The sequence below is a fragment of the Primulina tabacum genome, chromosome 3 (assembly GCF_025594145.1).
Source record: "Primulina tabacum isolate GXHZ01 chromosome 3, ASM2559414v2, whole genome shotgun sequence".
NCBI lineage: Eukaryota > Viridiplantae > Streptophyta > Magnoliopsida > Lamiales > Gesneriaceae > Primulina > Primulina tabacum.
The window spans coordinates 23,260,668-23,332,756 of record NC_134552.1 but is presented as its reverse complement, the minus strand read 5'-3'; the positions used below and the strand labels follow the sequence as shown (position 1 = coordinate 23,332,756).

The 72,089-nt window shown below is 36.2% G+C and overlaps 1 protein-coding gene and 2 pseudogenes across 1 annotated transcript; 1 reads left to right on the top strand and 2 right to left on the bottom strand.

Moving 5' to 3' along the window:
* LOC142538603 (uncharacterized) overlaps window positions 1–8,753 on the top strand; it is a 10,019-nt pseudogene extending 1,266 nt beyond the window's left edge.
* Window positions 8,754–24,903: 16,150 nt separating this feature from the next.
* On the bottom strand, window positions 24,904–25,620 carry LOC142538602 (uncharacterized). The gene has a single exon (XM_075643915.1). It carries the CDS (start codon window positions 25,618–25,620, stop codon window positions 24,904–24,906), a length of 717 nt encoding a protein of 238 aa, XP_075500030.1.
* Window positions 25,621–33,232: 7,612 nt separating this feature from the next.
* LOC142541023 (pleiotropic drug resistance protein 1-like) lies at window positions 33,233–40,521 on the bottom strand (annotated as a pseudogene).
* Window positions 40,522–72,089: the final 31,568 nt, after the last annotated feature.

The window sequence follows — 72,089 nt, the reverse complement described above, 5'->3', positions numbered from 1 at the left end:
CTTGATTTATTATATATGATTATATCATAATATTAATTTCTTGGAACCATTTACATGTTAGTTTGGTATTACCAACCATTTAAAGTGGATGCCTTGATTTATTATATATGAATATATCATAATATTAATTTCTTGGTACCATTTAAATGTTTGTTTGGTTTTACTAATCATTTAAAGTGGATGCCTTGATTTATTATATATTAATATCATAATATTAATTTCTTGGTACCATTTAAATGTTTGTTTGGTTTTACCAAACATTTAAAATGGGAACCTTGATTTAGTGTTTACAAATATATATATAGCACAATAAATACTTGACAACATTTACAAGTTTTGGTATATATTATATACTTATAAGATAATAATATATAACATAATATAAATATGATTATTTAATATATATTTGTGGGGACCCGGACGCTAATCATCTTCTTAATCATCTTTGGGATTTAATTATCAATTAAGATAAACAGGGTCTAAAATTTTTTTCTTTAAAATGCGGAAGATAATGGAATCAATCTATTATATAAACCAGTATAATAATACAAATCTTGTACACTTGAGATCAGTAATAACACAACTCTGATATCAAATCTCAATCAATATCTTTCGAAAATCATAACAATTATATAATCAGTCCGTTTCTTAATCTGACTTCAATTCTATGATTTCTAACATGTCAAGAACATCATATATGACGTGTATTCAATTCCAACAACATCATAATTTCAGAACATGTCTAAACATAACAAAACTTACGTCCAGTTGTAGCTGTCGTTGCTAGGAACACGGTGCTGCCCTCGGATTAGAAATCTAACGGACGGATTTTTCGTAAATCTCGATCAAAATCAGAAGTTGCTTCTTCCGTTCCTTTCTTTCTTTTTTTCTTCATTCTGATGGATTTCGTACGTTTTGTATATATATATATATACACACATTCACGCATGTAAAGCAAATGGCTCATCCTACATGCAACACGTCTCGCGCATATGCGCGACCCTCCTCCGCGCATATGCGCGAGGCGATAAGCCCTGGCGCGTGTCTACACGGCATCTCGCGCATATGCGCGCCTCACCTCGGTGCATATGCGTGAGGTTCTCTGCACAAAGCATACTACAGCTCGCGCATATGCGCGCCATCACTCCGCGCATATGCGCGGGATCTTCTGCCCAACTCGCGCACAGCTCGCGCATCACGTCGCGCATGTGCGTGAGTGGCACCTCCCTCGCACCTAATTCGTTTCTTTTCTCGTCTGTCCCGGTCTGATCTGTTCCGTCTTTACTCACCTCTCACCTACCCATAATTCGTATTAATTATTGCCAAATCATTTCAGATTAATCTCAGATTACGGTAAATATACCCAAATCATTTCCGATTACGGTAATCAAATTCTCGGGCCTTACATTTCTCCACCTCTAAGATATGATTTCGTCCTCGAAATCCCAAGCAATCAATTTAGATAAGGAAGAAATGTATATAAGAGGTTACTTCAGCAAATTCATTCTATCAAACCATTCTGATAAAATTACTTGCAAATACTGGCTATACAACATCCGTATATACCCATCAGCAGCTCATACCGAATCAATATCATCAGTTGTTATCAAATTCAATCTCAAATGTCACCGTAATATCATTCCCATTCAGCGGAAATCTGCAGTACTCACTGTACAATGTCTTATCTGTGGCTATCTCAATACTCGTTTGATAGCTATCATCATACAGTAATTCATAAAGTGACAAGACATCAGGTCACTAGTGCTAAAATCCAGCACTACAGTTCCTGGATATCCTCCAATATCTAGATAGTTCATTCCAACTATCCGTCAATCTATAAACCATAGATAAAATCATGCTATACATTCTGCCAAAAGCACAAAATCAAGCAAAATCACAATCTGATATACTCTACTTCGGCATTCTAGTTATTCTGACAATTTTTCTGACATCGATCTGTGTCATTTGGTCATGTTTGTACGTTATCTGGTACAAACTAATAAATCTAGATTGAACAATCTGTCAATCAAAATCATATTACATCACAATCTGGAAAGTATTACAGTGATCTCATTACGAAATTCATCGAAATATACTCCCATGTCTAGTCAGAAATATACAAATTCTGTAATAACTCTTCTGATTTCTATCTTTCTGTCTTCATTTATTGGCGATTCAGACATTTCAGTACAAGTTCTGCCAACATTTCCGTATAAATTCTATCATAACTGATTTAATCTGTCTATATCAAAACTGTCTGTTCGAATTATCATATACTTTCTGTTACCTGAACGACTACTGAATCCATTTCTGTGCGTTTCTGACACTATCTGTCAATTTTAGATTCGAACTATTTGGTATAAACAATCAGTTAATAATATAAATTAAGAAAAATACCTACCTGGTATTCGGTTCTGATTATCGATATCAAATTCTGTTGTACAATTCTGAAACATTTGACATCACAAGATAATCATTCTCATACCGTAAAATCACATATCTGTCACTATGATCGATGCTCTGTTCTGATTATTGAAATTAAGCTCTGAACATTTTGATTATATTTCTGATCTACTGAAATTCTCGAATTCAACTTTGATTCGGATTGAACTGTATATAATCTCAACGGTTCACATTGATCTGTATCAAATACGGCTGTAGAAATATATCAATACTCAAGCATACACAAAACAACAATCGTATACGATAATCTGTCAATTCATACAAAATAAATTTCTGACTTTTCTGAAATTTTTGATCTTTCTGATATCGGTATCGTTCTCAGTAACTGATCATAATCTCAACTGTGTCAAAATCAATCAGTATACTAACTTCAGATATCGCATATTCTGAATACAATCTGTTTCAAGCAAGATTCTTATCTGAATAATTTCTGTATACAAAATCACAATTCTCAGAATATCCCATTCAATCTTCAGTTACTCGATTCAATCAATCAGATGCTGCGAATATATCATAATATCAGAGATACAACGAGCATGAAATCATCAGAATATCTCTGAACATACTGAAACATGCCAAAGAGAAATACTAAATCATATGTAACTCTTGGTCGGTACTCTTCTACGGATCTTTCAATTCTTTCAATTCATTCAGTGTCATTCTGGACATTTAATATCATTCTGTACTGAATTCTAAAACAATACACAGTACCTGGTCTCAATTCAATTTTGAAATCTATCTTTCTGATATAAAGCAAATCTGAAATCTTATCTGGGCAAACATCAGCCAACTCATACATCATTGGCAAATCTGCCAATGCTAGACTCGCCTTCAGTACATCTACTGAATATATAAGGATACCATCTGTTCCTTTCTGTATCGATCGAGTCATAGTCAACACAGATATCAAAGGAATTCTGAATCTAGAATCCTTACCGTGAAGTCTTTACTCATCAGCGATATCTGGTTTGAATTTTATACTCTCCTGAAAGGAATCTATAATAGTTCTGTACTTGTTCAGCATATTAATATCAATAATGCGGTCAAATCAGAAATACAAGTACATCATAATCTAACTCAATCTTATTCTCATCTTACTGTAGTATACGATATTTCACAGAAATTTCTGATATAAATTTTTCTTTCCCAGAAGGTACAAAAATTAATACTACAGCAATACAGACCCTACAGATACCATATATATCAATGCAACTCAGTCAAAAATAATCGTAGAGAATGCATTAGTATATATCAATACATATGCAATCTAATCATAAAAGAATAGTACCTGCCACCATATCATCAAGTGCCTCTTGGGTCTGTTCCTCGGTCACTACCACCAGATGGTCCTGATCCCTGAAATCTTCGGGAATCTCTCTGGGGACAAACTCTAGCGAAGTGTCCCGGCTGTCGGCAGATACGACAACTACCAGTCACTCTCTGGCATTGCTCTGTGGAATGTTTTCCTCCGAAAATCCTGCAATACACTCCAGCATAACTTGGGCTGGAACCACTGGAGCTAGTTGAACCGCTCAGTCCGCTCCCTAACTTCTTGAATGGCTTCTTTCGAGCTTTCAGCAAATCTTGCTTTCCACTCGTGCTGCCGCGATCAAATCGGAGAGGGGATTGCTGTGTCTGGGGTTGCATCGCACACACCCTTTTTAGTTGTCTAATCAGACTCGCCTCCGCTCTCTTCGCTTTACTCAAGGCATCAGCGAAATGATAAGGTCGCTGCATATTCTTCAATGCAACTACCTCCGAGTTCAATCCTCTGATGAACTGATCCGCTACAGCTTCATCATTCCCAATTACATGAGGAGCAAAACGCAGTAGAGTAGAGAATTTCGCAACATATTCTTCAATATTCAGTTGACCTTGTCTCAAATTCTCAAACTCTGCTTTCTTGTCCTCCCGGTACGAAACTAAGAAAAATCTTCGATAAAATTCAGTTCTGAATATTTCCCACGAAATCACTGTACCTCTCTGTTCTAGCATTCTTTTACTTGTAATCCACCAACTCCTGGCAGTCTCTCATAACTGGTGAAATATCAGTTTAATTCTCTGCTCATCTGAATAATCAAGTAAATCAAACAGTATTTCTATGTCATCAAACCAGTTCTCACAATCTTCAGACGTCTCAGTACCACTCAGAATCGGCGGCTGAAATAACTGAAATTCTTTCAACTGTATTTCTATCTGTTCTATCTATTCAGTCGAAGTACTACCCCTTTCTGGAATTCTCCGTGGATGTATATCTGCTTATCAAAACATTAGTACTCAAATACTACAAATCTGTTCCGATCTCTCTCTATATCATCTTACTGCTGATCATGAATCAGATCTGATGCATACTCAATAGTACATAATACCAACTCAAATCAGATAATCAGGTAACCATGTATTTCAAAGCAGTAAAACATAATCTCATGCTAGCATACACAATGTCAATCAAATTAAAATAATTCTCATGCTAGCAATCACATGCAAGGAAGGAAAACTCAATCTACCCTGCTCATTCTCTTCTATCTCAGTCTAAAGGATCTATCGCTCTGATACCACCTGTTGTGAGGACCCGGACGCTAATCATCTTTGGGATTTAATTATCAATTAAGATAAACAGGGTCTAAAATTTTTTTCTTTAAAATACGGAAGGTAATGGAATCAATCTATTATACAAACCAGTATAATAATACAAATCTTGTACACTTGAGATCAGTAATAACACAACTCTGATATCAAATCTCAATCAATATCTTTCGAAAATCATAACAATTACATAACCAGTCCGTTTCTTAATCTGACTTCAATTCTATGATGTCTAACATGTCAAGAACATCATATAGGACGTGTATTCAATTCCAAAAACATCATAATTCAGAACATGTCTAAACGTAACAAAACTTACGTCCAGTTGTAGCTGTCGTTGCTAGGAACACGGTGCTGCCCTCGGATTAGAAATCTAACTGGACGGATTTTTCGTAAATCTCGATCAAAATCAGAAGTTGCTTCTTCCGTTCCTTTCTTTCTTTTTTTCTTCATTCTGATGGATTACGTACGTTTTGTATATATATATATATATACACATTCACGCATGTAAAGCAAATGGCTCATCCTACATGCAACACGTCTCGCGCATATGCGCGACCCTCCTCCGCGCATATGCGCGAGGCGATAAGCCCTGGAGCGTGTCTACACGGCATCTCGCGCATATGCGCGCCTCACCTCGGCACATTTGCGCGAGGTTCTCTGCACAATGCATACTACAGCTCGCGCATATGCGCGCCATCACTCCGCGCATATGCGCGGGATCTTCTGCCCAACTCGCGCACAGCTCGCGCATCACATCGCGCATGTGCATGAGTGGAACCTCCCTCGCACCTAATTCGTGTCTTTTCTTGTCTGTCCCGGTCTGATCTGTTCCGTCTTTACTCACCTCTCACCTACCCATAATTCGTATTAATTATTGCCAAATCATTTCAGATTAATCTCAGATTACGGTAAATATACCCAAATCATTTCCGATTACGGTAATCAAATTCTCGGGCCTTACAATATTGGAACCATTTTATTAAGTGGATTTCAATAATGTTCATTAATGATAACTTTATTAAAATATCAAGAGTGGATCCTTTAATCTCAACTACTTAAATTAAAATTTGAACAATTAAAAATTACCAATTAAAGATTCTAACCATTAAAAGAAAAAAAAAAAAAGATATTGTAGTGGACTTGTAATTACCTTAGCTTCCCTATAGATTATACTACTGGTGGACAACCTGCCTTCCCTGTGGATACGTTATTCGGACTCATCGAATTATACTACTTGTGGACAACCTGCTCTTGGGAGTGCAACAATCAAAGTCGCAACAAGTTTTTGGTACCGTTGCCGGGGAAGTATAATTTAATTTCATGTCTATTTAATTTTGTTTTTAGTTTATTTTTCTTTATTTGAATTTTTATTGCTTTTGTGTGTTTTTATTCTTTTGCATTTGCATTTGAACGAGCATTTGGTCACGTACACTTAGTGGTCGACTCATTCGAAATAGCCCTTTATTTTTACAAAATACGGCGGAAAAATCCATCCAAGAAAATGAAGATGAAATTCAATCTCAACATGATCATGATAGACGAATAACACTTAGAGATCACATGAATCCTACACGTACTAGTGCACCTTCAGTTTTTCCCCCTGATGCATCTCATTTCAATTTTAGCCTGGTATTATCCAACTCTTACCAAATTTTCATGGCTTAGATTCTGAAAATCCATACATGCATTTACGAGAGTTTGAAGAAGTGTGCAACACATATTATGATCTAAATTGTAGCATGAACACCATTCGCACCATTCGACTTAAGCTTTTTCCTTTTTCTTTAAACTATAAAGCTAAAACTTGGCTACAAAATCTTAGATCGGGATCCATTTGAATTTGGGATGAATTGAAACAACAATTTTTGAAAAAGTTTTTTCCATCTCATAGAATAAATTCTTTCAAAAGGCAAATCATCACTTTTGCTCAAAAACAAGGAGAAACTTTTTATCAATGTTGGAATAGATACAAATAATTTCTTAATCTTTGTCCATATCATGGTTTTGAAATTTGGAGAGTTGTTTCTCAATTTTATGAAGGCTTAACACCTAAAGATAGGCAAATTGTTGAATTTATGTGTAATGGAACATTTGAAGATAAAGATCCAAACGAGGCAATTGAGTATCTTGATTCATTAGCTGAAAATGCTAAAAATTGGGACACTATAGGTACAATCGAACCATCAAACAAGATTCAATCTCCCACATCTAGTGGAGGTATGTACACCCTCAAAGATGAACATGATCTCCAAGATAGATTTACCTCTTTGGCAAGAAAAGTTGAGGCACTTGAATTGAAAAAAATGGTCAATTAAAATCTGTTCAAGAAATTGCGTGTCACATCTGTGATACAAGTGATCATTCTACAAAAGATTGTCCCACTTTGCCCTCTTTTAAAGAATGTCTCCATGAACAAGCCAATGTTTTGAACAATTTCAAAAGGCCAAATTTTGAACCATTTTCTCAAAATTACAATCCAGGTTGGCGAAATCATCCAAATTTTAGTTGCAGGAATGATAATGCTGCACAATTTTCACAACCACATTTCCAAAATCAACAAAATTTTCAAAATTATGCACACTATGTTCCTCTACCTAAAAGGAACTTTGAAGATCTATTGAATTCTTTCATCGCAAAGCAAGAGTCTATCAATACTCAAACTGTTCAAACCATGACAGATTTGAAAGATATTCTTGCTAAATTTGCATATGCACTTAATGTTGATGAAAAAGGTAAATTTTCTTCACAACCACAGCCTAATCTCAAGGATCATCATTCACAAACTGAAACTTCTGGAATTCAACCGATAGATTAGGTAAAATCTGTTATTACCTTTTGAAGTGGTAAGGTTGTGGAAAAATCCATTCTGAACCTTGTGAAGATGATGATAAATCAACTCCAAAGGATAAGAAAGTGGAACCCATAACTTGCGAAGAGGAGGTTCAACAGACAGTGTCACCACCATTCCCTCATGCATTGAAAAATACAAAAAAATCAAATTTGAATTCTGATATATATGATATTTTTAAACAAGTAAAAGCTAATATTCCTTTAATAGAAGCAATAAAACAGGTACCATCATATGCCAAATTTTGAAAGACTTGTGCTAAGTGAAAAGAAAATTGAATGTGAAAAAGAAAGCATTTTTAGCCGAACAAGTAAGTGCAATCATTCAAAATAATAATACTTTGCAATACAAAGATCCTGGTTGTCCTACTATTTCATGTATTATTGGAGAACGAAAGATTAAGAAAGCCTTTCTTGATCTTGGAGCTAGTGTGAATTTACTTCCATATTCAGTTTATCAAGAACTCAATCTAGGAGAGTTAAAATCTACTTCGGTAACACTTTTACTTGCCGATAGATCTGTTAAAGTGCCAAGAGGTATGGTAGAAGACGTGTTGGTCCAAGTTGATAACTTTGTATATCCTGTCGATTTCATAGTTTTAGATACACAACCTATCGAAGCTTGTAATGCAATTCTTGTAATTCTGGGTCGTCCATTTTTAGTAACTTCTAATGCTCTTATAAATTGCAGGAATGGAATAATGAATTTGTCATTTGGTAACATGACCTTGGATCTTAATGTTTTTAATCTTTGTAAGCAACCACATGACAAAGGAGATGAAAGTGAAGATGAAAATTTTATTGAAACTCTTGTGGAAGAAAACATTCAAGAAGGGAGTACTCGTGATCAATAGATATTTGTTCAATTGAAACTGTTAAAGAAAATATTGAAATTGATCTTGATGATTTTATCAGGTATCACTCGTTACCAGGATCAGAGAAAGAATTTGAGGCAAAATATGATAACAAAGACGAACCACCCATATTGGAGTTAAAACCATTGCCAGAAGAATTGAAGTATGCATTTCTTGGAGAAGATTAAACATATCCGGTGGTAATTTCTTCCAAACTAGCAAGTGATCAAGAAGGTAAATTAGTTTATATGCTTAAAAGACATAAAAATGCAATTGGTTGGACACTAAAAGATCTCAAGGGCATTAATCCACTAATTTGCACTCACAAAATTCACTTAGAAGAAAATGCAAAAACATCTCAATAACCACAAAGGAGATTAAATCCACACATGAAAGATGTTGTGAAAACTGAAGTTCTCAAACTACTTGATGTTGGGATAATCTACCGTATTTCTGATAGTAAGTGGGTAAGCCCAACACAAATAGTTCCAAAAAAATCTGGCATCACAGTGATAAAAAATGAAAAAGGTGAATTGTTTACAAGTCGAGTCCCATCTAGTTGGCGGATGTGTATTGATTATAGAAAATTAAATGACGCCACTAGAAAAGATCATTTTCCATTACCATTTTTGGATCAAATTTTAGAAAGAGTAGCAGGTCATCCATACTACTGTTTTCTTGATGGATAATCAGGTTATTATCAAATTCCCATTGCACTCGAAGATCAAGATAAAACTACATTCACATGTTCTTTTGGAACATTTGCATTTAGAAGGATGTCATTTGGATTATGCAATGCCCTAGCAACATTTCAAAGATACATGCTAAGCATTTTTAGCGACATGGTTGAAAATTGTTTGGAGATTTTCATGGATGATTTAACTGTTTTTGGGAATACATTTGATAATTGTCTTGAAAATTTGGAAAAAGTTTCAAAAATATGCGAGGAAAAAGGTCTTATTTTAAATTGGGAAAAAATGTCATTACATGATTACTTCTGGATTGTTTTGGGACATGTCGTGTCATCTCATGGAATTGAAGTTGATAAAGCCAAAGTTGATGTCATTGCCAATTTACCCCCTCCAAAAACCATTAAAGAAATTCGCTCATTTTTGGGACATGCTGGATTTTATAGGAGGTTTATAAAGGACTTTAGTTCAATCTCTAAACCCATTTGTAACCTCTTAACAAAAGACACTGCATTTGAGTGGACTCAAGAATGTCAAAATGCTTTTGATAAAATCGTTCGACATTTAACATCAGCTCCTATCATGCAACCTCCTGATTGGTCTTTACCATTTGAAATGATGTGCGATGCGAGTGATTATGTAGTCGGTGCAGTACTGGGCCAAAGAAGAAACGATAAGCCTTACGTGATATATTATGCAAGTAGAACTTTAAACAATGATCAAATGAATTACTCCACAACTGAAAAAGAACTACTTGCTGTAATATTTGCATTAGATAAATTTCGTTCTTATTTGATTAGATCAACGACTGTTGTGTTTACTGATCATTTTGCTATTAGATATTTGTTGACCAAACAGGATGCAAAGCCACGACTGATACGATGAATTTTGCTGCTCCAAGAATTTGACATTGTGATCAAAGATAAAAAAAGGAACCGAGAATGTCGTAGCCGATCATTTATCGAGACAAGTAACATGATCATCTTGTGAAATGATACCAATTAACGATAATTTTCCTGATTAACATCTATTTTCAGTTACTACTACACCTTGGTTTGCTAACATAGTAAATTTTCTTGTGACAAGAAAAATGCCACCGCAATAGAGTTCCCAAGATAAAAGAAAATTTTTGAATGAGATAAAAAAACTTTTATTGGGATGATCCGTATCTGTTCAAATATTGTCCATATCAAATTTTTCGACGTTGCATACCCGACAATGAGGTAAGTAATCTCATTAAATTTTGTCATTCAGAAGCATGCAGAGGACATTTTTCTTCAAAGAAAACGGCTGCAAAAATCTTGTAGTGTGGATTTTATTGGCCCACTTTGTTTAAAGACACCCACGAAATCTGCAAGATCTGTGCAAATTGTCAAAAATTGGGAGCGATTTCAAAAAGAAACATGATGCCTTTGAATCCAATCATTGAAATTGAAATCTTTGACTGTTGGGGAATTGATTTTATGGGACCTTTTCCACCATCGTTTGGATACTTGTATATTTTAGTTGCAGTTGATTATGTTTCCAAATGGATAGAGGCAATTCCATGTCGAACAATGATCATAAAATCGTCATAAAATTTTTGAAAGAAAATATTTTTAGTAGATTTTGAATTCCTCGAGCCATGATAAGTGATGGGGGAAGTCACTTTGTTAATAAACCATTTGCTTCATTAATGGAAAAATATGGTATTACTCACAAAGTAACTACTCCTTATCATCCTCAAACAAATGGACAAGTTGAATTAGCTAATAGGGAGATAAAGAAAATTTTGGAAAAAACTGTTAATTCAAATAGAAAAGATTGGTCTCTGCGACTTAATGATGCACTTTGGGCATATCGAACAGCTTTTAAAACATCATTGAATATGTCTCCCTATAGGTTGGTTTATGGAAAACATTGCCATTTGCCTGTGGAATTGGAACATAAAGTTTATTGGGCGATCAAAACTTTTAATTCAAGCATGGATGATTGCAACAAATTGCGCAAATTGCAACTTAATGAACTTGATGAACTCAGAAATAATGCGTATGAGAATTCAAGGATTTATAAAGCAAAAATCAAATCATTTCATGATAAAACAATTCTTAGAAAATCTTTAGAGATTGGTAAAAAAGTTTTGCTTTATAATTCTCGACTTCACATATTCTCAGGAAAATTACGATCAAGATGGACATGCCCATATGTTGTAAAGCATGTGTATCCTTATGGAGCTGTGAATATTGAAAATCCTAAAAATGATGATGTTTTTAAAGTAAATGGACAAAGGCTTAAACCATTTTTAGAAAATGAAATCTTTCAAGAAGAGTTTATTTCCCTTTCTGATCCCTAAATTTTATGTTGCAATTAATTTTGTTTGTTTTTATTTCAGGTTTCCTTAATCTTTTTATTTTTCCGGTTAAATGGCGGATAACGTTACTTCCGTGACTCTCATAGTCGGTTAAATTAGTTTCCCACAATTGCTGATACAAAAATAAAAAAAAATATCATTTCTATTCTTTTCAAAATGAATGAAAATCTCTAAAAAAATTGTATATATTTTCCCTCTATTTCTGAAAATGTTCTAAGAAAAATTTATGCAGGTAGGTGTGAAAGATTGAGATTGCTAATGAAAAAAGGAATTCCAGAAGATATTCGTGTTGTAATAGAAGCTAAGGTCCGATTAGGAGGAGAAGTTCCACAATCATTGCTCATTCGATATTTGCCTGGATTAGGAAAAAGCACTTATACGAAAAAACGAAGGGCCAAAAGGTTAGGAGTTTGTCATAATTGTGCAAGATGGACTTGTGACAAACGATGCAGATCTTTGGGATGTGTTTCCAATAACAGAGAAGATAAAATTGATTTCATTAAGAATGGGCTGAGTAAGGAGTCTTTAGATAACATCTTATTGACTCTTGAGACGCATTCTAGTGGACATGTGCACAATTTCAAGATGAGCGTCATAGTCTTGGGAATCCGACTAAAAAAGATCTTGTTTGCCAATTTATAAGAAAATTGGATGGGAAGCATATCCTCGACTCATAGAAGGCGTTGAAGCCGTTTCTGGACGTAAAACCAGAGGAAAATTGTGAGCCACAATCACACTACTGTTTTTATGCATGTGTATCATTATTATTTTTACTGTTTATTCTGCTTACAGCTATGACCCATAGTTTTGTCATGAAAACATATTACTCCAATAAAATCTCTCATCTTTCTCTCTAATTTCGTAGACCAAAAAGAAAGTAAAAACATGGTTGGATCCTCTGCACAAACATTGAAAAATATTTGTGTATTTTTTGGGTCGAGTCCTGGAAAAAATGAAGTATTTGTAGAAGCAGCGAATAATCTTGGAAAGATATTGGCTGAGAGAAAAATATACTTGGTATATGGGAGAGGTAATATTGGGTTAATGGAATCTGTTTCAACATCTGCTCATTTTGGAGGTAGTCGGGTTTTGGGTATTATTCCTACAGCTTTAGCTGAAAGAAATATTACAGGTGTTACGATTGGGGAGGAATTAAAAGTTTCTTCTATGTATGAAAGAATCAGCAAAATGATGGAAAATTCTGATGCTTTTATCGCACTACCAGGTGGTTTTGGTACATTAGAAGAAATTTTTCACACTGTTTCTTGGGCACAACTTAATATCCATAATAAACCTATGGGCTTGTTGAATATCATTAATTATTATGACAGTTTGTTGACATTTCTTGATAAAGCTGTGGAACAGAATTTCGTTTCAGAAAATTCACGACGGATGCTCATCTGTGCTTCGACTGCCGACCAATTAATTGATGATTTGGAAGCTTTTGTTCATAAGCCTGATCCGATGATAACAAATATCAATTGGTCGCAATCAAGTAGTAAGAAAAGAAAGTTGGATCATTGATTCAAAAATCATGGATTGGTTTGCGTTTGTTTCAGTTTGTTATCTTCAATAAAATTTCAGGTGATATCTCTTTCATTATGTACTCTTTATTAATAGTTATTTTGACATTAGGAACAATGTCATATTCTGATTAGGGGGAGAACAAACTTATAAATTTAAAAAATTATTTTAAAATAAAAACATGTTTATTGTTTGTATCTTAGTAATTTTTTCAAAAATATCATACATTACATGTTTGAAAAGTTTAGATTAGAAATTGTAATAATCTACCTAAGGATGTTTAAATTTTTATTTGAAAAAAAGTCAATTTTAATATTTTGATCACTATAAAAATATGATTTATGAAATCTTTTTGAATGATTAACCATTGTGATAAAATAAGTTATTAAGGTATATGGCCCAAGATATACCTGATAAGAGTGCCTAAAATTTTTAAACTCACACATATTTTGTGAGTGAGTGGAGAGGATTGAGAAAACAGCTTGCGAGCCTTTATTGATCATCAGAGAGGCTATCTATTGTTTAGATCTTGAGTTCTTATTTTGAAAAAAAAAATTGATATTTCCTGAAAAAAAAAGAAAAAAAAAGGAAAGATGTTGAAGATCTATGTAATTTTTAAGTTATATGCAGCGACTCATTTATCTCTCATAAAAATACAAATAAAAAAAGAAAAAAAAAGAAAGAAAGAGAGAAATACATTGTACAAATTAAATAAATATATGGTCAAGAAACATAAACTTAGTCTGATTCCATGATGTAAAAAAAAGATCAGAAAAAAATATATAATAAGAACAACTGGATTTTGAATCAATGGATTTCCTATCTTTTGATTAGTTTGGCTCGTTTGTCTGTCTACATTTTCTTGAGCATTTATCTGTATTCCAACTCCATGAGAGAAATCATTCCCATAAATTGAAACACTTATTAACCTGTGAGGATATGGAGTTGAGACTCTTACTAAGAATTTCTGAAGGCCATGTACATTTAACTACCTGAAAATAAGCTTTGAATTGATCAGTTCAGATTATTTCATAAATTATAATTATAATGATCTTGATATAACTTTGATAGTTTTCAAATTTAAAAACACTTGGATAGTTCTGATTACATTTATATTTAAATTAATCAATATGTTTTGTGTTGCTATTAACGCTTAAATTGATAGGGACTAGCAATAAGTTGGTTGGGGAGTGTGATAAAGATAAAAAATTATATATTAATTAAATGTTTTATAATATAAATATATAGTTTTTGTTTTATTAAATGTTTAAATATTATATTTGTTTTATAATAAATTGTATAAAATATAAGTTGTTGTGTAATTATAAGTTTTTACTACTTTTTTACAGGTTCGATAAAACAAGAATAACCTTGGCGTTGCAAATGTGATTAAGATGATTCTTGGACCTGTAGAAATTTGATGTTAATTTCTACAATATTGGTGGCAAGCATGAGATAAAAATCTTCTCACAAGTGGGATCAAATTAAGAAACAAATAAAGTTACCAAAGAAGTGGCAGTTTTACCATGCTCTAGCATTTTTACCATATCTCTCAAATTACTTGGTCAAATGGTTAAAAAAAATACCACAATTCAAACAACTCAGATATCTACATGTTTTGTTTTATGTGGAGAAGAAAATTCGGATGGGAAGATTTTCAAAAGTGATATGTATTAAAATATTAATTTCTTGGAACACCAATGAAGACTTATGTGTAAAAAATAATATTTATTTGTGGTTGTCTCCCCAAATTTAGCTATAAATAGGGGTGCATTGTAATGTATTGAGATATCCCTCATTTTATAAACAAACCTTTGAGTTCATAATATTTCTCTCTTTGTTTTTCCTTTATTTCTTCATTTAAATATAATTAGCATGTTAAATTCATATTCAAAGTTTTACACTTTGAATAATGAGTAGCTAACTTCCCAAAGTTGAGATGAAAAGGTGAAACTCTTGGCATGATAATAAGGTTATTAAAAGGTAAGAATCTATGTTTTATATTATTTAATCATTATTTATTGTTTATGTTATTTTTATTATTTTAAGTATTATTATACCCTACTTATAAGTGGGACTTTTGATTTATTTTTGCTATATGTTACACTAAATTCTTGGAACCATTTAAATGTTAGTTTGTTATTACCAATCATTTAAAGTGGATGCCTACATTTAATATATATGATTATATCATAATATTAATTTCTTGGAACCATTTAAATGTTAGTTTGGTATTACCAACCATTTAAAGTGGATGCCTAGATTTATTATATATGATTATATCATAATATTAATTTCTTGAAACTATTTAATGTTAGTTTGGTATTATCAACCATTTAAAGTGGATGCCTTGATTTATTATATATGAATATTTCATAATATTAATTTCTTGGTACCATTTAAATGTTTGTTTGGTTTTACCAACCATTTAAAGTGGATGCCTTGATTTATTATATATTAATATCATAATATTAATTTCTTGGTACCATTTAAATATTTGTTTTGTTTTACTAACCATTTAAAATGGGAACCTTGATTTAGTGTTTACAAATATATATATAGCACAATAAATACTTGACAACATTTACAAGTTTTGGTATATATTATATACTTATAAGATAATAATATATAACATAATATAAATATGATTATTTCGAATGACTTGAGTCTCTTCATCTTCTTCAATATTAAATGCAACATTTCTATAAATAAGATAAGAAAAATATTAGATAACAACAGTTCAATATGTCTAGTTCAAGAAATTCGGATGCCTGCAGCAGTAATCATAATTTAATTACAGAAAGAACACTTCCTCATCTCGAAACTCTGATGAAAACTATTGAAAAGTATGTCTGGATGAAGGTCATATCTTCATGGTTTAAGGTGCAAGATCTCCGGAACATGCATCGAAATGGTTTGACTCCTACTGCTGCACAGAGAGCAACATCAAGAAAGTACAAACAGCGGTTTGACGTCAAGAATATTACTGAGCTTGCTTATGATCAAGTACTGCTACATGTGATGCTGTGGAAGGAATGACATCAGCTAGAAAAGATTTCCAATGTAGAATCCTTCACAAGGATTCGAATCCATGAATTGAATAATTGGATTACTGAGTGGCGAGATTCTGTAGACTCTGAATTGTGTCATGTAACATGGTTTTGATTTTATTCGCAATGAAATATCAGTAGTTTGCAGTAAGTTGTCTCTTTACTAAACAAACTGACGTTAGTTGAATAACATATAACTGATAATAATTTAACAAAGTAAAGACAACGATATACTCAAGTTAAATCAATTAAACCAAGTATATTACGAAAATAAGAAAACTTATTCTCAGGCAGAGGCTTTGTAAAGATGTCTGCTGCTTGTTGATCAGTAGGTACGTATTCCAGACGATTGTTCCTTCTTCTGCACATGATCTCTAATGAAATGATGCTGATATCAATGTGCTTTGTTCTAGAATGAAGTACTGGATTATGCGTGATATCTATAGCACTGTTATTGTCACAGAAAATAGGTGATTCAGAGGCTTTAACTCTATAATCTTTTAGTTGTTGTTGCATCCACAGTATTTGAGAACAGCAGCTTCCAGAAGCAATGTATTCTGCTTCTGCAGTAGACGTAGCTATAGAAGTCTGCTTTTTACTAAACCAGGAGATCAACCTATCACCAAGAAATTGAAAAAAACCACTTGTGCTCTTTCTATCCAGTTTGCAACCTGCATAGTCAGCATCTGAATATCCAATAAGATTGAAAGAAAAATCATAGGGATACTATAAGCCGACATTTTGAGTACCCTTCAAATATTTCAAAATACGTTTAGCAGCAATATTATGTGATTGTTTAGGGTTAGATTGAAATCTTGCACAAATACAAACAGCAAACATAATATCAGGTCTATTGGCAGTAAGATATAATAATGACCAATTTAGACCACGATATTGAGTTACCTCTACTGAAATTCCATTTTCTTCCTCATCAAGTTTAGTAGAAGAGATCATAGGAGTGGAAGCAGCAGTGAATGTTTCCATGCCAAACTTTTTCAGTAGTTCCTTAGTATATTTAGCCTGATTTATGAAGATTCCAGTATCAAGTTGTTTAATTTGCAGTCCTAGGAAGAATTGTAAATTCTCTCATCATACTCATTTCAAATTGTTCCTGCATTAATTTAGAAAATTTTGCACATAGTTTGGGGTTAGTTGACCCAATGATAATGTCATTAACATAAATCTATACCAACAGAATGTGCTTATTCTTAACTAAAGTGAACAAAGTCTTCTCTACTGTGCCGATTGTAAATTCATGATTGACAAGAAATTGTGAGAGCATTTCATACCAAGCTCGAGGTGTCTGTTTTAAACCATACAGGGCTTTTGTAATTTAAATACATGATGTGGTAAGAAATGATCAATAAAACCTGGAGGTTGTTCAACATAGACCTATTCTTGCAGGTAGACCATTTAGGAAGGCACTTTTCACGTCCATCTGATAAACTTTAAAGTTTTTTAAAGCAGCAAAGGTTAAGAATATTCTGATAGCTTCAAGCCTTTCTACTGATGCATAGGTCTCATCATAGTCTATTCCTTCTTCTTGTCTGAAACCTGGAGCCACCAGTCTTGCTTTATTTCTGACAATAGTACCTTCTTCATTTAGCTTGTTTTTAAATACCCACCGAGTTCCAATAATAGCTTGATGAGATGGTCTAGGTACAAGAAACCAAACTTCATTTCTTTTAAATTGATTCAGCTCTTCTTGCATAGCTTCAATCCAACTGGGATTCAGAAGAGCTTCTTCAATCTTCTTTGGTTCATCCTGAGAGATGAATGCAGCATGTATATATTCATTAATCATTTTCCTTCTGGTTCTTAATGGAGCTGCAGGATTACCAATGACTAAAGATGGAGGGTGAGATTTTATCCAAACAAAAGGGTTTAAAGAAATTTCTCCCTGGTTTGATGGATTCGGATCATGCTCAACTAAAGTAGTAGTAGGTTCTGGAATGTCAACTTCTGGTTCTGGTATGTCCTGTGCCTGAACAACTGGTTCTACTAGAGGAATGTCTGGTTCTGGATTTTGAGCATCTTTGACACTTGGTTCTGCATCATCTTTACTATCCAGTTCCAGATGAATCCTGTCTAATCTGTTACTTAAATTTGACACGTTAGAAATTCAGGAGCACTGCTATCTTCATCAAAGACAACATGAATAGATTCTTCAACATTAAGAGTTCTATTATTGAAAATTCTTAATGCTTTGCTTACTGCTGAATATTCAAGAAATAATCCAGCATCTGATTTTGAATCAAATGCAGACAAATAATTTTTACCATTATTGTGCACAAAACATCTGGAACCGAATACATGAAAATATGATACATTGGGCTTACTTCCCTTTCCATATCTCATATGAAGTCTGATTCTGCCTTTTGTTGATCATTGTTCTGTTTTGCGTATAGCATGCTGTGTTGATTACTTCTGCCCAGAAGCGCTGAGAGATTCTCTGCATCTGCTAGCATTGTTCTAGCAGCTTCTTTAAGAGTTCTATTTCTCCTCTCAGCTACTCCATTCTGTTGATGCGTTCTGGCAGCTGAAAATTCATGATGAATACCCTATTCATCTAAATATAACTCAAGAATCTTGTAAGTAAATTCAGTGCCCCGATCACTTCTGATTTTAATGACAGAAATTGATTTTTCATTTTGAATCCTTTTCAGAAGCTTGATCAGGAGGCTACTGGTTTGATCTTTTCCAGCAAGAAATATTACCCAAGTAAATCTAGAAAATTCATCAACAACAACAAGTGTATACTTCATTTCCCCCTAAGCTCATGATAGGGATTGGACCAAATAAGTCCATATGCAATAATTCCAAACACCTTGAAGTTGATTTACTACCTTTATTCTTGAAGCTAGATCTCACTTGTTTACCAAGTTGACATGTAGAACATACATGATTCTTAATGAAATTAATATCAGGTAAACCATCAACTATGTTATGTTTCTTGAGATTATTGATAGACATGAAGTTCAGGTGATTCAATCTCTTGTGTCATAGCCAATGTTTATTACTAAGGGAGGAAACTAAACATGGAGGAATATTAATATGATCTTTATTCCATGAAACTTTGTAAGTGTTGCCTTCTCTTTTTCCAGTTAATACAGTAAGCTCATCAGCATTTTTAACTGTGCATGTGTGCTTCTGAAAAGCTATAGAGTAACCATTATCACACAGTTGACTAATGCTAATAAAATTATACAAAGATTTTCAACCAAGAGTACGTCATTTATAGTAATGTTACCATGGATAATCTTACTCTTACCCACGGTTTTACCTTTTGAGTTGTCCCCAAAAGTTATCTTTGGTCCTGTACAACTCATTATTTTTTATAGTTGACTCCTTGGGCCGGTCATATGTCTAGAACATCCACTGTCCAAATACCATGTGGAGCTGCTGATCTTGTCTTTCCTCTCCTGCTCCTGCAAACACAAGTTTTAGTAAATGATACCCTATCTATTTGGGTCCAAGCCTTATCAGTCCTTTAGGAACCCACATTATACAATTCTAGGTGACCTTATACCTCGGGTATCCACAGAGGTGTGTGCAACAGAAGATCTTTTATCTCTAACAGAATGCATCTTAAAATGTTGTTCTTCCCTTCTGTTTTTGTTGCCTGGTCTGTATCTCTTCTGAACAGATCTAGAATTATAGTACTGATTGTTTCTAACCTTCATCGAGGGTTGTCCTCCTGAGTTGAATCCTCTACTGGATCCAGAACTCTGGTGGACTCTTTCCCTTAGGTTCAACATAACCCAGATCATAATGCTTCCTTCTGTTCGTCTGATCTACAGTCCTTTCAACTCAAACAGTTGGTACTACTGGTTCATATACTGCACTGGATTTAACAAAACGAATATATTTCCCTTTGCTTGTATCCAGTTCTGGCTTAGTACTGGTTTCAGAAGTGCTTTCATTATTGCTGAATCCGAGACCACTCCTGTCTATAGATTGTTTCTGCAATTCTTGCATCTTCTCTAGTGAAACTGAAGACTTATTCCATGCATTTACCAGAATAGATAGCTTCTGATTCTCAGGCTTCATCGTCTGGTAATCTGCATTCACCCTGTCATTCTCAGTTCTTAATTTACTCATCCCAACTTTTAAATCATTGCAGCTATTCTCTTGCAAGCAAGTGAACTTACTGACATGATCCTTTAAGTTTTGATTTTCAATCTTAACTTCCTCGAATGACTGAGAAAGTATCGAGTACTCTTGCACCATGTCATGCAGTGCTTTAACCAAATCGGTTCGTGAAAATTCTTAGAGTCCAAGTCAAATACCTCTCCAGATGTCGAGGTTTATTCAGTGTATTCCATGAGACATTTGATCTCTTCTGCGTCGCTATCACTGGAATGAATTTCTGAATCAGAAGACTCAGAACTAGAATCCGCTCATTTTGATTTGCTTTCTTCTGCAATCATCGCTTTGCAATCTCTTCTGGATTTCTTGTCATTCCTCATGTATTCCTTTTTCTTTTGATCATTCTTCTTTGGCTTAGGGCAATCAGCGATGAAATGCCCTACTTTTCTACAGTTGAAACACGCCATGTCACCAGGTGGTGAATCTTTCTTAAAGTTTCGGTTAGGACCCTGATAAGCTCGATGATTCTTCTTCATGAACCTGAAAAATATCTTCCCGAATAAAGACATTGCATCGTCGCTGATCTGTTCAGTAGTCTTTTCAGATTTTCTTTCAATGGTATTAGCAGGTGATGCACTTGGCACGACTGCAGCAGTAGCAGTAGCAGATGTATTAGCAGTAAGAGCCTTGGTAGGTGGATTTGATGAGGGCTCTTCTCCACTTCTCACTTCCAGTTCAAACTCATAGGCTTTTAAGTCTGCAAACAAGTCGTGTAGTTATAACATGTTCAGATCTTTAGATACTCTCAGTAGCCATAGTTTTTACATCCCATTCTCTGGGTAAAGCTCTCATAACTTTGAGTGCTATTTCTCTGTTGTCATATTCTTTTCCCAGAGCTGCTAACTCATTTACCAAGCTGCTGAAACGTTCATCAAACTCACTCAGAGTTTCTCCAGCTTTCATCTTCAGATTCTCAAACTTCTGCGTTGCTACAGACAATTTATTCTCCTTTGTCTGTTCATTTCCATCACAGATTTGGATGAGTTTTTCCCAAATCTCTTTTGCAGTAGAACACATCTTGATCTTACTGAAGGTGTTCTTATCAAGTTGTTTGTAGAGAATATCCTTCGCAACATTGTCAAGATTGGCTATCTTTTTGTCCTCGCCAGTCCATTCACTTATGTGCTTCTCAACCATTTGTGGCGCCCCCTCAGTAACAGCAATAGCTGTATTTGGCTTTAAGATTTTCAGGGGACCATCTGTGATGACAAACCACATGTCATCGTCTTGAGCTGCAAGGTGAGCTTGAATGCGGATCTTCCAGTCATCGAAGTCTTCTTTTGAGAATATGGGAACTTTGCTGAAGTGTGTCATATCTTTTTTAGATATTTGGAACAAGAAAAATCTGCTCTGATACCACTTGTTGGGGATCGATAAGGAGTTTATAGTGGTGAAAAAACTCTTTCCTTTGATTAACGATTTTGAAAAGGGTGTTAGAATCCCGTTAGATATTATAGCTGGTCTTGTTCGAATGTAAGTCCAATAGATCACAATAAGTGCGGAAACGATCCAATGGAGTACGATGAGAAATAATAAAACTAGTAGGCAGTAGAACAGTAGTTGTTTCTGGAAGTTCGAAGATAAAATCTTCTACGTCTCCCCTTCTTCTGTTTCCAGAAGGTATCACTAAAAGACTTTGAATTTTACAGTACAACACTTGTACACACCCACTTCAGTAGGGCTTACCCTTAGCCTACTAAAACTCTTAGTTACACAACTCTGTAAGAACAAATACAACAAAGTTCTGGAAAAGAATCTTTTTCAGTTTACAAACTTTTCTCAATGATATAGTAAAGTGTTTTTAACTTGAAGAGAGTTATGAAACAGTAACAGCAAAAAATGATATTAGAAGATCGGATTTAATAATAAAGTGTGTGCTGTTTTTCTATATGTTGAGCTTTGAAGATAAGTAGTGGTTGATGATAGCTCAAACTTGCGTTGAAATAATCATTGTGATGATAAAGATAATAACGTTGTTTTCTATAAAGAATTGATCTTCTTATATATAGAAAGCTTGAGTCCAATGTAAACAAAACGGCTTCTTTTGACTTCTGACAGAATCAGCTTTATTACCTAAAAAGGTTCCTGCAGAAAGCTTTCAGAATAATCAGTCTTTGCTTTATAGCAAAATTGGTATGGCGTATTAAATAACTTCGTACATTATTAATGGTGCAATTAATACTTGTACTAGGTAAAGTAACGGTAACATTTAAGATAGCAACGATCAAGTAAAAGGCGTTAAGTTACTTCTGCTTAAACTAAGTTCAGCTTATAAAGCTACGTTCTGCTTCTGGTTTTTCTACGCTGATAAGTACTCAAAGAGTACTGCTTTTGTTAACGCGATACTAGAGCTTCTGCTTTTATGTAGTCTTCTGATTTTAGCTACCGCGACCTACTGGTTTTGACTCTCATCATCACAATCAAATTAAGTCTAACAAAGTTCAAATAACTTCTATTGATACTCGTATGGTTTGAAAGAAATAAACATTCATAGGACGTTTATGAATATACCTTTAGTGAATATATCACTTGGCACAAACTATTTCGAGATTGGTGGAGATAGATCTTGTAGTTTTCCCTACGAACGATCTTCTTGAAGCTTTTCTTCAATTCTCCAATCAATTGTAAGGTTCAAAAATGTGTTCCTCGTCTGAAATGTACTATAAAATTTTAACAAAATTTATCGTTGAGATCGAAGACAAAAAGACGGCTCAAACCCTAAATTATTTATTGAAGGTGGCCGAAATTTTTGGAGAAATTTGGAGATGGATTTTCGAAAAATATAATATGTGGAGGCTAGGATTTTGTGTCCCCTTTTTTAAATCATGAGCCCTTAACCTAGTTTCCTTAATTATAGGTTTAGCTATGGTTCCTTAATTATACATTAATGGGCTTAGTTAATTCATTTGACTAGTACAACTAATTTAATTAATTAATATAAAAAAGTCCAATAATGACTTTAATTATTTAGCATGTTGGACTTGTATTCCTACAAGCCTATTATACATATTTTCCATTACTTTTAATTTATTTTTTTATAAACTCAACCTTTGAGTTTAATATTATAAACTCTCAATTTTTCATAAATCCAACTCCTTGAATTTATTCTCTCCAAATTTTAATTATCATAAATTCCACTCTTTGAATTTATTGTCTCAACGGGAACAAAATATCTTGTCACTCAACAAAATATCATGTACTTGAGTGACCCTCAATGGTTCAGACATATAGCTAGCCGTGGGTTCACAACTCTTTGCGATTCATGACATTGTATTTAACTCGGGCTTACCCTTATTTGCCTCATTTTATGTACCAACATTTGATCATGAGAATGTCAGAAATTATTTTTTGATTAAACCCATCGAATCATGGTAAGAGGGTCTAGTAGCATCGCCTCATGATTCCCTAATTATCACTAATAGTGCCTGTAAGAATTAGTCGGTTATGATTAATATACAGTATGATCCTTCATCTCATATATCCTGATCGAATCTACAACCATTGGTTCATCGAGGTTTGCATATTGAATTCTATAGCTATGTGATACATTCATGAAATATTCATAGTGTCATCGCATGCAGAACTAGAGAGTCCTTGTCCCTAAAGTACATCTTACACTCTGGCAAGAGATTTACTGCACTATTATTTTGTTAGATCACATAAGATATCCACATCCGTAGGTGACCGATTAATTCCCGACTACAATGTACTGGCTCGTATACATGTCGCAATTGCGCCCAACTTCTTCACCTTGTGAGCCTCGTGGAGTCGGTAAACGAGTCAAAACACAATCCTAGTATGGAGAGCCTCGGTATTGTCCCTATTCGTAAGGACTAATGGTGTATAATTTTTACCACTGATTTTTTCTCTCGATTAATGATAACCACTTGGAAAGTCTGAGGGAGGGTTGTTCGGTATAATCATCATATGATTACCCATCTGCATGATTGGACATCTCTATGCCCTTGCCATGAAAAACGGTACACAACATCACATATATCCTTGTTTTTAGGCGGCTGAATCGATTAAGAACGAATTTAGACTATACAGTTTTTACAAATGTGTTTCAAGATCGAATTACGATTCATTTGTATCAAAGTATAATCAAGGTCTTTGTCTATGTTGATTGCATGGGTGTACAGATAAAGTAAAACGCAACCATGAAATTAAATTATATTAAAATAAAGACTATCAATTACAACTGAGTCAATAAATTTCTTAGCCAACGGTTGGCTTATAAAGAATATACTAACATTCTTTCACTTTCCCTAGAGCCGACTAACCATAAACTTTATTCCCATTATTTCACGATGCTTCTCAAACAATTGCCCTGACAAGGGCTTTGTAAGTTGATCATCCATGTTATCTGAAGAGGTGACTCTCTCAAATTAAATATCTCCTCTTTCCATGATCTCCCGAATGATGTGGAATTTCCTCAGTATATATTTGGATCGCTTATGAGATCTTGGTTCCTTTTCTTGTGTAACGGCACCAGTGTTGTCACAATACATCGGGGCTGGATCAACTCCATTAGAAGTAACGCCCAACTCTTGGACGAAATTGAAAATCCAAACTGTCTTTTTGGCTGCAGTAGATGCAGCAATATATTCAGCTTCAGTTGGTACATACAAACGTCCTTTCATCCAAAGAACATCATTTTCATCAGTCTGAAATTCTTGGATTTTTCCTCCTTGAATTTGATCTTTAATATTTGTGATGGAGGAATCTCGACTTTGTTTCAATTTGATTGCTTCTCGAAAGCATGGTTGTGCTGATAGAGAGGATAAGCTCACCTTCCCAATGTTCCTTCGGCTCAAAGCATATGCTACCTTATTTGCCTTACCTGGATGGTAACTGATCGATAAATCGTAATCTTTCAGAAGTTCAATCCACCTTCTTTGCCTCATGTTTAGTTCTTTTTGAGTGAATATGTGGTTGAGGCTCTGGTGATCAGTAAATACTTCACATTTGACCCCATAAAAGTAATGCCTCCAGATTTTTAGTGCAAATACAATTGCAGCTAACTGAAGATCATGAGTTGGGTAATTTTGTTCATAAGGCTTTAATTGCCTTGATGCGTAGCCAATTACCTGACCTTCCTGCATAAGCACGCACCCTAATCCTCCCTTTGAAGCGTCACTATATATTGTGAAGTTCTTGCCGTCCTCGGGGAGAACTAGTACTAGTGTGGACGCAAGTTGTTTTTTAGGGTTTCGAAACTTTTCTCACATGCTTCATTCCAAATAAATTTTGAATTCTTCTATGTGAGTTTGGTGAGAGGGAGAGCTATCGAAGAAAATCCTTCCACAAATTTTCTCTAGTAGCCAGCTAAACCCAGAAAACTCCTTACTTCGGCCACTGTTTTCGGTTGAGGCCAGTCCCTGATGGACTCTACTTTTTTTAGGGTCTAATGACACCCCTAATTCAGAGATTATATAGCCTAAGAACGCAATACTTTTTAGGCAAAATTCACACTTCTTGAATTTGGCATAGAGTTTCTTTTCACGCAGTGTCTGCAAGGTGAGACACAGATGTTCTCGAAGGTCTTCCTCACTTGGTGAGTACACAAGGATATCATCTATGAAAACTACTACAAACTTATCGAGGTATGGCTTGAATACCCTGTTCATGAGGTCCATGAATGCTGCAGGAGCATTTGTTAGACCAAAGGCATCACTATGAATTCATAATGTCCATATCTTGTCCTAAAAGCTGTTTTAGGAATATCCCCAGCCTTGAATTTCAATTGATGATAGCCTGATCTTAGGTTGAGTTTTGAAAAGACCTTAGCTCCTTTTAGTTGATCGAAAAGATCATATATTCTTGGGAGCGGGTACTTATTCTTTATCGTGATCTTATTCAACTCCCTATAGTCAATACATAGTCTCATGCTTCTGTCCTTCTTCTTTACAAACAGTATTGGGGCTCCCCACGGGGATGCACTAGGTCGGATTTGTTTCTTGTCCAATAACTCCTGAAGTTGCTCCTTTAACTCCTTTAATTCAACTGGAGCCATTCGGTATGTTGCCTTTGAAATTGGTGCGGCACCAGAGACCAAATTAATTTCAAATTTCACTTTTCTATCGGGTATCGCACCCGGTAAATCCTCAAGAAAAACATTTGGAAATTCTTGGACAACTGGAATATCTTCCAACTTTGGGGCAGCTTCTTCTTGGACTTCGTTGATCATTGCAAGGTAAATTTCTTCAACTCCTTTTATGGCTTCTAGGTTTGTGAGGCAGATAGAAGAGATTTTCGTTCTTTGGACTTTCCATGATATATGATTTTCTTTTGATTTGGAGTCTGTAGTTCGACATTTTTCTTTTGGCAGTCTACCATGGCATGGTGATTTGCTAACCAGTCCATTCCGAGAATGATATCGAACTCAGTCATATTGAGTTGAATCAATTCTACCTCAAAGATCTGTTTACTGATGCAGATTTTACAGTTCCGATATATCTTATGGGTTTCAATTGTTTTGCAAGCAGGTGTTGCAACAATTAACGATTCACTAAGAGTTTCATGCTCAAGTTTCAACTTTTTAGCAAATCGTCTAGACACGAATGAGTGAGTAGCACCACAATCAAACAAGGCATAAGCAGGCATTTCATTGAGTAAAATAGAACCTGCCACCACATCATTGGTGTTATCTGCTTCATCCTGAGTTATAGCGTACACACGAGCGTTGGCCTTGTTTTTTCATTTGGATTGTTTGGTCCAGTCCCTTTATCTTTGTTCTCAGGACACTCTTTAAACTGATGTCCTACTTATCCACATTTGAAACAAGTGCCCGTCTTCCTATAACATTCTCCAAGATGATTCTGTCGACAAGTATAACACCACTTTCCTTCCTTGTTGACAGCATTGTTAAAGGTTCCCTTTGAGGGTCCTCTTGAATGGTTTGGCCTCTTGAATTTGGGGTCATTATGGGCATACTGACTGATGAAGGGCCTCTTGTTTTTGCTCTCCTCTTCTTGTTGCTTGATGTTTGTTTTTGCGCTCATTGTCACACCCATTAAGTCCGCAAAATTGTTTGGTCTGAACATTGCTAAAGCAGTCTCAATTCGGCTGTTCAGCCCTTTCTTAAAGCGATGCATTTTCAGGGTTTTGTTTGATATGATGGTTGGAACATAGGTTCCAAGATCATTGAATTTTGATATGTACTCCATCACTGTCATGTCTGAGGTTTGCTTAAAACCTTCGAACTCACTCAGCTTTTGCAGACGACATTCTCTCGGGTAGTATTGTTTCAAAAATTCCCTTCTGAAGATTTTCCATGTGATCTGCTCTATCTCAGTCAAGGATGGTGATACCGTTTCCCACCACTTGCGTGCCCAATCTTCAAGAAATTGTATTACTACTTCAACTTGAGCTCTTCAGGTATTTCCAGCAAATGGAGTTGGGTTTCAGCATTCTTAAGCCAGTTATGACTGACTTCTGGATCAGGATTTCCATCAAAGGTTGGGACCCGGTTCATTCAGAGGGATTCGTAGTGATACTTAATTCCACGCGGTTGTGATTCTGGTGGTGGTTGAATAGCGTTAGCGTTTGGGTATACAATTCTTTGTAGGGTTGCAGCTACTATAGTAGCTATTGCCACCATATCCTCCTAGCTAAGATTTACTCTTGGTGGTGGTGGCGGAGTCTCGTTTTTGTTTTGATTGACGCCGCGCGGGTTACGATTATTTCTGGGTGGTCTTCCCGCCATTTCCTATAAGCATATATTTTATTAAGTTGTTTTAAATAGACATAATAAAAAAAATTCATTAATTTTTAAAATACATACATTTAATCTTTCATTAACAAAAGCGATTAGCCCAATTGGCCTGAATACAATCAATGCTTATTCCAGGGATCATCCTACTCGCCTAATACTTCCTCATCCCCCATAGCTTCGTCAATTTCTTCTTCCATAGGGTTTCCTTGGTTTTCTTTGATTTTCCCCATGAGGTCTTCCATATTGATCATGTCATTTTGTAACTGAATGGATGTGGTGTTCCAGAAGAGAATTGTGATTTGTCAATGTTTCCACTTTCTTTTGCACCTGCTGAATTGTGGATTGATTTACGTTGTCATTGACTTCATGTTCTTCGATTTTTTCTTCAAGGCGGCATTGTGTTTTGAGACGACTTTCATCCCGAATTTGGAGCTTTAAAATCTTATTTTGCGCTTCGTCCAACTTTCGTTTGGTGATCTCGTGTTGCTGTTCTGATTCGCGATGGTAGGCGGCATAGCGTCTGATGTTTTCTTGTAAACTTTTTACTTCTTCTCGTGTCTCGTAGAGGTCATTATCCATGAATGTATTATTTCCATCTAGTTTGTAGTTATCTCTCTCGAGCTTGTCATTTCTTACGTTCAATGTTTCAATATCCGCTTCCTTTTCTTGGAGTTGTTTTTGGAGTTCGGTTATAACGATTCGAGAGTCAATGTTTGTTTCATATAAAGAAATTAATTTTATTGATAGGTTATAAAATACTCATCAATTTTAATATGTAAATGCAATAATTTAAGGATAATAGAATTTTTATTTAGAAATAAGTTATTACACTTAGTGCTTTTCGAAGCATACTTTTATTACAATAATAATACTAGTCTAGCCTATTCTATTATGTCTCCATCGTCACTATCATCGTTGACCACAACCATAGGTTCTTCCTCCTCCTCTTCCATGTTATCCACCATGAGATGCAAATAATTATTCTAGTCTTGGAGCCTATCCATGGCGCTATGAATCTTCGAGATGTATCGTTCTTGTTTTTTAGATATTTCTTCTTGTACGATGACGAGCACGAGTAGCACGGTCCTCTCTCAGTCTCAACTCTCGCTAGTAACTCCCGGTTCAAGGTATCTAGGCGCTGGATACGGGCTGAATCAGTAGGTACCAAAAGAAGTTGGCTCTCGGCCAAGTCTAGGTGATGGGTGAGTCGCTGCACATCAGTCTGGAGTAGGTTCTTGATTTCTATAATTTCCCATTTTTCTTGTTTTCCCCTTGCAAGTTGAGCCTTCAGAGTCCGCAATTTCTCTAGCTTGATTGTCAATGGTGAGCTGTCGCATGCGAAGGTCAGCTTGAGCACGGGTCTGTGGAGCAGCCATTTCCTAAAATAAATCGAGGTAAAATTTCAGAATAGTAATAAAGGATAGAAAGGCACAAAATTTGAATGGCAAACAAAGTTGTCGTGGAATTTTCGATACTGAGAATTTACAGAATGATTGAAAGAGATAGAATTTGAGTTTCTCGAGAGATTTAGGGAAGGATGGGAGTTTGTTTCAGAATGCACTAAGCTTTTGCCTTCGTCAAATTTTGTCTGTCAAAATCGCAGCGGGATTATGACCTAGCGGCTCTTATACCACTTAAATTTCATGCCCCGAAACCGAAGCGCCAGTGACATCCGGTATTGTTTATTAATTTTCATGAAAAGAATTAAGCCTTGTAGTAAATAGCCAAAACCAGTCTTTTTCATAAAAAATATTGTCTTTACAATGACAACAAAATAAAAATTTACATAAATAATGCGAAAGCGAAATACAAAAGAAATACAAGTTTTGACCCTAGATATCTTGATGCGTTCACCAGCCACAGAATCCTTCTTGCTCTTCGTCTTTCACTTGTTCCTCAGTCTTATCTAGGAAGATATGTAAGGCTGAGTGCTTTGGGAAACACTCAGCAATTGGGGGCAGATCAATTTCCAAAAATACATATAGAGATAATTTTAAAGTCATCTTTTAAAAGACTTTCGAAAGTTATTACATTGACTTAACATAACTGAACAGAATCAAATTCGAAATGTAAGGCAGAGATTATCAGAAAATACAGAAAAAATCAGAACAAATACATCATTGTTACTCATCTCATTTTCCATGATCAAATTGTCCGCCATATGTTAGTCCTCTAAGGGGTGAGGTCAGAACACAGTTTTATACCCACTGATGGGGGCCAGACAGAACACAGTTTTATACCCACTGATTGGGGCCAAACAGAATTACAATCGTCATTCCATATCCAACTCAAATTGTAACAGTGTATCACAGAATCAGATTTAACGAACAAAACTTATCAGAATTTTGAAAGGAATCAGCGGAATAAAAGAACATCGAAACCAGAAAGAACATATCATACATCGATCGAGATTTTTAAAAAGAAGATAGCATTTTTCGAAAATGAATGGACACACATGTAAGCATGTCATGATACATTTTTACAAAGTTTAAGTTTACAAGAAAAGTACATAGCAAAAACCAACTTACTAAAATCCGAAGGTGTAGTTCGAAATTTGCCGAAACTTGGACGTGCGAAACTTGCTGCAACTTGGACAGGTGGTGACCGAACTTGGGCAGGACACAACAACAGTATTGATAACGATTACAGCACTAGATCGCCGGCACGACTCTTTCTTCTTCTTCCTTTCCTAGAGGCAGCTGAGAGTGCTCTGGAGGGAAGATGGCTGAATTTTCTTGTGGCTTTTTGGGTGTGATTTCTTTAGCATGTGATGCCATATTTATAGGTGAAAAAAAGGGTTTTATAGGTGTAAAATGACCATGTTTTGTCCCTAGATGTATTATTTCTTGATTTTGACTTTTTTCTTACTTTCATTGACTCTAGACCAACCCAGTTAATTATTTAAGCTTAAATTAAATTTTAGATATTTTTATTTAGCTTAAATTTGAGACTTTCGATTTAATTCCTTAATTACTAATTCGTGAAGTGTTAAATTTCTGAATTAATTCAAACTTTAATTTTTTCTTCCCAAATTTTAAACAGAGATTTTTTATAACCTAAACTACCCTTGTGAGCCACGAGCCAACCCCGTGGACCCACGATTCAAGCCCTTTTCTATTAAACTCAATTTTCGAACCCATGCTCAAAACCACCGAGCCATCTCTCAAATTCTCGAACCACGACCGAGCCACCTCGATCCAAACCCTGACTTGCCCCCTTATGGACCCTATTGACCAGTCCTGACCCAAGGAACCAGCCCCTACACGTCGCACGAGCCCTGCACACATGACCCGAGTTGCGCGTGAGCTTCCTTCATTCCCTAGGATTCCTAATCGGTTTAGGACTCCTGTTACTTCTTAGCCATCGACTCTACAACCTCCTAACAGTGTCTGGACCAGCTTAAGACTCGCTCTAGCCCATACCGATCCTCCTAATCACGCTGCGAACTTCCGCATCAGCAACAAGAGCCACGCGTGTCTCCTTATGCGCATAGGACTCTCCTTCTCACATGGGACTCTTTGCCCGAGCCACCACCGAGCCCAAGCCTTCCTAACCCTCACTGGACCACCCTGAGACACCGCCTAGACCCCCTAGCCAAGCCCTTAGCCCCTCGATGCCAGCAGCCCTCGGCCGCGCCTTAAACACGCATGGGAAGAGTCCATGCGATCATGGACTCTTCCCTGTCAACGAGATAGGGCTAGGACCCTACCAGACCCTAAATCCTAACCCTCACGGGGCCCAGCCAGCCCGGACCGAGCCCTAGTGCAGCATGCACACTTGCCGCCCCCTTGAAGTTGCATGCGTTCATGGCCCCTTCTAGAAAACCGTCCAACGTGCACAGCCCCTTCCAACTCATGTCCAGCCCTCGTTTCCCATTAATTTGTTCATGTTCTATCCATAAATCATCATAAGTTGGCAGCCTAACCCTTAGAAATCATAACATTTATTAAACAAGCATAAAATCGTCAAAACTTTGAAAATAATCGTTCTATCGTAAAAATTATCGAGCGTCGATATTTTTCATGCAACAATAAACAAAACATGGATATTATGGTTTGAATGATGCTTCAAAGGGTATAAAAACGTGTTTTTGCGTTTAAAATATTCGAATATACGATCGTCGGTGAGGGGCACGCGAAAGGACGAACGGACGACGAAGAACCCTAGCTTTTCCTCCTTGAAGATTTCAAATTTTGGTGTGTGTTGTGTGTGTAATTTTGGCTGCTGAATGGTGTCAAAAGACTTAGGTTTGCATTTTTATAGATTTAATTTGCATGATAATGGGCTTTGGTTTGGGGCCTTCAAGCATAGGAGCAATTGGGCCTACTCAAAATTAGTTAAATTGGGGTCAATAACACTTATTTAATTGTAAAATAAAAGTTTATAAAAAATTAGTTTCCAACAATAATATTTTTGATATTTTAAAAATTCCTTGTTTGCCCAAAACCGGCTTCCTGGGTAAAATCGAGCTCGTCTCGTAAAATAATTCGAACTCTACCATTTTTAGAAAAATTTAATCATTTTTAATCATATTAAGAAGCCTTGAAAATATTTAATGAAAAATATATTTATTCTTGTCTTGGTCGTCCTCAGTCTCCTTTCCCAAGCTATTATCGAATATTCGGATAAAATTTACAATTCTCATTAAATCATGCCATATAATCATTTAATCATGCATACCTTTAATTGTATAATATGCATCATGTAAACATTTAAAATCAATAAAATAAAACAATCAAGCAATTCAAATAATTTGCATGCATGTGGTTTACGTGGACTGATTTTTCGGGTGTTACACTTTACTTCCTTGGCTTAATGTTAAGGAAGATAGCTTTTCGTTCCTTCACTAATATTGATATTGTAAACTCGATTTATTTTCTAGTGATTATTTTGTGCATTAGACATCACACAAGTATGTTCACTTGTACATAAATATCTCTGTGTTATTTTAATTATTTTTGTGTTATATTATTCCGCTGCATGTTGTTACAAGGTATTACAACATCCGAGACAACATGTGATACACCCAATCTTTTCCATTATGTTAAACAGAATACTTTCACATGTCTTATTGATTTAATTGAGATATTGTTCTTTAGAACTTACTGGTGCACATGCTAAACAGATCAGCTAGCTCATTTAAAATTAAAGAAGGAAAAAACAAAAACAAAACTTGGTTCCTGAGTTTTGTTGGTGGAGTTGCAAATGTGCTGCCCACACTCTGATATAAAATATCATCTCCTTTGGAAATTGAATATCTTGATAGAGAATGCAAATGTGAGGATGAAAAGAACTGTGAATCCGACAATCATGACAGCAACAACTCCTAGAAAATCATGTCTGAAACCAAAGTAACTTCTCAAAAATTCTTCAACTGTAATCTCTGAATCCATTCTCTCTTTGATATCTCCGAACTGAGATGTTACTAAACCGTACAACGTCCATGCAACCGGGCATGCCCAAGCATACCATCTCCACCATATAGGTATCCTCTATAGTATCGAGGAATAAAAACAAATGTTAGAACCATGTGTTTGTTGTGTTTCTGTATGTTGTATGCAGTGGCCTCGCCTGAGGAGACTTAACTCCTCCTAAGTGAAAATTTTTGTATATGTTAGATGAATACATCTATGAGTAGAACTTACAGGGCGTGGTATTATGAACCCAGAGAACAGGTTCCATATGGATAAAAAGGCCGCAGCAATTATAAACGCAATATGGTGATTAGGCGACACTGCAACGGCCATCATTCCATAGAATGTGAAATACAATAATGTGAAGTACATGAAGAATATGAACCAGAAGAATTTAGCTGTTGTCCACTCGAATCCAATCATTGCATAGACTATAACGCCATAGAATATAACTTGGAAGAATATGTATGGAAATTCGATGGCAACCTAGGAAAAATGAGGAAAACATGATCAAAACTTGTGATTTTCAATGAATATGCATGTAATGTGTCTTATCAAAAGTTTATTGTTATAACTTGTGCGAACGCATATGGAATGGCTGAATACATTCCTGCTGCTTTTTCTCTGTAAAAGACAGTTCTTTCGGTAGCGACTACTGGCTGCACAGCAATCGCATTTTGGATTCCTAGGAATAGGACTGATGTGTACAAAGAACCCATGGCATTGAATATGTCTTGTTCGTTACTCCTGCTCGTACAAATTTCACAAAGAATTTTAGTACCTGGGACAAAATGGGAGGTGCTTAATTGATCTATTATCTGTAATATAATTATCTTTCATATTTTACTACCTCTTAGAGCCAAGATCCCAGAACATGCTTCCAAAGATCAGCCCGATGAACAATGTGAACCAGAATCTCACAGCAGTATAAGTTGGATTTCGCCAGTACGAGTAGTATTGTTTCCACAGGCAGGCCATGCATTGAACATGGAAACGTTGTGAGAATTGAGTAGAGAAATATAGCTCTTTCGTACCTTGTTGTGGTGAACTTAGCCCGTTGATCATAGATTTGGTCCTCCTGAAAGATTCGTTTGGGAATGTCATCTAACAAAAAATTTTAAATGATATTTCAAGCCAGCGAACGCTGACAAATCAGAGTTTAAATGGAGAGACTTGTAACCTGTATAATTCTGAATTTTTATACACTTGAGCAAAATCGATGCCTAAGGTCATCTCCTGCGCAGGACCAGTGATTTCTAGCATCCATGTCGCTGGATTATAACCGCCCTTGATTTTGCTCACACCTTGAATACCCTTTATTGAAAATGAAATAACGATCTAAAGGATTCGAGATACAGATTCCAAAAGAAAATGAAACTATTGTTTTCCAATCTTTTTTTTGTTCTCCCTTGAGCGAACTCACCTCAAAATATTGGATCAGATGTGTCGAATTATGTCCCAAAGGTCCTACATATATCTCTTCTCCTCCTCGTTTTAGTAGAAATAGCTGGTGAAGTAACTTCTAGTTAAAGACTGATAAGAAAAGAAACAGAAATATGAGAATATTTTTTTTTTAAAAGAAAATGCTTCACCTCATCAAAAGCTTCAAATATGTCAATGCTGGGCTGGTGGATAGTGCACACGACTGTTCTTCCTGTGTCGACAGTGTTCCTGACTGTTCTCATAACAATTGCAGCAGCTCTTGCATCAAGCCCTGAAGTTGGTTCATCCATGAATATTATAGATGGGTTTGCCACCAGCTCCACAGCAATTGTCAGCCTCTTTCGTTGCTCAGTTGACAGACCATTGATCCCGGGTAATCCAACCTGTGCATCTCTTAACTTTGTGAGTTCCATGAGCTCCATGACTTCGTCAATGAACATCTAGCATAGTTAAAAAAAATCACATTCAATATATATAGTAACTTGGTCAACTTTGAATGGAAGGATGGATTGTCTCAAACATGGATCTGCAGGGGTGTGAATGAGCTGACACGAAATCTTATGTAAACTTTTCTCTAATGTTAGTTTTGTCCCCCGAGATCCATCAAGTTGCCCCAAGTCATCCACCTCTCCAAAAATCATAGATCCGCCCTTGGATATTCTTCTGTAAAACGAAACTGACCTTTCTGGTATCATCATTGACTTCTGGAGGTAACCGTAGCCAAGCGGAGTAAATCAAAGATTCATATACATTGACATGGGGAGAATGAATATCATTCTGCTCGCAGTATCCTGAAATTCGAGCAAATGTTTCTTGCTTCTTGGGATATCCCGAAATTGTAATATTCCCTTCAATATAACCTCCTGTTTTCCGACCAGCCAACACATCCATAAGAGTCGTTTTACCAGCACCACTAACTCCCATCAAAGCTGTAAGAATGCCGGGCCTAAATGCTCCACTCACGCTATTCAGAAGTACCAGTCTATCCTCAAGAATACCCCTCTCTTTCATTTCCTGAAAACCATGTTTTTCTGATGCATAAGCATACTCAGTTTGTGTCACACTGGTTTGTGTGTGTGCCATGAAAAGGGTAAATGCTTCCAGACTAAAAGACTAGACAACCCAATAAAATTGAAATAACATAAAGTCTCAAACTAAAATACCTGCGGCATGTCTACTGAGTAGACGATCTCATCAAAGGTGATGGAATGTGGTTCAAATGGAAGAACCATTCCTCGTTTTCTTTCCTGCCCGGCGGCTTCAGTGATGGGATCGATATGACCATTCACTTGGATATCATCAACATTATCTGCACTTCCAATTTCTTCTGGATTTACCAACATGAGACTCTTCAAAAGCTGCATATTACCAGATTATTTACAGTGCCCGCATTTCAGAATAACATCGGTTATTAAAGAGAAACTATAGACACTCACGATTTAGAAAAGTGAGAGCTGCCATAGTACAAACATTGAATAATATCGTGAAACCTAATAACGCCCCTACTCCTATCCAATACATGCGTTCTTCTGGTAAAAAACCTCGAGCTTTTAGAACCACGACTCCTAATGATTCATTTGTGTATGGAACAACCTTAAGAAAGAAACTTACATCACTTATTTGGGCAAAAATATATTGAAACATGGAAAGAATCTGAAATATGGAACTCACATTTTTCCAGCTGTTCCCTCTAAATTCATTTACTGAAATTGCATTCTGAGCATACATCATTGGAGAGGACCAATAAGCCCAAATCCACCATTTTTTCACATCAACTGCAGCACAGCCAGAAGGGAATTATATGAAAAATAAATTACAAAACCTTAAATTTATTAATTACTTCATTCACACCTCGTGACAAGACAACACCACCCATTGCAAAAAGTAGGACTAATGCAAATGATCCAAACGTGTTTGCAACAATCATATTTCTACCCACAGTCCCTAAGCATCGGAACAATGAAGATGCCATCTGGTTTAGAAGCAAGAGTATCAAATATTGTCTGAAAAATCTGCAATAAAGATCCTCTTTTTATCATTCAATTCATTTTACACTATACATGCAGTGGTGATAAAACGAAACAAGACTTTAAGTGTTAGAGATAATAAACATTACCGCCCAACATATGGATCAAATCCCATCACAAAGTAAGTCAAGGAAACCCAGACTGCGACTTCAATAAACGATAAAGGGATCCTGACCATCCACAATGGAAGAGCATAGAGCCATGATGGATAAAATAAAGAGTTTCTGTGTTTGTAAAAAATCGGAAGCTTGTAAATGGTCATGGAAACCTCGGCCATGCCATTGAACATAATCATTGTGCAAGCGAAGAACAGTGCGCCGATGAATATGTTTCCATCATTTAAGGTACTTCGAGGCATCTTAGTACGAAAGAAGATAGTCATGGCGATCAATGCTACTGTAGTAAGCTGAAGAGACAACAAGAGAAGTATGAAAAATGCAATGAACAACGTGAAAAGGAAAAACAGTTGGTGTACTAACTTGGAAAATCTTGAAAATGTAGACAAAAGAGTTTCTCTTCATTAGCAAAAGCTCTCTTGAAGACAACGTTTTCAATAATTCTTTGGTACTTGCACCATATTCTCTGGTTGTTAACGCTGCGGGATGGCTTGTGCTCTTATCAAATGGAGACTCCACATTATCCTTCAATTTTTTTCCAACATGAAAAGATTGAAACCCCTCTACAAATTCATTTGCAGTAACAAATATGTAAGGTTTCTCTCCATGCATCCAATATTGCTGTTGATCTTTCTGTGATGTTACCTGTACGGAATTTGTTTTCAGTTGGACTGAGAAAGGACTATCACATTTAACAATATGGTTATATATAGTCATTAATACCTACTTCTTGAAGAAAATCTGCCACTCCTTTCCTCTCTGGACATCTAAACCCCATGAATTCGAAAAAATCAAGCACGTTTTCACGAGGACCCTGATAAACTATTTTGCCATCAGACAACAATATGATATCATCAAACAGTTCGTATGTTTCGGGGGCTGGCTGCAACAGCGATACAAGAGCAGTTCCTTTGAGGATATGGATATATTGTCTCAGTGAATTTATGATCTGGAATGTTGTGGAACTGTCCAAACCATTCGAAATCTCATCCATGAAAAGAGCATTCATTGGTCCAACCAGCATCTCACCTGTGTATTAAATTATTTTGGATATCAATACAAAGTTTATTCCGAGATAGCTTTGCATACTTTCAGGAAAAAAAAGCCTTTAGAAAAACTAGTTGGAGATGAAAAATGACGGTGGCTGGACTGCTTGCCCGTCTAGGTCCATCCCAAACCCCTCGTTGGCCTCCGTTTTCATAAATTTGGATGTCAAAGCTTTCCATATTTCAACTGGAGACCGGTTACCTGTTGTAACACGTTTTTTTTGGCCTCCTGATATTCCCCGTACACGATCATCTCCAACCATTATATCTGCACAAACTTCAAGTCCTAAAACCTACAAAAATTGATGAATCACAATTTTTCTCAGATTATCTCTACTTTTATAGAGTGAAAGTGGATAAATGTCCAAATTCAATACCTTAAGAACATAATCCGGTATAATGTTCGCCTCTTGTCCTTTCATAGAAGCAGCCTAAATTATGTGGATAAGTAGGCCAGTCATTGCAACAAATTAACTTTTTTGTTTAAATTTCAGAAGTAAGCTCTGTTCTTAAAATAAAACTCACATTACATGATGGTATAAATAGAAAATTACATCTAAAGCCCCGAATTTTTGCATTTCAAAGTCCTCTGCTGCTATGTAAATCACATGGATTCAAAGACTTACGAAAAAGTGCTAGTCTCTTACCTTCATGAAGATATCTATATCTGGATCCGGCTTAATATTCGCGGTTTTTTCTCTTCTCGATAATTCAGATAGCATCTCTACAAATGCGAGGAAAAATGTTACCTATGTCCTTGTTTTCCTTATGAAATACATATTTTTATTTTTCATGACTAACCGTAACGAGATCCTATCCCTTGGCATCTTGCTGAGAATTCAAGTGTTTCTCTCACAGTCATTTCTCCAATATGGACATCATGTTGGCCTATGTATGCAGCAGTCTTTTGGGTATAAATTCATCCATTCCATGCCCATTATATGTCATACTCCCGGAAAACTGTCATCGGAAAATTCGATACCATTTAATGTTACATACTATTTGTTGCTACGCCTCAAAATATATAACATGGTGATCTAGTTACCTTCAAATTAGAGTTGAGCTTTCCGGCCAAAGCCAATAGCAGCGTCGTTTTTCCTGAACTCGGGGGGCCAAGAAGCAACGTCATTCTTCAAAGAGAAGCCGTTAAATCAGTTCAAAATGACCTTTTTTTCCCAAGAAAAGGGAGTTAATGAAAAATGTAATCTTTTGTCATCCCACCTGCAAGGTCTGATAATTCCACTAATATCCTCAAGGATAGTAATATGTTTCTTCTTGGTTTGCAGTACATGTAGATAGCTCAAGATCCTCTTCGAAGGGCAAGGTATTTCCAGAATCAAAATTCTTTGCAAATATGATTTGTTTCAGGTGTGCACAATAAGGAGCGGCCAGAAAATTCGGAGAGGGGCCGTATAATATATTAGGTGGCAAAAAACGTAAATTTATTTTTAAAAAAATTACATAATATTTCAAAACTTTTTCACTCATCCTCCTCGGAATAACATGAAGTTACCTCCAACATGTTGAGGGTGGAGTTAAGAAACGTAGGCAAAGCTCTGCTTCCTGTATAAACTTCTGCACCAATATTAAGATGCTCAAATCTGACTTCTATTGTTGGCAATTCAATTCCAACTCTGAAAAAGATAAAATAAAATAAAATAAAACAAACCTGTTCTATGTCAATGCAAACTCGATGGAATATTAAGGAAGAAATTTGAACCTATAAAGAAAACTATATTTAAAATGTGAAGGATCTTTAAATCATGAAATGAAACCTCCAATGACTTATAATTTCTTTAAATCATCGATGGATCATCAAGAAGATTTGAAGTGATCACCTGTCGATTCGATCCCTAAGCTTAAGCAAAAACTTTTCATGTTCTTCTTCAGCGGCATTTAGCAGCCTATCGAGCAAATCTTTTCTTTCTTGAAATCCAAGATTTGCCACATCAACTTCGACCGAACCACCCTTTGATCCCAAAATGAGGCCTTTCCTCAAACGGTCATACGTGGGAAGCTTTTCGAGCGCAGCCCATTTCAGTTCCTCTTCATCGTCTTGTTGTCGGATGGGGTTGGAAGCATTGCTTGCTCTGAAGCTGGAACTTGTTCTGTAAAAGTTGTCAGCTATGTCCATTTTATCAAGAAAATGGATTAGTTGATGCAGAATGTCTTAGTTTTTGTTCAAATTCTGAGATGGAGAATGTGATTTTATTTCATTTTCTTTTGTTGGGATAAAAAGGAGATTTACGTGCATTTCGACCGTCGTTAAGTTTGATTTATAGATTGGAGGGCTCGAAAGGCATTGGCCGGTGAAGAGGGCAGCTCAACATGCTCTAGCTAGGGAACTCGCATTCAATGTTTCTTGCAAATTCTTTCACGTGGATGTACCATTGTTGCTGCGGTTTCACACTATTTTTGCATCGGCAAAAAAATTTCAATTCAAACAATAAGCAACAAGGCAATAGATATTAGATACTTGTTCAAATAAATTAAAGGAAAGTAAGTTTTCAGAAGAATTGTGTGATTGAAGTTCTGGCGTGAGTTTATGTTTATTCTGGCTTCAGTTCTTTTTGATAATTCGATACAATTATAAATCATATGATTGTTAACAATATTTTATGATTCATATTATACTGTCATGTCCATCCGACTCAAATATAAGAATTATATTTCTTTTTTCATTTGTGCCAAATGTGTATTCTAGTTTTCATATTAATAATGTTCTCTCTTTTATTTTACCAATCTATTTTTATATCTAAATACATTATCTACTTTCAATATAAAAAAATTCATTAAATAAAGATAAAATCAGAATTTGTTTGCAAAATTTGTTTTTCCAATGGCTTTATTAGTCTGTGTGAAAATAAATACACGCAAATTTTCCCAATACTGGTAGTGAAATGGAATTCGGTTACTTTCAGGGCTACTTTCAATATTTTCATGCCAAATTATTTATTTTTATTTTTATTTTTTTGACGAAAAGCCGGTGTCACTTTCAACTGTGTACTTCGAATATATGTAATAGCCTGTAAATTATAAATACGATGTAAACTTTTAAATTATGGGATACAAAATCAATTATGAAAATATATTTGTTTATTATTATGCAATTAATTATATGATATGTTTGTAAAATGTTTTTATCGTTGTTCATTGATATTTGTTACTTGTGTTTTCTAAGTTGGCAACTCAACCAACCCTTCCAATTTTAGATTGTACAATTTCATTAAGCTTGGGATTAAAATTGTACAATTAACTTATTCTTTATAAATTATATTTATTAGTCTTATGCAACTTGAGTAGCATGAAAGCAACAGGAAATTCAAAGTTATATGCTGCCCAAGATTAAACCTATCATATATATTTTACAAAATTATTAAAGAATCATAAAATCGATAAATTATATATTAAGAATTAATAGTAGAAACAATAATAATTCATATCAAATTATTCACACATTATCTCTACAAATTATATATATTTAATATACTAACATCATTGTTATCTAAATAATAATTTAAACCTATAACAAAATATCATGAATTCCGATAAATAAATTAAAAAAAAAAACAATTGAAAAGCACATAACATGTGCACTTGGACACTGATTATAATAAAACCCTAATAAATTAACCAATGATGTACATGTCACTTGGAATAACAAGCGATATTCTCAAGAAGAATTCAGGGTTGTATTTATCATAGAATCATCCATTTTACTTTTTTTAAAAAAATTCTTAAATATTATTTTTTAAATTTTAATTAAACTCTATGGTTGTAGGACTGCTGAAACAAAGTAGGTAATATAAAGAGCCTCCACTAGGGATGGGTAAACTTCATTATGGAAGAGCATAAATTAGCTCATTAATTGTTTTACTTTTGAAGCACAAAATCTGCCTAATTCATAGTTATATACAATAACCAAACATTAAAGATGTGCTTAATTGGTAGATAAGAAATACATTGGTGAAAACTAATAGACTCGAGTATTAATCATATTTCAATTAAAATTAAAATTTACCAGTCTTATAGCTTAAAGTTAAATTAAAAAATAAATTGGCTCCAAATAGATATCCGATTTGATAGAATAGGTGAGCGATCAATCACTAATCAGGAGTTTGATTTTCCTTAAATTATCAATTCGAGAGGGCATAGTAGGTTTTGGTCGGGTTGAAGTAAGAGTATTAAAAAAAATATCTCAACCCCGACTCGAAAACTATAAACTCAAACCCGAACCAACCCGAACAATCGGATTTGATTTTTACTACACAACATTAAAACATTATTTTTTAATTTTTATCAAATATTTAAATTAAAAAAAACACATAATGGTATTTTAATTTAAACACATAATACATAACAAAGCCTAACCTAGATATAATAATTATGTTTCATGGGTTTAAGTATTTAAATTTAAGAGTTTAATATCTAAACTATTAATTAATAAAAAATCAATTCTTTAGAAAACTTGAAACATCAATAAGAGGTAATCTTAAAGAATCGAGAAGTAAACGTACATGTCAAAAGAATTGTTACAAGGACTGAAACATCCCAAAAGGTTGAACAAAAGAAGAGCCTAGAGATATTAAAAAATTAAGCGCGGAAGCTTTTTTTTTTTTTTTTTGAGCTAGAACAATCCTCGGAGAAGCTAGTTTTCTAACCTAAAGGTTAAAAAGTTAGCAAGGTTAGCTAACGGCAACAACGCATCTGGCTTTTTGTTTCAAACATATGGAACCTTGTGTCTGTTGGGGTGAATCGTAGTTCCAGGAGATTCTAAATTAAGAGACAAGATTTTATCTCAATCCCATATGAATAAGTTGAGTATCCACCCTGGAAGCATGAAAATGTATAAAGATTTGAAGACCAGGTTTTGGTGGAAAGACATGAAGAAAAGTATTTACCAGTTTGTAGCCAAATATTTGGTTTGTCAGCAAGTTAAAGCTGAACATCGATGACCAAGAGGATTATTTCTGAATTTTCATATCCTTGAATGGAAGTGGGAGCATGTGACGATAGATTTTGTCACCCACTTGTCGTTGTCATCTTAGAATTGTGATGCTATTTGGGTAGTTGTAGACCGACTGACTAAGTCAACACATTTTATTCCATATAGTCGGGAATATATTTTCGATCGCATGGCAAGACAATACATTCAAGATAGTCTTAAATATCATGGTGTGCCAACAAGTATAGTCAATGAGAGAGACTCACGCTTTACCTCAAGGTTCTGGGGAAATTTTCAAAAAGTGTTGGAAACGACATTGAGTCTAAGTACTGTTATCATCTAGAGACCGATGATCAGTCTAAGAGGACTATTCAGACATTCGAGGAAATGTTACGTGCTTGTGCTATGGATTTTGGACCAGCATGGATTGATCATTTGTCTCTTGTGGAGTTTGCATATAACAATAGTTACCACAGCAGCATCAGTATGCCTCTGTTCGAAGCATTGTATGGTAGACGTTGTCGGACTCCATTGTTTTGGGACGAAGTAGGAGAACGACAAGTGCAAGGACCTGAATTAGTGAAACAAGCGATTGAACAAGTGGAATTAATCAAGATGAGAATTAAAACTGCAAAAGATCGTCAATCGAGTTACGCGAATATCAAGCATAGACCTCTACAATTTCAGTCAGGGGAAAAAGTTTTCTTTAAAGTTTCATCATTCCGTAGAGTGATGAGATTTGTATTCAAGGTAAAATTAGCCCCAATATTCATCGGACCTTTCGAGATCTTGGAATGTGTTAGAAATTTGGCATATCGATTGGCTTTACCACTGTATGTATCCCGGATTCATAATGTCTTTCATGTATCGTTGCTACGATGGTATGTAGCAGATGAATCGCACGTTCTTGGTTCGACAAATGTGCAACTTGAAGAAGATTTGACTTATGTCGAGCAGCCACTTTTAATTCTGGGTAGGAAAGAGAAGAAGCTCAGAAACAAGATCATTCCACTTGTTCTAGTGCAATGGCAACACCATGGTACTACAGAGGCGATTTGAGAATTAGAGAGTCGTATGCACCCAGAGTATCCACATTTGTTTTGAGTTGTATCTTTGTAATAGCAAGTTGTATTTTACTTCATTTCTGATTTCAACGACGAAATATCTGTAAGGAGGGGATGATGTAATGACTCAGATCCTTATTTTGAATAAATACCAATTAAGAGATGATTAAAAGTTTATTAATTAATAATTATTAAATAATTGATAATTCGATATCAAAATGTTGGGATCCACTTAATTTAAAATGGACAACTCATTCTACTTCAGATTACATTATCCCGAGAAATCCAACTAGATGAATGAGATTTTAATACGTGACAAATAAGATTGATTTCGGATCTTCAGAACTAGTCAGAATGCAGCCTATAAATGGAAGCTGATTTCATATTTTTTTCTAAACCGCTTCCTTCAGCTACTCTCTCTTGAGTTCTAGCCATATACCTTAGGTTTTCTAGCCAGTTTCTTGGGAATTTTTGTGTTGGAAAGTTTTGGAGCTAGTGTCAACTTGAGGAGAGGTCGGTGAACTGGGTCGCAGATCAAGACATCATTAGTGGGCTGACAGCGGACGCATATATAATCCTAAAGCCATAAATAGTGATTTAAGGATCATTAGGTAGAACTTTGACGCATGTTTAGTAATTCAGGATCTAGTTTGATAGTGATTTCATTATGTTGGTATTGTCTAGAGTTCAAATGAGTAAGCTATCTGCCATATTACTTTAGTGAGGTACGTGATATACTAACTGGTATATCCAAGTGTAGTATACACACTTATATGCTGCATATTTATCTGTTTCATGATACATGTTTTACTGCTTTGCATATTATGCATAACATATCATGTTGGGCCTGATATTTTTTTGAGATATACCTCGTTTGTTGGGGCCGCTTAGTCTTGTTCTGTATTTTGGACGGTTGGGCATCGAGAGCTACAATGTTCGACGAGACCCGCAGGCTCTGATGATCCTGGACATTGTGGGTTCACGTCTTGATGATGAGTGTGGGAGCAAAAACATGCCTAGGGCATATCATATACTACACAATCAAGCACCTCTAGACTGAGAATGAGATTCTTGACATGATCCTTGATATTTGAGCATATTGCATTTCACATGCATCATATTAGTTTGTATACTCGTACATTCTCGTATTGGAGTTTATCGCTCACTGTACTTGTTTTCATCTTGGGCACCCAATTCCACGGAGTAGGTCTTAAGTTGGATGGTTCGGATGGCTAGGGCAGTTGCTAGAGCAATTGGGTTTTCGATGGTGATAGTGGAGGTTTTATTTTGAAACGTCAACTACTCGTTTTTCTTTAAAATATACTAGAATTTTTTTTTTCATACCATTCGGCTGAAAACACAATACATACATACATATATATATATGTATATATATATATATTTATATTTTTGACATCATTTAAAATAAACTCACCAACTAATTATTTGAAAATTTAAAAGAAAGCATTCAAAAAATGAAATAGTAAATCGTCAACCAAACATAAATTTAACATTTTTCAAAATAAGCAGGAAACATCATAATCTCTCAAAATCTCTCAAAAGCGTAAAAGTCATAAACGTCTCATAAAATTCTTAAAGCAGCTTAAATCATAAACTTAATTTCTACAGAAAACTAGCGACGGTACTCGGGTTGTGTCCACCTTCAGTCCATCTAGTTAAACCATCAAGTCCTCCATCAATATCAAGCTCAACATGCATCAATCACACCTACTGAATCTATTGACTCAGCTAACCTTAACCATGATGACAAGTAATACATACACATCCACATACAACAGTGAAAATACTTTTAATAAAATAGATTGTCATGAATATGCATAAACTTAAAATTTTTTCTTTCATCATATACTTTTTTCTTTCATCATATATGTATAAGTTTCCCTTTTTTAATGATTTCAGATCCTCAATTGAGACTTTCGTATTAGTTGTATGTCGATGAATCCATTTATGTATAACTACGGTACCGGACGACGCGGACATCAGCGACACTCTCACCCGTCAACGGAGCCTTGGCCTTACATATCATCATATAATCGTATTAGTCATGATTAATTCACCTTCTTCAACCTTTCATATTTTCATCACTTATAAAATTTCATGCATATATAAATCATTTTTCTTTTAACCCAAGCATGCAACATATCTTTTAGAATTAATGTTTCTTCATAAAATTCTGTAAACATTTTAACATTTATTAAACATTTAGGACACTTTCAGGACGTCTAACATTTTTCAGGTGTAAAATGACCGTTTTGCCCCTGAAACCCTAAATTTATCAATTTATCCTTAGACCTTAAAATCACGACCCACATCCATTCAAACTTAACATAACACCTTATAATACACCCATAAATATTTTTTAGACATAAACTTAAACTTCTCGACAAATTTTCCAATTTGTATTTAAACTTAAACTTATATCCCGGTTTTAACTCGTATTGACTCGAAACTTAACCAAACTTGAATCATAGCTTAATAACCCATAAATATACAATATACAACCCAAATCAAGCCAATTAAGACCCTCCATCAAGCCTAGATCAGCTACTTAATTTTTTGCCCTCTATGGATCGAACCCTAACTCATGCCACCCTCAAAACTTTTCGAACCTAGACCCTAACCGATTGGAACAGCACCAGACCAACCCTCCTAGGACCTAGACCGAACCCTTTAGGATCCCCTTAGCCCAGCCCAGCCCCTGCGGCCCAAGTACAAGAACATGCATGGTTCATCCTAAATAACGCGGCCACAGCTAGGAAGGGCCCTAGCCGTGCGCCTTTCTTATCATGGCCCTCTAGCCTTGCATGGACCACCATGGCTCGATGCTATGACCCTCATGAGCCCAGCTCCTTGCTTGGAAAGAACCGTGCACCGCTTCCTTCTAATTTTCCCAAAAGTCGAGCCCTGGCTATCCTTAATCCAAAAATCGTGCAGCCATTATCCTCCCACGTTCCAGCCTTGAATCCTGCTTCTATGGACTCTTAAATATGTTGAAAAACATCCCTTCAAGTACCCCTACCATGGCAGCCCCTTTGTGCATCCTTAGCAAGAGTTTTAAAACAAGAAAACTCTAGTTTTATTCATATATAGCTATAAAAACGAAAATACAAGTAGTGCATCATATTTTCATGCAATGATAGTGTGAAATATTTTGGAAGGAAGATTAAGGCGTGTTTTTGTGTATACTACGCACGTAAAAACGACTTGCGATGCGAGGGACGTTGGCGGAGAGATGAGGGAAGAAGCTTGCTGAATTTTCTTCGAACCTTGCATGAATTCCTCTCAAAATTTTGTGTGGTGTGTGCGGATGAAGATTCCTGGTTCCTAGGTGATGTGTGCGCGTGTTTGTGAGGGTTATGGTGAGGTTTTATGTTGCTTTGTTTTAAATAAATAATATGATGCAAGATTTAGACCCATTAACCTAGCATACTAGGCCCATTAGGTCCATTAGGTAATATTTAAAATATTTAGTTTAGGAAATTTTGCAAAAATAGTAGCCGAGTTCTCAAAAAGTCGATATTTTCATCGAAAATTGATTGCCGGTTTAGAATATGACTTGGAGTATAAGAACACCTTAAAATACCTTATTTTTGAAAATTCAATTTAAAATATACCACACATTATACAATTAAAAATTATTATTTAATAAAAAATATTTTCCTCATATGATCCCTAGTCTCCGTTCCTCGATCGCATCTCAATAACCATTAAAAACACAGTTTTATACATTCTAATATAAAACTACATTTTAAACATGTAAAAATGCACACCATATTTAATTCATGCAATTAAAACCATTTGATTAGTCATTTTTTATTTTTCCTATATTTGCATGCAGTTAGATTACGTCATCGTATTTTGGACATTACGATTCCTCCATCCCTTAAATGAAATTTCATCCTTACCGAATAACTCCGGGTAGCGACTCTTCATGTCCCTCTCAGTTTCCCAAGTAGCTTCTTCCTCCGAGTGATTTAGTCACTTGACCTTAACCATTTGAATAACTTTGTTTCGGAGTCTTCTTTCTTGCCTATCAAAAATTTGTATAGTTCTTTCCTCGTATGACATGTTTGGAGTGAACTGCAGAGGCTCATAATTTAGTACGTGTGAGGGGTTCGACATGTACTTTCGCAACATCGAGATATGAAACACATTGTGTACTCCAGCTAGCATAAGTTACAGCACCACTCTATAGGCTAATGTCCCAATTTTCTATAAAATCTCGAACGGACCTATGAACCTTGGACTGAGTTTGTCTTTCTTGCCAAATCTCATAACACCCTTCATGGATGTTACTTTCACAAATATGTGGTCACCTACTGCAAACTCTCGTTCTCTTTTTGTTTATCGACGTAGCTCTTTTGTCGGCTTTGTGCAGTCTTCATCCTATCTCGGATTTTGACTACTAGCTCCACTGTTTGCTTGATCAAGTCCGGACCAAATTCTCCTTTTTCACCAACCTCGTCCCAATGTATAGGTGATCTACACTTCCTTCCATGAAATGCCTCGTAAGGAGCCATTCCTATAGACTGATTGATAGCTATTGTTATAGGTGAACTCCACTAGAGGTAACTTCGGTTCCCAACTTCCTTGGAAATCAATCACACAAGCTCGGAGTAGATCCTCCAAATTTGAATCACCCTTTCAGACTGACCATCGGTTTGAGGATGGAATGATGTACTGAATAACAATTTCGTCCTCATCGCTGTATGTAGACTCTTCCAGAAAGACGATGTGAACCTCGGGTCTCGGTCAGAAACAATGGACACTGAAGTCCCATGCAGTCGGACTATCTCTCGAATATACAGCTCTATACACTGCATCATGGTGAATATCGTCTTAATAGGTAGAAAATGCGCTGATTTTGTAAGACGGACAACTATCACCCAAATGACATTGAACCCCTTGATAGTCCTTGGCAATCCCACTACAAAATTCATAGTAATATTTTCCCATTTTCACTTGGGGATAGGAAGTGGCTTAAGCTTTCTGGCTGGCCTCTGATGCTCAGCCTTGACTTGTTGGCATGTCAAACACTTGGACACAAAACGCAAGATGTCTCGCTTCATGGCCGGCCACCAATACAACAACTGCAGGTCCTTATGCATCTTCGTACTTCCAGGATGAATGGAGTACGAGGTATTGTTATCTTCCTTCATAATAACCTCTCCCAGTGAATCGCCACTAGGAACCCATAGTCGATCTCGATATCAAACTATGACATCCTTCTCGGAATACAACTTCTGTCTCTTAGCTTCATCTCTCAGTCTCCATTTTCGTAATTGCTCATCAGAATACTCGAATTATATCCCTCAGAGTTGACTAAACTGTCATAGTAGCAAGATTGGGGATCTCGCCCCTAGCATATACAGCAAGCTCGAATCGCTGAATCTCGGACTGCAGCGGTCTTTGAAGTGATAATTAAGTAATGATTGTTGTCTTACGACTCAATGTCTCCGCTACTACATTAGCTTTTCTCGGATGATAGCTAATATCGTAGTAGTAGTGATAGGCTCTTAATAGTATGTATTTTTATTATCATATCTCTCATTGTTACCACTTTCAACGTGTTTAATTGACATATTTTTGTGTGATTTTATTGTAGGATGAAGTTTTCTGTTCATGCGATAAATTTGGGCTAAAAAGGGTGATTTTATATCACAATTAAAGTTGCCGATATGATCTTAGTGGAAAACTTAAACAAAAAATTCAGAATTGGTTTTTGGATAAGGCATGACCACGCCTTGTGACGATTCTTTGGCTGTCTAGTGAGATAATGAATTATTATATCAAGGAAGAAATACAATATAGAGTTTTTTCCATAAAAAACTCTATATTATTGGAGGATATTTTCTAAGTATCTTTTAATTTTTAGGGATTATGTTTTATTTTAGGTTATTAGTCTTTTATTTTTTTGGGGCCCATTAATCTTTTATTTTTTTTTTATGACCTACACTATTCACGTAAGAAAGGAGGCTGCAGATTTTTTTTGTTCAACTCACAATTTCCTTCCACCAATCTCACGAGAAGAGGAGGCGGCAACAAAGAGAATTCTCTCCAATTTCTTCCTCCACAACTCACGCACAATAGAAGAAAAAAAGGGCGCAAGGCTAAGTTTTATTTCTATTCAGGGGATATTTTTATTATTTCAATTTATCACTGTGAGGCTTTTGTGATTTAATTTAATATTCGTGTTTTGTTCAAGTATTTGTTGATTTATGATTTAATTATATGAAAGTTGTGTGTTGATTAATCTGACAATTTAATTCAATATATAATTTTCTACTGCTATCCATGAATTCAGTGATCCGTAATTTTCATGAACGATTGGTACATGAGTAGCAATAGATTAGGTTTGTTGTGCTATCATAGCATATTTAATCTAAATAAATCAACGAAACTTAATCTATCAATTGCAGCTATCTCGGTTGTTAGATTTAGGATTAATTGTTTTCACAAAACGAAAATGCTATTTTTAATTAATATGGAACGCTATCGTGCCCAGTTAATTATTGATAAGTTTTGACTGGATGCTGGGTTTGGTCAATTAAATTAGGAAAACACAAGGATTTTAGCGGTTATCCCTATAATTCTAAGGTTAATTACTTGTAAATGCATGAATAAATAATATGTTAGCCGATGAACAGTGACACAATTGAATAGTGAAAATTCCCTTGAATCAGTTTGGTAATTTAATTCTCGTTTAGATTTATAATTTTTTATTGCTTTCTAATTTTAGTTTTAATATTTTATTTAATTCATATCCAAAATCCCCCCTTTATTTGCATTTTACTCGAAAGAAATTATCCCCCGTTCCCTGTGGATTCGACCCTGCTCACCATTACACTAGTTTTATTTAAAGAGTAGGAATTTAAGTTTGGTGGCACAACGACAGCACACCAAATTTTGGCGCCGTTGCCGGGGAACGGTGCAAGGTTATTATTTTTCGAGTTTTGTTATTTTTTTTATGTCTCATTCTTCTTGTACAGGTGATTCATCAAGAAAAGAAGAATTTGAGAATTTTTTATTGTGAAATACTTCGAGATGTTTCATCGACAAATATACACAAGTTTTGCCCAACAAACCGAAGAGCCATTCTATGCAGCATGGGAGAGATTCAATATATTAGTAACAATATTCAGGAATCATGATTTTTCTAACTATGTTCTTCTTCGACTTTTCTTTAAAGGTTTGAATACAGTTACACGAAGGTGGATATTTAATGGGGCACTGACAACAGGTAGTCCACTACTTAGTCGACAAGAAAACGGTGTGATATATTTACTAAATGATATGGCCGACTTTGACTACCATCGGTATTGGGATCCTTCGCTGCAGAGTTGGAGCCACCAATACACTCAAGAAATTAGTCAATCTGATTTTACAGACCAACCTTTCGAGCATCAAGAAGATGAGGGATATAGTCTTGAAATAATCATAAGTCGATTGAATGATATGGTAAACAAACGCGTGGTATTGAATGAGGAAATTGTTGAACCCCAGTCTGAAGAAGTTTTGGAAGAAATATCACACGAATATGAGGCACCAATGAAGTTGAGAAATGAACAAGCTCCTGAGACTATCGATATGAGCTCGTCGATAATATTATCATACATACATCTAGGAGATCCTTGTCTTTCTCCATTGCCGATTTCAACAGATTTTGTTCTTCAAGAGCCAACGATGATAGTCTCATCTCATGCCTATTATTTAAAGTCACGTTTTGTTGAGGAGACGAGCTTACATTGCATACATCAAGCCAAACTTGAGGGCACATGGAACCAAGACCCATATATGGAGTCATATGACAAGTACTTTGGGCGTCAGCCACTCTTTGAATGAGTGCTTTTGAGGGTCAAGCCGACTACTAAAAATCAAGCGCTTTTGGGAGGCAACCCAAATTTTTTTTTTATTTTTAATTTCTTTTATTTTTATTTTTTTCACATAGTACAATTGTTATTACCTTTGTCCAGAAGATGTCTTCTAACAAGGCGTGTCCACGCCTTACAAGAATATCACTTCTGCACAAAAAAAAAAAAAAAAAGAATTCCCAACACATTAGATGTCTTTTTACAAGGCGTGATCACGCCTTGTGCGAAAACATCTTCTGAAAAAAAAAATGTCTTACACGCAGTAGATGTTTTCTAGCAAGGCGTGATCACTCATTGTGAGAATATATCTTCTGATTTTGAGAAAAAAAAAAAACAGAATTTTTGTTTGTTTTATCTAACCCTATTTATTCTCACCCCCTTTCACATCTTCTGTCGCAGGGTTCGTCAACACCGCCACAGCAATAGAAAGCTTTGCTCCACGATTCCCAACAATTTTCAGGGGAGTTTTCTAACTTCTTTTGCGTTTTTACTGTCTACGTTGTACATTTAATTTATGTGTCATTGAGGACATTGCCACATATAGGTGTGGGAGGGGGTACATATCCTTATTTCTAGTTTCAATTTCTATTTTTTCTATTTTTTTGAATATTTATTCGAAAAAAATTATGAAAAAATAATGTGTATGGTAGAGTGAATTTGTTTGATCCATAAAGCATTTAGTGTTTATCCGTTATCTCTCTCATTTGAATCTTGAATGCCTCTGATGCAAGTCTATGAAAAAACAAAAAACTGATGTTTTCTTTGGGTGCAACTGATTTTGCATTCTTACTGCTACATTTATGGGCAGTTGCTCTGGATGATGTGTTGAAATGATAAGTGTATGGGGTCTAACACACATACCATTTTTTTTGTGAGCTTTGGGCCTATGAGCAATCATCATATCATACTCCATTCTTTTTCTTGATTGTGTGTTAGTCATACATTATTGATTTTTCTAGAACTTGCATTGTTATACATGTCTTTGTTGATACCTTGTGATGGATTAGGTGCATAAACAAAGTAAAGGGCATTAGGTTCAAACCGTTTTTTTTCCGCATCATCAGTGTCGTTCTTTTTGAGCCTACTCTGATTCATTTACCACTAGAGAGCCAAGTTCGAGCCTGAGCCTATTTGTTGAAAAATAACCACATTACAAGCCATGATAAATCCTTTTTGTTGGTTATTCCTCTATTTGAACCTTGAATTGGAGAATCATAAAAACTTTTCGCATTTAGCATCATTTTGAGCCAAGAAAGTGCAAATTGTTGTGATCGAGTGATTAAGGCTCGAAGTCGTTGTCTCAAAACTTTTTATGCAAAAGAAAAAGGAAGGAAAAAAATGAAAAAAAAAAAGGAAGAGAAAATGAAAATGTGGAATGAGAAGGAAAATAAGAGAAACGAAGAAGAAAAAAATGCTCTTGAATGTTACAATGAGATTGAAGATGTTATTATTAGTTGGATACAATTGTCTTTGTGAAAAGTGTGTATGATTTCTTCAATTCCATAAAACCATTGTGCCTTCTTTCCTACCTGACCTTTGGCCACGATACAACCCATTTATGTAGCCCTTGTTTGTGAATTTTAATCCATTCACTTGGTGGAGGATGTGATATATTTGCAAGCTTATGGTAAAAATTTTCAGTGTTTTGACATGAGAGCTCTTTGATACATACCTAGACACTTACGAGTGAAATGAGCGAATCATGTGAAGAGTGTTTGGACCCTATGCATTTTTATTTCTACACATTCGGATGGAAGCAATTGCTCATGATGTTGGTAGTCAGATGCTCAACAATTAAATTTCTTTGGTGCATAAAAAAAATATTTTACGGACAAGTAAATGAAGCAGAAAGAGGATAATGAGTTGAGATAATGAATTGAACTCTTTTATGCTTGAGGATAAGCATGGTTTAGGTGTGGGAGATTTGATAGGCTCTTAATAGTTTGTATTTTTATTATCATATCTCTCATTGTTACCACTTTCAACGTGTTTAATTGACACATTTTTGTGTGATTTTTGTAACGTACCGTACTTTTACCGTTCAAAATTTGCGGAAAAATTTAAAATTTTCTTAAACATAACATAACCTTCAAATTTTGCCATAAAATATCTCAACCAAGTCCCCCATAAGACATGATTGCTCAAAATAACTTTAATAAAATTTGCTTACAAAAGGTTTGCTCAAAGTGTTTCCCTCAAAACATGAAATCAGAATAAATTAACATTTGCATAAAAACATAAACATTGCGGTCCTCGGGTTAGCCTCCCGCTCAGTCCAAGCCTGCCCCTTGGTCACCACCTCCTGTCTCCTCATCAACATACTCACCTGCATCGATCAAGTCGAGTGAGTCTAAAGACTCAACACGTATAAACTGGGAAATAGCGAGTACTACATAATAAAACCGCATGCAACTTTAAAAATAGGACATACATACTTGAACTTGAATTTAACATGCTTGAAACTTGAACATCGTGAGCTTAACTTAGACGTGCCATCAACATGAGCTTTTCTTAAACATTCTCGTAACATAAACTTGAGCGTATAAAGCATAATTTTGCGTAGAGGCATGTTTCAAAGTAAGTGACCCATAACATAATAAGGCCTGATCAGACACACCACAGTACTGGGACTGACAGGGACGTATCCATTGCCGCATACATAAGATCCCCGTTCATAAGTTTAACGGGTGGATTGGTCCATGTTCATAAGTTTAACGCTTTCCAATCCCGATCTGAATCCGTTCATCAGTTTAACGGGGTGGAGAGGTCCTCGGCCACGTTCACCGACTTCCAAACCCATTCATACATTTGGTCACAAAGCAATTAGCATACCTCAAAACTTTAAAATGTTTTCTTTTGCACGTCATCATACTTACTTGGCGTTGAGGGATTCGTTGGATCTCGTTCGGGGCCGTTGCTGCAACATGCTAACATGAGCTCAAAAGTTTAACTTGCGTGACTTAGACGTAATCATCATGCCTATACCTAAGCTCAATCTCTTACTTAGGACATGCTAAAATTCCCATGACTCGACCATGTAAATCAGTGCACTAAACCAAGACATCAAACCTCAAAGCATACATCAATATTTTTCCCAAAATAAGCAGTACACGAACCCCGTGCCTGGGTCCGTGTAAGGGTCCGGGTAGGTTTGGTAAAATGTGTGCGAAGGAAAAAGGAAAGGCACGGACCCTGTGCATGGTCCGTGTACAGGTCCGTATACATACCATAAAATGTGTCGTGAAGAAAAGGAATGGCACGGACCCCGGGTCCGGGTCCGTGTCAAGGTCCGTGTACTATCGGTTTCTTGGCACTAAGGAGGAAACAAAGGCACGGACCGTGTGTCAGGGTCCGTGTAGGGGTCCGGCTAGCCACTGTATGACGAAACCTGCGTGAAAAACTTAACATGACCTTTCTTTCTTCCAACCAACCCAAATGGACTAAGAATAGACACCCCGAGACACCTCCTAGGACACTATAGCACTGAATCAAACCTTTAAAAATACTCCAATACGACTACGCATCCCAAACGATGCAACAAACCGTGAACACGACAATTGATGAACAAACCCATCATAGAACTTTTAATGCATAGAAGTGCCTACCAACATGAAACGACAACCCAAAAATCATTCCAACGCCACACTAAACATACTTAGACGTAGCAACGATCACCCGTCAATCCCCAACGAAGTCTGCAACAAATAAACTTCAAGAACGCATCAATATCATAATTTACTTAAAATGCAGTTTGAGCAGTCCCACGAAAAACACTATAACTCACTCAATTTTTATCCAAATCACTCGAATTTTATATGAAATCGAAGGTATCAAAAAGTTCTCCATTTTTTGTGTTGAAAGTTTTTTCAAAATCTTGACAGAAAATTCGCAGTTTTAACAAGAACAGTAAAAACGGGATTTAGATCTAAAAATTTTCCTTCAAAGTCGATCCAATCAATTAACCGCTCAAACTACGAACATCATACATGAATTTTTATGCATAAAAACAACGCAACGCATAATATGACATGATCGACGCAGCAAAGGAGAGATTATACATGCCTTTTGAATCTTAAACGTTACCGAACCGGCGATACCGAAGCGGAGATGGAAGCGAGGTTGATCCGGGACGACCGTGGCGCTAAAATCCTTGAAGTATTCACACGAAAATTGCTGGAATAATATCGGCTGCACTAGAGTAGGAAGAACCCTAGGTTTTTTCTTCTAAAAAAATAAAAGCTAGAACGAATTGTTTGTGTGTGTGTGTTGGCCGATAATTAGTGTGTGAAAAAGGTGTGTGTGCGTGAGTTTAGTACTTAGGGAAATAGATTTTTTCTTAATCAATCAATTTAGGATTAAAGAGTGGTTTAATTAAATTATTAGGTATAAAAATAATACTAATCCCCTTACTTTAACTCCAAATAATTTTCAATAAAATAATCATTTTAGAAACTTAAAATTCCTCATTACTTAAACTTAAAATAAACTCCTCAATTAAAGTAACACACCCAAAATGCTAATTTTAAAAGTTTTAAACTTTTAAAATTACTAACTAAATGATTTAGGCTTAAAATGCTTGAAACTTAATAAATTAATTTAAAACGCCCCAAACTCAACTTAAAATAAAATACCACATTTTAAATTGCCAAAATCGTCGCCGGTCTTTTCTTCAATTCCGCCTCGAAGTGATCGCCTGAAACATGAAACTCGAAAGACATTTTAACGTGCATCACAATAAACATGACTAATTTAAAATAATACATTTAAATAAATTATGCATGGCTAAGAAAATCATTTTAAATTAATAACTGATTTAACAAATAAATAATGCATGGGTTTTACGTGTACGAATTTGGGCTCTACAATTTTATTGTAGGATGAATTTTTCTGTTCATGCGATAAATTTGGGATAAAAAGGGTGATTTTATATCACAATTAAAGTTTTCGATATGATCTTAGTGGAAAACTTAAACAGAAAAATTCAGAAGTGATTTTTGGATAAGGCGTGACCACGCCTTGTGACGATTCCTTGGCTGCCTAGTGAGATAAGTAATTATTATATCAAGGAAGAAATACAATATAGAGTTTTTTTCATATCTGCCTCTGACTCCCAAGTGGCCTCTTCCGCTGATTGGTTTAGCCACCGAACTTTGACTAGCTTAGTCACTTTGTTCCGGAGCCTACGCTCTTGCCTGTCTAGGATTTGGACTGGTTTTTCCTCATAAGACAAGTCTGGAGCCAGCTGCAATGGCTCATAACTCAGAATGTGCGAAGGATTAGCCAGATATTTCCTCTGCATCGAGACATGGAACACATTGTGTACCCCGGCCAGATTTGGCGGAAGGGCAACACGATAGGCTAGTGTCCCAATTCTGTCCAAAATTTCAAATGGTCCAATGAACCTCGGACTCAACTTGCCTGTTTTCCCGAATCTCATCCCCTGCCTGCATAGGTGCTATCTTGACGAAAACGTGATCAACAACGGCAAATTCGAGATCTCTCCTCCTCTTATCAGCATAACTCTTCTGACGACTCTGGGCGGTCTTTATTCTATCACGAATCTTGACCACCACGTCTGCAGTCTGCTGAACTATTCCTGGTCCAAGTTCCGCTCTTTCTCTGACCTCGTCCCAATGAACTGGTGATCTGCACTTTCTTCCATATAAGGCCACGTAAGGAGCCATACCTATTGATGATTGGAAGCTGTTGTTGTAAGTAAATTCCACTAGAGGTATCTTAGACTCCCAAGTTCCCTGAAAATCAATCATACACGCTCGCAACAAGTCCTCTAAAATCTGAATCACTCGCTCAGACTGGCCATCTGTCTGCGGGTGAAAAGCTGTACTGAAAAGCAACTTTGTCGCCATGGCTGCATGTAAGCTCTTCCAGAAGGACGATGTGAATATGGGGTCTCTGTCGGACACAATTGAAACTGGGAATCCATGCAGACGGACTATCTCCCTGATATAAAGCTCCGCATACTGCGTCATGGAGAAAGTCGTCTTCACTGGCAAGAAATGCGCTGACTTGGTGAGTCGGTCCACTATAACCCAAATAGCATTAAAACCTCTGACTGATCTAGGCAACCCAACCACAAAATCCATAGTAATATTCTCTCGATTTACACTCTGGGATCGGGAGTGGCTTAAGCATTCCTGCTGGCCTCTGATGCTCTGCCTTCACCTGCTGACAAGTGAGGCATTCTGACACAAATCGGCGGATGTCTCTCTTCATCCCTGGCCACCAATACAAAATCTGGAGATCCTTATACATCTTGGTACCTCCTGGGTGGATAGAATACGGAGATGCGTGTGCCTCTGTCAAAATATCCTGTCTGATCGATTCACCACTAGGCACCCACATTCTACCTCTGTATCTCACAATTCCGTCTGACACTGTATAAAGAACACTGCCCTTGGCCTCATCTTTCAGTCTCCATTTCTGTAGCTGTTCATCTGAAGACTGTCCTGCCCGGATACGGTCTAGCAAATCAGATTTGACTGTCAGATTAGACAGCCTTGGAGCTCTGCCCTCACGATAAATCTCTAGACAAAACTTCTGAATCTCAGACTGAAGAGGTCTCTGCACTGACAACTGCGCTACAACTGCCACCTTCCTGCTCAATGCGTCTGCGACAACATTAGCCTTTCTCGGATGGTAGCTAATTTCGTAGTCGTAATCCTTCACCAGCTCTAACCACCGTCTCTGTCTCATATTCAGCCCTTTCTGCGTAAAGAAATATTTGAGACTCTTATGATCGGTGAAAATCTGACATTTCTCGCCGTATAGGTAGTGTCTCCAAATTTTCAGTGCGAAGACAACGGCGGCTAATTCAAGATCATGCGTCGGGTAGTTCTTCTCGTGCATTTTCAACTGCCTGGAAGCATAAGCTATGACCCAACCATGCTGCATCAATACTGCGCCTAACCCGAGCTTAGATGCATCGGTATATAACACAAAGTCTCCTTGCCCTGATGGCATGGCTAGCACCGGCTGCAGAAATAAGAGCTTGCTTCAACGTATCGAAGCTCTTCTGACATTCATCACTCCACACAAATTTGGCATTTTTCCTGGTTAGTGAAGTGAGCGGCACTGCTATGGACGAAAACCCCTGAATAAACTTACGGTAGTAACCGGCTAAACCCAGAAAACTGCGAATCTCTGATGCATTCTTTGGCTCAACCCATTCCTTAACGGCTGCTACTTTTGCTGGATCCACTTCAATACCACTGCTAGACACTATATGAACAAAAAACGCTACTTTCTGCAATCAAAACTCGCACTTACTGAACTTCGCAAATAACTTGCGACTCTTCAAAATCCTGCAACATTGTACTCGAATGCTGAATGTGCTCCTCATGGCTCTTCGAGTAGATAAGAATGTAGTCAATGAGCACTATGACGAACTGATCTAGGTAGGGCAAAATACTTGGTTCATGAAGTCCCTAAAAAAATAGCTGGAGCATTAGTCGCTAAAAACTCGTAATGTTCATATCTAGTCCTGAAGGTTGTCTTAGTTTTACTTTACTATGACCTCGAATTCTGACTTTTCTCACAATTCCCAATGTTAGAAATGGAGGTTCAAACTTATCTTATCTCACTTTCTTATACTATACCCGTAATGTTCATCGATCTATTACCTTAGCATTTATGCAGTTCAACCTAAGAAATCTTAGCACCAAAAGTTACTGATCAACTTCTATCCTTGGTTCTACACTCAAAAGTTAAACCTTATCTTAACCCAGTAATAACATTGACCTAAGATCCTTGAATCGAATCTTTACCTTACGACACCAAACTTACGTAACTTAGCCATTTATAAGTACATCCCCAAATAAAGATTGTTGCAAATCTTAAATTTCGAGTAACATTAATCTATAAAACCCCAAAATATACATTATCGATATTCTGCTTAGATAATAAAACCTTCCTAGCATCAAACACACGCTTAAACTATTTCCTTCCCAATTACATTATAATAGAGGCCTAAGAAACTTAAACCCTCCTCATTGGAACGAATGTCACACTTTGACGTATCCTCAGTACTTAATTCATTCTAACGTATAAAGTTTAATAAGTTTTCCCATGTTAATGATGGACTAATTCTAATAAATCAACTTCGCTTATAACCCAAAGAATTCTAGAATCCTCATATAAAGATTTTAAATTTCTTACTCGATAAAATCTTAATATTCGACCATTGCTAACCTATATTGAATACAACTAATTCCCTTTTGTTTTTATTTCATCAAATATCCCCGTATAATCACCTATTTCATAAACTTGAAATTAAAGCTTACACAAAAAAAGTAGTCTTAGATAACCTAATTCCAGTACTCATATCCACTTAATCCTAAGTTTCTTAATGACTTACGAAGATTCCTCAAGACGAGGTGCCTGATAGGGCCTCTTGCCCTGCCTATCGACCTCAATGTCCCGCTGGTCTTGTTCTGCCGCCAAAGCCCTAGATACGTCGACTGCATAAGAAGTGGGGCCACCTACCCTCACATCACGGCGCAAGATTGGCCGCAATCCATCCATGAAATGTCTCAGCTTTGCCTGGACATCATTCGAAATGAGGGGTACGAAGTAACACCCCCTCTCAAACTTTTTGACAAAGTCTGCCACGCTGCTGTCCCCCCCCCCCCCCCCCCCCCGCCTCAGTGTCATAAATTCCCTGGTCAGGCGGGAGCGTACTTCCTCAGTGAAGTACTTGGCGAAGAACACTTCCTTGAATCCAGTCCAAGACAAATTCTGCAAGTTCCCTGCCACTGATGCGCTCTCCCACCATAATCTAGCGTCCCCAGTCAACAAGAAGGTGGCACATCTAACCCTGTCCGCATCAGTCAGTTCCATAAAGTCGAATATTACCTCAATGGATTTGATCCATCCCTCAGCTATTATCGGGTCAGTGGTACCCTAGAACTCCTTTGGACTCATCCTCCTAAACCTCTCATACACTGCTTCCGGTTGGGGCCTCGCCCTTGCATTCGCTGCAGCCTGATTCCCCGCAAACTGCGCGAAGAACTGCGTCATACCTGCAAGCATCTGTGCCTGCATGTCTGGAGGTGGGGGTGGAGGTGGAGGAGCGTCTCTCCTCTCCTCTCGAGCTTCTCTATCCTCGTCCCTTGCTTTACGGTCAACCACACGTCTAGGAGGCATATTGTTCCAATAATTTACCCAACACGTAACCCAATATGCATGAACATGATATAAATGACATAAGACAGGCGGGAGCGTACTTCCTCAGTGAAGTACTTGGCGAAGAACACTTCCTTGAATCCAGTCCAAGACAAAGTCTGCAAGTTCACTGCCACTGATGCGCTCTCCCACCATAATCTAGCGTCCCCAGTCAACAAGAAGGTGGCACATCTAACCCTGTCCGCATCAGTCAGTTCCATAAAGTCGAATATTACCTCAATGGATTTGATCCATCCCTCAGCTATCATCGGGTCAGTGGTACCCAAGAACTCCTTTGGACTCATCCTCCTAAACCTCTCATACACTGCTTCCGGTTGGGGCCTCGCCCCTACATTCGCTACAGCCTGATTCCCCGCAAACTGCGCGAAGAACTGCGTCATACCTGCAAGCATCTGTGCCTGCATGTCTGGAGGTGGGGGTGGAGGTGGAGAAGCGTCTCTCCTCTCCTCTCGAGCTTCTCTATCCTCGTCTTTTGCTTCACGATCAACCACACGTCTAGGAGGCATAATGTTCCAATAATTTAATCAACACGTAACCCAATATGCATGAACATGATATAAATGACATAAGATGCACGTACTACAACTTGAAAATATGCACATGCTGAAATCAGAACTTAATGCTTACTACATAGCATGAATTTTTGAAACTTTAAAACTTACAGACTTGAGGTGTGACTTTGTGAGCTTCTTGCGGCTGGCGGTAGGCGTAACCCTTTACAAGAACACCGCTCTGATACCAACTGTAACGTACCATACTTTTACCATTCAAAATTTGCGGAAAAATTTAAAATTTTCTCAAACATAACATAACCTTCAAAGTTTGCCATAAAATATCTCAACCAAGTCCCCCATAAGACATGGTTGCTCAAAATAACTTCAATAAAATTTGCTCACAAAAAGTTTGCTCAAAGTGTTTCCCTCAAAACATGAAATCAGAATAAATTAACATTTGCATAAAAACATAAACATTGCGGTCCTCGGGTTAGCCTCCCGCTCAGTCCAAGCCTGCCCCTTGGTCGTCACCTCCTGTCTCCTCATCAAATACTCACCTGCATCGATCAAGTCTAGTGAGTCTAAAGACTCAACACGTATAAACTGGGAAATAGCGAGTACTACATAATAAAACCGCATGCAACTTTAAAAATAGAACATACATACTTGAACTTGAATTTAACATGCTTGAAACTTGAACATCGTGAGCTTAACTTAGACGTGCCATCAACATGAGCTTTTCTTAAACATTCTCGTAACATAAACTTGAGCGTATAAAGCATAATTTTGCGTAGAGGCATGTTTCAAAGTAAGTGACCCATAACATAATAAGGCCTGATCAGTCACACCACAGTACTGAGCTGACAGGGACGTATCCACTGCCGCATACATAAGATCCCCGTTCATAAATTTAATGGGTGGATTGGTCCCTGTTCATAAGTTTAACGCTTTCCAATCCCGATCTGAACCCGTTCATCAGTTTAACGGGGCGGAGAAGTCCTCGGCCTACGTTCACTGACTTCCAAACCCATTCATACATTTGGTCACAAAGCAATTAGCATATCTCAAAACTTTAAAATGTTTTCTTTTGCACGTCATCATACTTACTTGGCGTTGAGGGATTCGTTGGATCTCGTTTGGGGCCGTTGCTACAACATGCTAACATGAGCTCAAAAGTTTAACTTACGTGACTTAGACGTAATCATCATGCCTATACCTAAGCTCAATCGCTTACTTAGGACATGCTAAAATTCCCATGACTCGACCATGTAAATCAGTGCACTAAACCAAGACATCAAACCTCAAAGCATACATCAATATTTTTCCCAAAATAAGCAGTACACGGACCCCGTGCCTGGGTACGTGTAAGGGTCCGGGTAGGTTTTGTATAATGTGTGCGAAGGAAAAAGGGAAGGCACGGACCCCGTGCCTGGTCCGTGTACTGGTCCGTATACATACTGTAAAATGTGTCGTGAAGAAAAGGAATGGCACGGACCCCGGGTCCGGGTCCGTGTCAAGGTCCGTGTACTCTCGGTTTCTTGGCACTATGGAGGAAACAAAGGCACGGACCCCATGTCAGGGTCCGTTTAGGGGTCCGGCTAGCCACTGTATGACGAAACCTGCGTGAAAAACTTAACCTGACATTTCTTTCTTCCAACCAACCCAAATGAACTAAGAATCGACACCCCGAGACACCTCCTAGGACACTATAGCAACTGAATCAAACCTTTAAAAATACTCCAATACGACTACGCATCCCAAACGATGCAACAAACCGTGAACACGACAATTGATGAACAAACCCATAATAGAACTTTTAATGCATAGAAGTGCCTACCAACACGAAACGACAACCCAAAAATTATTCCAACGCCACACTAAACATACTTAGACGCAGCAACGATCACCCTGTCGATCCCCAACGAAGCCTGCAACAAATAAACTTCAAGAACGCATCAATATCATAATTTACTGAAAACAGCAGTTTGAGCAGTCCCACGAAAAACACCATAACACACTCAATTTTTATCCAAATCACTCGAATTTTATATCAAATCGAAGGTATCAAAAAGATCTCCATTTTTTGTGTTGAAAGTTTTCTTAAAATCTAGACTGAAAATTTGCAGTTTTAACAACAACAGTAAAAACGGGATTTAGATCTAAAAATTTTCCTTCAAAGTCGATCCAATAAATTAACCGCTCAAATTACGAACATCATACATGAATTTTTACGCATAAAAACAACGCAACGCATAATATGACATGATCGACGCAGCAAAGGAGAGATTACACATGCCTTTTGAATCTAAAACGTTACCGAACCGGCGATACCGAAACGGAGATGGAAGCGAGGTTGATCCGGGACGACTGTGGCGCTAAAATCCTTGAAGAATTCACACGAAAATTGCTGGAATAATATCAAAGGAGGGGCGGCTGCACTAGAGTAGGAAGAACCCTAGGTTTTTGCTTCTAAAAAAATAAAAGCTAGAATGAATTGTTTGTGTGTGTGTGTGTTGGCCGATAATTAGTGTGTGAAAAAGGTGTGTGTGCGTGAGTTTAGTACTTAGGGAAATAGATTTTTGCTTAATCAATCAATTTAGGATTAAAGAGTGGTTTAATTAAATTATTAGGTATAAAAATAATACTAATCCCCTTACTTTAACTCCAAATAATTTTCAATAAAATAATCATTTTAGAAACTTAAAATTCCTCACTACTTAAACTTAAAATAAACTCCTCAATTAAAGTAACACACCCAAAATGCTAATTTTAAAAGTTTTAAACTTTTAAATTACTAACTAAATGATTTAGGCTTAAAATGCTGAAACATAATAAATTAATTTAAAACGCCCCAAACTCAACTTAAAAATAAAATACCACATTTTAAATTGCCAAAATCGTCGCCGGTCTTTTCCTCAATCCCGCCTCGAATGATCGCCTGAAACATGAAACTCGAAAGACATTTTAACGTGCATCACAATAAACATGACTAATTTAAAATAATACATTTAAATAAATTATGCATGGCTAAGAAAATAATTTAAAATTAAATAAATGATTTAACAAATAAATAATGCATGGGTTTTACATATACGAATTTGGGCTCTACAATTTTATTGTAGGATGAATTTTTCTTCTCATGCGATAAATTTGGGCTAAAAATGGTGATTTTATATCACAATTAAAGTTTCCGATATGATCTTAGTGGAAAACTTAAATAGAAAAATTCAGAAGTGATTTTTGGATAAGGCATGACCACGCCTTGTGACAATTCCTTGGCTGCCTAGTGAGATAAGGAATTATTATATCAAGGAAGAATTACAATATAGAGTTTTTTCATAAAAAACTCTATATTATTGGAGTATATTTTCTAAGTATCTTTTAATTTTTAGGGATTATGTTTTATTTTAGGTTATTAGTCTTTTATTTTTTTGGGGGCCGTTAATCTTTTATTTTTTTTGATGACCTACACTATTCACGTAAGAAAGGAGGCTGCAGATTTTTTTTATTCAACTCACAATTTCCTTCCACCAATCTCACGAGAAGAGGAGGCGGCAACAAAGAGAATTCTCTCCAATTTCTTCCTCCACAACTCACGCACAAGAGAAGAAAAAAAGGGCGCAAGGCTAAGTTTTATTTCTATTCAGGGAATATTTTTACTATTTCAATTTATCACTGTGAGGCTTTTGTGATTTAATTTAATATTCGTGTTTTGTTCAAGTATGATTTATTTATATGAAAGTTGTGTGTTGATTAATCTGACAATTTAATTCGATATATAATTTTCTACTGCTGTCCATGAATATAGTGATCCGTAATTGTCATGAACGATTGGTACATGAGTAGCAATAGATTAGGTTTGTTGTGCTATCATAGCATATTTAATCTAAATAAATCAACGAAACTCAATCTATCAATTGCAGCTATCTCGGTTGTTAGATTTAGGATTAACTATTTTCACAAAACGAAAATGCTATTTTTAATTAATATGGAATACTATCGTGCCCAGTTAATTATTGATAAGTTTCGACTGGATGCTGGGTTTGGTCAATTAAATTAGGAAAGCACAAGGATTTTAGCGGTTATCCCTATAATTCTAAGGTTAATTACTTGTAAATTCATGAATAAATAATTTGTTAGCCGATGAACAATGACACAATTGAATGGTGAAAATTCCCTTGAATCAGTTTGGTAATTTAATTCTCGTTTAGATTTATTATTTTTTATTGCTTTCTAATTTTAGTTTTAATATTTTATTTAATTCATATCCAAAATCCCCCCTTTATTTGCATTTTACTCGAAAGAAATTATTCCCCGTTCCTTGTGGATTCGATCCTACTCACCATTACACTAGTTTTATTTAAGAGTAGGAATTTAAGTTTGGTGGCACAACGACAGCACACCAAATTTTGGCGCCGTTGCCGGGGAACGGTGCAAGGTTATAATTTTTCGAGTTTTATTATTTTTTTTTATGTCTCATTCTTCTTGTACAGGTGATTCATCAAAAAAAGAAGAATTTGAGAATTTTTTATTGTGAAATACTTCGAGATGTTTCATCGACAAATATTCACAAGTTTTGCTCAACAAACCGAAGAGCCATTCTATGCAGCATGGGAGAGATTCAATAATTTAGTAACAATATTCAGGAATCATGATTTTTCTAACTATGTTCTTCTTCGACTTTTCCTTAAAGGTTTGAATGCAGTACACGAAGGTGGGTATTTAATGGGACACTGACAACTGGTAGTCCACTACTTTGTCGACAAGAAGACGGTGTGATATATTTACTAAATGATATGGCCGACTTTGACTACCATCAGTATTGGGATTCCTTCGCTGCAGAGTTGGAGCCACCAATACACTCAAGAAATTAGCCAATCTGATTTTACAGACCAACCTTTCGAGCATCAAGAAGATGAGGGATATAGTCTTGAAATAATCATAAGTCGATTGAATGATATGGTAAACAAGCGCGTGGTATTGAATAAGGAAACTGTTGAACCTCAGTCCGAAGAAGTTTTGGAAGAAATATCACACGAAGATGATGCACCAATGAAGTTGAGAGATGAACAAGCTCCTGAGACTATCGATATGAGCTCGTCGATAATATTATCATACATACATTTAGGAGATCCTTGTCTTCTCCATTGCCGATTTCAACAGATTTTGTTCTTCAAGAGCCAACGATGATACTCTCATCTCATGCCTATTATTTAAAGTCACGTTTTGTTGAGGAGACGAGCTTACATTGCATACATCAAGCCAAACTTGAGAACACATGGAACCAATACCCATATATGGTGTCATATGACACGTACTTTGGGCATCAGCCACTCTTTGAATGAGTGCTTTTGAGGGTCAAGCCGACGACTAAAAATCAAGCGCTTTTAGGAGGCAACCCAAAATTTTTATTTTATTTTTAATTTATTTTATTTTTTTCACATAGTACAATTGTTATTACCTTTGTCCAGAAGATGTCTTCTAACAAGGCGTGTCCACGCCTTACAAGAATATCACTTCTGCACAAAAAAAAAAAAAAAAATTCCCAACACAGTAGATGTCTTTTGACAAGGCGCGATCACGCCTTGTCCGAAAACATCTTCTGAAAAAAAAAATGTCTTACACGCAGTAGATGTTTTCTAGCAAGGCGTGATCACGCCTTGTGAGAAAACATCTTCTGATTTTGAGAAAAAAAAACAGAATTTTTGGTTTGTTTTATCTAACCTTATTTATTCTCACCCCCTTTCACATCTTCTGTCGCAGGGTTCGTCAACACCGCCACAGCAATAGAAAGCTTTGCTCCACGATTCCCAACAATTTTCAGGGGAGTTTTATAACTTCTTTTGCGTTTTCACTGTCTACGTTGTGCAATTAATTTATGTGTCATTGAGGACATTGCCACATATAGGTGTGGGAGGGGGTACATATCCTTATTTCTAGTTTCAATTTCTATTTTTTCTATTTTTTTGCATATTTATTCGAAAAAAATTACGAAAAAAATATGTGTATGGTAGAGTGAATTTGTTTTATCCATAAACCATTTTGTGTTTATCCGTTATCTCTCTCATTTGAATCTTGAATGCCTATGATGCGAGTGTATGAAAAAAAACTGATGTTTTCTTTGGGTGCAACTGATTTTGCATTCTTACTGCTACATATATGGGTATTTGCTCTGGATGATGTGTTGAAATGATAAGTGTATGGGGTCTAACACACATACCATTTTTTTTGTGAGCTTTGGGCCTATGAGCAATCATCATATCATACTCCATTCTTTTTCTTGATTGTGTGTTAGTCATACATTGTTGATTTTTCTAGAACTTGCATTGTTATGCATGTCTTTGTTGATACTTTGTGATGGATTAGGTGCATAAACAAAGTAAAGGGCATTAGGTTCAAACCGTTTTTTTTCCGCATCATCAGTGCCGTTCTTTTTGAGCTTACTCTGATTCATTTACCACTAGAGAGCCAAGTTCGAGCCTGAGCCTATTTGTTGAAAAATAACCACATTACAAGCCATGATAAATCCCTTTTGTTGGTTATTCTCTATTTGAACCTTGAATTGGAGAATCATAAAAACTTTTCGCATTTAGCATCATTTTGAGCCAAGAAAGTGCAAATTGTTGTGATCGAGTGATTAAGGCTCGAAGTCGTTGTCTCAAAAACTTTTTATGCAAAAGAAAAATGGAAGGAAAAAAATGAAAAAAAAAGAAGAGAAAATGAAAATGTGGAATGAGAAGGAAAATAAGATAAACGAAGAAGAAAAAAAATGCTCTTGAATGATACAATGAGATTGAAGATGTTATTGTTAGTTGATACAATTGTCTTTGTGAAAAGTGTGTATGATTTCTTCAATTCCATAAAACCATTGTGCCTTCTTTCCTACCTGACCTTTAGCCACGATACAACCCATTTATGTAGCCGTTGTTTGTGAATTTTAATGCATTCACTTGGTGGAGGATGTGATATATTTGCAAGCTTATGGTAAAAATTTTCAGTGTTTTGACATGAGAGCTCTTTGATACATACCTAGACACTTACGAGTGAAATGAGCGAATCATGTGAAGAGTGTTTGGACCCTATCCATTTTTATTTCTACGCATTCGGATGGAAGCAATTGCTCATGATGTTGGTAGTCAGATGCTCAACAATTAAATTTCTTTGGTGCATAAAAAAATATTTTACGGACAAGTAAATGAAGCAGAAAGAGGATAATGAGTGGAGATAATGAATTGAACTCTTTTATGCTTGAGGACAAGCATGGTTTAGGTGTGAGAGATTTGATAGGCTCTTAATAGTTTGTATTTTTATTATCATATCTCTCATTGTTACCACTTTCAACGTGTTTAATTGACACATTTTTGTGTGATTTTATTGTAGGATGAAATTTTCTGTTCATGCGATACATTTGGGCTAAAAAGGGTGATTTTATATCACAATTAAAGTTTCCGATATGATCTTAGTGGAAAACTTAAACAGAAAAATTCAGAAGTGATTTTTGGATAAGGCGTGACCACGCCTTGTGACGATTCCTTGGCTGCCTAGTGAGATAAGGAATTATTATATCAAGGAAGAAATACAATATAGAGTTTTTTCCATAAAAAACTCTATATTATTGGAGAATATTTTCTAAGTATCTTTTAATTTTTAGGGATTATGTTTTATTTTAGGTTATTAGTCTTTTATTTTTTTGGGGCCCATTAATCTTTTATTTTTTTTTTATGACCTACACTATTCAAATAAGAAAGGAGGCTGCAGATTTTTTTTATTCAACTCACAATTTCCTTCCACCAATCTCACAAGAAGAGGAGGCGGCAACAAAGAGAATTCTCTCCAATTTCTTCCTCTACAACTCACGCACAAGAGAAGAAAAAAAAGGGCGCAAGGCTAAGTTAGATTTCTATTCAGGGGATATTTTTACTATTTCAATTTATCACTGTGAGGCTTTTGTGATTTAATTTAATATTCGTGTTTTGTTCAAGTATTTGTTGATTTATGATTTATTTATATGAAAGTTGTGTGTTGATTAATCTGACAATTTAATTCGATATATAATTTTCCACTGCTATCCATGAATTAAGTGATCCGTAATTGTCATGAACGATTGGTACATGAGTAGCAATAGATTAGGTGTGTTGTGCTATCATAGCATATTTAATCTAAATAAATCAACGAAACTCAATCTATCAATTGCAGCTATCTCGGTTGTTAGATTTAGGATTAACTGTTTTCACAAAACGAAAATGCTATTTTTAATTAATATGGAACGCTATCGTGCCCAGTTAATTATTGATAAGTTTCGACTGGATGCTGGGTTTGGTCAATTAAATTAGGAAAACACAAGGATTTTAGCGGTTATCCCTATAATTCTAAGGTTAATTACTTGTAAATGCATAAATAAATAATATGTTAGCCGATGAACAGTGACACAATTGAATAGTGAAAATTCCCTTGAATCAGTTTGGTAATTTAATTCTCGTTTAGATTTTTTATTTTTTATTGCTTTCTAATTTTAGTTTTAATATTTTATTTAATTCATATCCAAAATCCCCCCTTTATTTGCATTTTACTCGAAAGGAATTATCCCCCGTTCCTTGTGGATTCGACCCTGCTCACCATTACACTATTTTTATTTAAAGATTAGGAATTTAAGTTTGGTGGCACAACGACAGCACACCAAGTAGTCCTTTACCAATCTAGTCATCTTCGTTGCCTCATGTTAAACTCTTTTTGGGTGAAGAACTACTTCAAGCTGTTATGGTCGGTGAAAAAATTGCACTTCTCTCCATATAAGTAATGTCTCCAAATCTTCAATGCAAATACTACCGCTGCAAGCTTGAGGTCATGAGTCAGGTAACTACTCTCATGAACCTTCAACTGTCTAGATGCATAAGCTATTACTCGGTCATTTTGCATCAAGACTGCGCCTAACCCAAGCTTCGAAGCGTCCATATAAAGAACATACTCTCCTTGCCCCGATGGCATTGACAATACTGGAGCTGAAGTCAATGCTCCCTTCAGTCTCTCAAAACTCTCTTGGCATTCGGTTTCCCAAATAATTTTTTAATTCTTCTTCATCGAAGCGGTCAAGGGTACATGGATAGTAGAGAAACCTTGAATCAACTTTCGGTAGTAGCCAGCTAGACCCAAGAAACTACGGATCTTTGTTACGCTCTTTGGTACTGGCCACTCTCTTACTGCCTCGACTTTTCTCGGATCGACCTCAACTCCATCTCTAAAAATGATATGGCATAAGAACGCCACTCTCTCGAGCCAAAATTCGCACTTGCTGAACTTAGCGAATAACTTCCTATCTTGCAATATTTTTAGCGTCGTTCTCAAGTGCTGACTATGCTCCTCTCAGCTCTTTGAGTAAATCAGAATGTCATCTATGAAGACTATGATGAATTGATCTAGATACGGCTGAAATACGCCATTCATGAGATCCATGAAGATCGTTGGCGCATTAGTCAACCCGAATGGCATGACCATAAACTTTTAGTGTCCATATCGAGTCCTAAAAGCCGTTTTATTAACATCGGATTCCTTTACCTTCAGTTGATGGTATCCCGAATGAAGATCTGTCTTCGAGAAAATCGATGCTCATTGCAATTGATCAAATAAGTCTTTGATTCTAGGCAAGGGATACTTATTATTGATTGTGACTCTATTCAGCTCTCGATAATCAATGTAGAGTCGCATACTTCCATTATTTTTCTTCACGAATAATACCGGTGCGCCTTTGTCCAGCAATTCTTGGATTTGATCCTTTACCTCTTTCATTTTGGTGGGTTCTAGAAGATAGGGTGCCTTAGAAATTGGCACAGTGCCTAACATCAACTCAATAGAAAATTCCACCTCTCGGTCCGGTGGAATTCCAGATACGTCATCAGGAAAGATGCTAGGAAAGTCTCTGACAACCTTAACATCCTCTAGCTTCTGACTGACTGGAACAGGTGCTGAAGTAACATGCTAGAAAATCTTGGCAGCCTCGCTTAATAAGTTTCCTCGTACAAATGCAGGAGATGATTTGTGGCATTTGATTGTTCCTCGCGGCCTCGAAGATAAAAAATTTCCCGCTGGGCGGTCGAATAGACACTGACCTCTGCCAAAAATCTATCGAAGCTCCATTCAATGATAGCCAATCCATGCCAAGAATGGTGTCGAATTCAGGCATTGGGAGTACGATAAGATATGCCCGAACCACATCCTTTT

Coding starts and splice junctions, on each gene's coding strand:
- LOC142538602 (XM_075643915.1), bottom strand. CDS start 25,620: ATGCAGGAAGGTCAGGTAATTGGCTACGCATCAAGGCAATTAAAGCCT.